The sequence below is a fragment of the Misgurnus anguillicaudatus genome, chromosome 23 (assembly GCF_027580225.2).
Source record: "Misgurnus anguillicaudatus chromosome 23, ASM2758022v2, whole genome shotgun sequence".
Lineage (NCBI taxonomy): Eukaryota > Metazoa > Chordata > Actinopteri > Cypriniformes > Cobitidae > Misgurnus > Misgurnus anguillicaudatus.
This window is the reverse complement of record NC_073359.2, coordinates 21,925,406-21,997,494: the sequence shown is the minus strand read 5'-3', so window position 1 is coordinate 21,997,494 and position 72,089 is coordinate 21,925,406. Positions and strand designations below refer to the sequence as shown.

The following is a 72,089-nucleotide window of genomic DNA, read 5'->3' as shown; positions in this document are numbered from 1 at the left end:
GACTATTTTCGGCCACAATATCATTGCCCCGGCTGCAGCCATGTTACGGCAGCAAAGTCCTTGATTATTAAGCCAGAATAAGAGTATAGTTCATAGCCATATTTGCCTAGAAAACCTCAACTTTTAATTTTCTGTCGGTCTTAGTACATGATGTAACTACAGAAGAGTCAAGTTTTAAATAGGAAAAATATAAAAACTCTTTGGTTATTTTTTAGGGTGATGCTAATGGTCTAATCAGATTCAATTAATTATGCTAAGCTATGCAAAAAGTGGTACCGCCAGACCCCAAGATCAGCTGAATGGATTCCAAAACTGTAAAAATAAAATGTTTAACTCTAGGGGAGCTGGAAAATGAGCCTTTTTAAAAAAAAAAAAAGTGAAGTGTCCCTTTAAATCAAAGGTTGCTATAATTTTTTTCTCAGAATCTGCTGTGCATTCTTTAGCTTTGAACCGGCGAATATGATGTAATACTCATTTGCATAAACCCAAGTTATTTATGAGCCCACCGCCCAAAATCAGCGCACGAAGAAACCGCAGGCATGATTTGTACCGCCGTATGAACCGAGACGTGTCATGGTGGAGAAGCTAATGAGTATGAATTCTTTCATAACCCCCATCTAATATATACATACATCAAAACACAAACACATAAACACACACCGATGTCATATTTCAATGCAATCTGAAGACAGCCGAGCCCTCTGTGTTCGGTAAATGTCACAAGGCACCAATGACTCCTATGCGATATGGTTTGGATGTAAGCAGTATGTGCATAAATGACACAGCTATTTATCAGACCGCGGCCAAATGGGCCTCTATATCGCCTTTCTCTGACTATTAAAGTCACATCTAAGTCCAGCTGACAGGGTTAAGTCACCGGATCAGCTACTGGCAATGAGATATGGTCCTGTCACCACCACCCAAGGATGTTATTGATTTGTATACATAAATGCTGCTAAAAATTCAGAATCTGCTTGGATTTATCCAAATGCTTTTGATGCCGATTGTTAGCCTCCACATCGAGGATAACAAATGTGAATGCTACTTGACTTTAACTATGACATCTTCATACAGATGCAGATTTTAATACAAACACACAATGTTTAATATTGAGTGATTCTTTAATTGTTTTTTTTTCTCTTAGCACAAACAGAATGTTTAAAATGTAATATGCACCAATACCAAAATTGAATAATGAACCAGGCAGGGAAATGAAAGCACTAATAATTATATATCCCTGCTTTTTAATCTAAATCAGGGGGTAGGAAGACATTTGTGTTGCCATGGCATTCGCCAGACGCGTGGCACATTTCATTACACACCCGGTTCATTAACACATCCCTGGGGGATTTGATCCACAGTCACCGTGAAATTTAATTGTCTGAAGTTCGGTGTGGTTTCGCTGTCAAAGAGCGAGAAATGCAAGAGAATTAAATTCTTAAAGAAGAATTAAAACTGTGCTTGAATGTACCAATATATCCAGGATTCATTGTAACACCAGCATTTCATGATAAAATGCTTGTTTCAACCCATGGTTGGGTCAAATATGAACACTTTCTAGGTATTTGGGTTGAAACCGAGGGGCAACCTTCCGATCTCTCTGATGAAGCCAATACGGAAGTGACTTAAACTGCAATTCATCGACTGGCCGCTTGAGACTTGCTCAAAAACGGGAGTCAATTCCCATAGACCTCCATGTTAAAATGCCCAATTTTATAGTAGAAAATAATATGTTTACATCATGGTACAAAAAGTGTTTTGGGTCTATATAGCCAATTTTGCCCTTAATGACAACTGTGAGGGGGGTGAATTTTTTTGTACCTCATTCGTTTAAATTATATTAAGCTTTAAAGTTGTGCATAATTTAGGGGTGTGGCTACTTGAGTGACGGGTGAACTGCCACTGCTGTCACTACAGTCAAGCTAGGCGGCGTGGTTTCAGCAACCAGCCAACAATTTGAAACAACCCAGCAATTTTTTTGTGTAAAGTCCGCCCAAAGTGAAATCTTTTCGGCCCAAATCCTCAACATATTTTTATATTAAACATCAATTTGTTAAAGCAACACTTTTGATTTTTACCATTTTGGAATGCATTTAGCCGATCTCTGGGTCTGGCGGTACCACTTTTAGCATAGCTTAGCATAATCCATTGAATCTGATTAGACCATTAGCATCGCCTTAAAAAATGACCAAAGAGCTTCGATATTTTTCCTATTTTAAACTTGACACTTCTGTAGTTACATTGTGTACTAAAACCGACAGAAAATTAGATATGGCAAGGAACAATACTCTCATTCTATATTCGTAATAATCAAGGACTTTGCTGCCGTATCATGGTTGCAGCAGGCGCAATGATATTACGCAGTGCCAAAAATAGTCCCCTGCTATTGAAAGTTACCAAGCGGACTATTTTCGGGCGTTTAAGTTTAAAATAGGAAAAATATTGAAACTCTTCGGTCACCTCTGAGCGAGATGCCAATGGTCCAATCAGACTCAATGGATTATGCTAAGCTATGCTAAAAGGTGTAACACCAGACCCAGAGATTGGCTGAATGAATTCCAAAACTGTAAAAATCAAATGTTTAACTCTAGGGGAGCTGGAACATGAGCCTATTTTCCAAAAAAGTTGAGTGTCCCTTTAAGACGGTGGTGTAAACTCAGATCAGATTATTTCTTATAAATGTTAGACATGTATTTCTAAAAAAAAAATTCAAAGACTGTAAACTATGTATTGTAGGACTGATTTGTGGAGTTACACCATTAAACCGTTTTTCCATGTTTCTGTGATAGTATTATTTGGGCGGGGCTTAAACGGTGGCTTGATGATGCACTGGAGCCACCGAGCATTGCTCCGCCCCAACACAATCGCAAGTATCTATGCAGGTTGTAGCAGTGTTGAATGTTGAGAGAGATGGCTGCTTTTCCGCATGTGGGCATGGTTTCAGCACAGAAAGTAGCGTTTAAAGTTGCCTTTTCATTGTACATGACATTCAGACACGACTGTTGGAGTTCGCCCCCTAGTGGCAATCGTTATAAGGTTTCAGTTTAATCATAAATCTGTGCCAACAAGAACAAGAGCCTTTAATCTACCAATATTCACCACATTGGAATAAATAAATATAAATAAATATAATTTATCGTTTTTTATCGTTTAATTTGTCTGGGTGGTAAATACATTTTTTTTGTGGTGTGAAAAACAGAGAACACATTTAATATTGTTTTAATATTGTTTAATAATATCATTTTATGTTAATAATATTTAAAAATAAAATTATATTATCGTTTAATAATATAATTATTTTTATTCTGGATTTCCGTGATTCTGGTTTTGGAACATCTCCCCATTACAGTGGGGGACTTTGAAGTTACTTTGTTCTTTTCTATTTAAAAACGTTATTAAAGCTGCAGTATATATAAACTGAAAACAGAACCAATTTGAGGTCAGAATAAAATATCTCGGTTAGGATGTTATAAATGATTTGCTTTTATAATCCCTGAGCTGTTTTTATAAGCTAGCAACAGCATGTGTTGTATATTCTCTCGCTGTGAAAATAAAGGCTACACTTCAGTGGATCCATGTTTAAAACTGCACTTATGACTTTTTGGCTAAAAGACTTCTGTTGAAACACATGGGGCTATTTGGAATGGATGGGTGATTTCGACTAAACTAAATTTCGACCATTACAGCTTGAGAATTTGAAAGTAGAGATCAAGGCCGTAACCACATCGAGGGGACAACCAAAACATTTGGGGCTATATACAGTGCCCTCCATAAGTATTGCGACATTAAAGCCAAAAATGGTGAGGGGTCAAGGAATGTCCAAACATTTGTTGATTTACACTATATAAATATGCATCAATATTTGTGTTTCAATACTGTAACATATTTGAATGTTGAAAATATAGCTACAGTAAACCGAATAAATGCTTTTCGCTGCCAACTGAAGAAGAATGTGTGACGAGAACTGTCTGTGATTTTTGTTGTGTTACAGGAGATGAGAGGTGAGACGGGTTTCGGAGCAGATGGTCGCGGAGAAGACGAGACGGGCAGCGGTGACCCGCCAGAAGGAAGTGGCGAATGCGATGACGAAGACAGCTGTCCAGAATCGGGCGACGAAAAAAGTGAGACAGGTGAGTTTGTTCTTGCTCGTCCTTTGCGTCGACAGCTCATTGCCAACTGTCTATTTGCATTTACGTGATCATAGCTCCCGAGAGAGGACATTGTGCCCATGTTGCTTAGAAACCCAAAGCCATTTTCTGCCATGTGTTTGCATTGGGGGTCAGTCTCTGTTCTCATTATTTACAGTTCAGACAATAACAGGGACTTCTGGATGTTCTGTTCCTTTATTTGCATTTTAAGTATATATATTATTTATAAAACTATACAGTATTGATAAATAACTAGATTTGTGAACAAACTTTATGTTGGCTTGAGAAAGCCTAGTCTTATATGTAATTGCTGTAATTTAACGGCATCACTTTATTTTGCTATGAAGGGTAAAAAGCTCATTTCAATTTTGGGGTGGACTGCTCCTTTGAGATATCAACTTAGATATTTGTTTTACTCATACTGGCAAGCTGGAGTTGAACAATGTAATAGATTTCCCTAATAATCGATGAACGTAGTTGCGTGTCGCAGGATATTGTACCATTTTTCAAAGAAGACGTGCTGTTCTTTAAGTTTGTTTTCTGTTGCTCTGGAGTCCAGCCTTGGTTTTGCTTATATAAGGCTATACATCTTTGTCCGTTGTCTCAGGAACAGGCAATTTCCAAATGACATCCCTGCTTTGAAAGTTCCAGCTTTGTTGAAACTTGGTTACAAAGTGCTGATTCAAACGGAGCTGGGGCTGTACTTTTGTGAAGTTAGCACGTATTTTCTGTTGTCATAGTTTTCACCTTAAAGGGGACATTTCACAAGACTTTTTTAATATGTCTAATAAATTGTTGGTGTGTCCAGAGTACGTATGTGATGTTTTTGGGTGTGTCCTTTAAAATGCAAATGAGCTGATCCCTGCACTAAACTGCAGTGTCGTGGTTGGACAGTGCAGATCAAGGGGTGGTATTATCTCCTTCTGACATCACAAGGGGGACCAGATTTCAATGACCTATTTTTTCACATGCTTGCAGAGAATGGTTTACCAAAACTTAGTTACTGGGTTGATCTTTTTCACATTTTCTAGGTTGTTAAAAGCACTGGGGACCCAATTATAGCACTTTTATAGCGCATTTGAGACGTCAAATTCTCATCTACTGCTTCTAGTTTGCCGCTTGAACATTTTTAGTTTACTCGCTTCATTCACGCGTGAAAGCCGCGAGTGAAATTCTAGTCATCGAGACACGGAAATTCGCGTCATGGGAGGGGCTTCTGCGACTCCACTCGCTTTCTGTAATCACGTTACTACTAGAGCAAGCTCCTGATTGGTTAACGCGACGCGTTTTTCCGCCAAAGTTCACATTTTTCAAACTCGCACATTTCCCGCTGCAGCGCTCAATTCTAGAGCAAGCCCATGATTGGTTAACATGGTGCGTTACAAACAAAAGAGCTTGAACTAGAAGCGCGAATGAGGCGGAATCGTGTCTCCAGACGCGCGTCAACGCGTCTTTACATTGACTTAACATTGAAATCACTCGTGCGTCAACGCCTTTACTATGGCTGGTCTGAACGCAGCATTAAACATTTAAAAAATGATAGGTCCCCTTTAAGGCCATCGCCAACCTTCTTGCTAATATGTGACCCTCATGAAAGTCACAATTATGAGATTAGGAGCATCAAAGTTTGATTTTACACATTGATATCAATCTTTGACATGATCTTACTCAGTCAATATTAAATTTATCAAGGTTATATTTTCACACAATGTTCTTTACATTACGTATATAGAAATACATAGAAAAGTTATATAGATTTTATAAAGAAAACTGGGTTTTCACACAGTGTAAAAAGTGAAAGTTGTATTAACTTTTTAGTTATTATTAACTTATTAAATTTTTAGGTGTTACCAATTGAAGTCATTTTTTTCACCTCTAAATTTTTCACTCTCAAAGTTGATTTTTGTTTAAAAAAAATAAAGTGTTACAATTGAAGTAATTTTTTGAGTAAATCCAACTAGAGTGGGTAACATATCATCAATATTTGGATATTATTGTTTTTTAAAACAAATTTTTCCTTCAAATTTGGCCACAAACTGTTTAGTTATTTACAATACTTTCAAATCTTCTGTTATTCGTGTGATTAATTTAAACTGTTTTAAGATTTACGTTACATTTATTTATTTAGGCGCTTTTATCCAAAGCAACTTACAAAAGAAGAAAGCATTTTACTTTTTTTGGGGGGGGGGCATTATTGCCTTTATTTATAGGCAGTATTTAAGGAGACAACTAGGGATGCTCCTATCAGGATTTTTGCAGCCGATACCGATTACCAATTTGTTGTCTTCGTGATTGGCCGATACCAATGCCCGATAACGATTCTTCAGGCTGATATGCAAGCTCTTTGATGATGACTGTAACTGTTAACATTTTTTTTTAGATAAAGTTATACCACAGATGTTGCCTTTATTATATTACTTACAGTATTTAAGTATATTATTGCTTTAACTCTTTCACCGCCATTGACGAGATAACTCGTCAATTAAGAGAAAACGCTTCCCTGCCAATGACAAGAATTTCCGGGTTTCCGCAATACCGCTAATACCGCACTTCCGCAACTTATACAACCCGGAAGTTACACCTCACCTAAAAGACAAAGAACTCCGTGTTTGTTTTATAGATCGATCTGCATCTGATCTCTATCAAAAGCCCTTCACAAAAATGGAATTATCTCAAATTTTTGCTCAAAATTGGGGTTTTTGAAGAAACCTAATGAAAGTAGGATGAAACTTTTTTTTGAAAGCAGAGAGTCTGTTCTTTCATTTGATATATTGTTTGTTTACATATTTAAAGAATAACATTTTCTGGAAGGAATTAAATTTTTGTGAAAATCAGGAAAAATGCTGGCGGGGAAAGAGTTAATAGAGAATCAAATAAATGAGTACAAGAAATATTTATTCTGTAAAGACATATTTAATATCTCTTTAAAAAGGTTTATGTTTGTTAAGAGTAATCAAAATAAAACACTTCACAGTCTTCAATGAATGAAATAAATATACACGCATTCGTATAAACTACAACAGTTCTTCAGTGAAGAGCAGAGAGTGATTTTATTCAGAGATGAATTAGGTTACTGTCACTTTAAGAAGTGAGAGAGATCGCTCCGTTTACGTGCACTGATGACAGGCTGCTGTGTACGTGGACGAGAGCAGCTGTGAGGAAAATGAAACTTTAAACGGTCAAAACTTTAAAACACATGCAAATAATGTAACTTCCGGGATAGCGTTATGAATGCTGTTTGATGGGAATGTGAAGACATTATTTTGATATTTTTGGAAACCTAACAGAGCTTTTAAGTATAAATTACTATGAAGTTGACGATAGTTTAAAGGACAGTTTTACCCTCAAATTTCGTTTTAATCTATTTTCCTTTTTAATACCGAATACCCATTAAAATGAACTGCTGGTATATCCATTTTAAATCCCCTTAATCCCTTTGGCTTGATGAAAAATGAATTGCTGAATGACGGCCAGCCTCATCCAGGGTCACTGAGGTAAAACTCCCCCCAACAGCGACCACAGAGCTGATGATAATCAATCAATTATTCATTTCACAGGAAGCGGTTCATTAACAATGACCAGAGCATTATGATACCCTCTCTATCTCTTTCTCTCTCTCTCTTACACGCTCGCGCTCTTGCTTGTCTCTCTGATGATGCCGAGATAAGCTGACATAAGACGTGCAATTTGCATTGTTTGCTTTTGTCGAAGTACTTCGTTGTAATTGGCCGTGTCTGCACCAAACAAAAAAACGCATGGCCATCTCTACGGTCACCTCGGATGAATTGACACCAAAGCCGAGGTCTGTTTTAGGGCGTGCCGTGAACTTCCGGATGCGTAACGGGAATGTTAATTTTTTGCATGCATGTCCTCCGAGATCCGCATATAAAATTCAACATTGATCCGTTCCTCCGGACCCCCTGGGAATCAGATGTGAGACGGTACGTTCGCTGTCTGCGTCAATAATGCTAATACAGTTCGTTGGAACTGAAGCTTTCTTACTGTTGTGCTTAAAGTCTAGGCCCGTTTTTGATCGGTTGCCTCGGTAACAAGGATGCTGATAGATAGATAGATAGATAGATAGATAGATAGATAGATAGATAGATAGATAGATAGATAGATAGATAGATAGATAGATAGATAGATAGATAGATAGATAGATAGATAGATAGATAGATAGATAGATAGATAGAAGCTTTCTTACTGTTGTGCTTAAAGTCTAGGCCCGTTTTTGATCGGTTGCCTCGGTAACAAGGATGCTGATAGATAGATAGATAGATAGATAGATAGATAGATAGATAGATAGATAGATAGATAGATAGATAGATAGATAGATAGATAGATAGATAGATAGATAGATAGATAGATAGATAGATAGATAGACCCACATGGGCACCAAAACTCACCTTATCCACTGCACCACAGCTTCAAACCACCATTCCCCTTCATAAGTATCTTATTTATTTATTTATTTATGTCCCAGTTTTGTCCTTTTCTGTCCGTCATCAGACCTCTGATGCTGCTGAGCATGAGGGGGATGTGGTATTTAAAATGTAATTTAATACAGTTGTTTATGGAAGCAGAGTCTGATAAGCACTTGCTGAGCTCTAACCTCCAGCCAGATGAAATGAAACCTCACCACATGAGTGAAACTTATAAAAAACTTTTAAGAATATCAGATTAGAGAAAACTAATATTTTACCCAACCTTGTGGGACTTAAAAATGCACACTTGCATTGACCTTGCAAATTGTTATCCATTGAATTTCACCACCGTACCCTTGAGCAAGACATTTAACCCCAAACTGCTTCAATAGGCCTGTCCTTGCGATAGATGCACTTCAAGTTGCCTAACAATTCTCTAATGTGCCAATAAAAGACTAGTTTTTCTCTATCAACGCTGAAATGAAGGTCTCCGATTGTGTCGGCGACTGGAGCGTCCTCCAAACTCTCAGCCAGCTCTATTTTGATTAATTAGGTGACATGAATACCCGTGCTATTGAATCGCTGTTGTTGAGAGCGAAAGAAGCCTCATTACTCAATGTGCCAACTCCAGATCACTCCAGTTTAATATATCAATTAATGCAGTTAATGCTCAAGGATAAATTACAAAAGGGACGCTGTGTTTGCTTTCTGGATTTGTGTTTCGTATAAGCGGGTGTATGTTTGGTTGAGATGTGTGGGTCGGCTGCCATAGTCGTCCCTGAGGAATCGTGGCTTGGGTAATAAAGAACTCATTAGTAATTCAACAAGGATTGGATGAGATACCTTTACACCCCCCAACCTCATGCTTCTGATGAAGGTCAAACAGGGAAAGCGTTTGTGTGCGGGTATGAGCGTGTGACCCGAATGTGTTCGTGCAAATGATTGACTTTTTTAAAGTCGACACGAAATGGCATCCACGACCCAGTTGGATTCTGCAATCTGATTTGTTGGATAAAACTAAATGGAACTAAATGGAAAGATTTCTTTTGTCAGAAACTGAAAAGTGAAAAAGCATATTTTTCGTCCGCATTTCGCTACCCAGTCTCACAAAATTATGTACCTATAGTCACGTAATTTGTTTATTCGTTTTTGTGATACTGTCACGAATTTCCACGGTTTTTCGTGATCGTATCACGAATTTCTGTTTATGTGTCATTGCCACGTATTGGTTACTCAACTGCTTTTTGCTATTTTCAAACCATTTTCGCTTCGATTTAGGGTTAGATTTGGTGTTTGCATTCGGATGTCACTTGAAATATTGGTTTATACTATTTTTTTCTCATTTATTTTTTTTTTTTTTTTTTATATTATTTTTTTTTTATTTTTTTTATTTTTTTTATTGTCGCCTGGCGTTAGGGTTAGAGTTGGGTTTGGGTAAGGATGCCATTTTACGGTATGTAAATCTAACTCTAAACCGAAGCGAAAATGGTAAGAAAATAGGAAAAAACAGTTGAGTAACCAATACGTAAGGAATAATTGACGACGGGCCATTGAATTATAAGAAAATAATGCACACCCATGGTGCAATGCGGCATGACGCGAAGCGGAGTGCCATTACACCGCGCGTGTGCATTATTTTCAAATAATTCAATGGACCGGAGTCAATTATTCCTCTTATACCACGGTTATCACAAACATTGCTCTTGTGCCTATTTTTAAGACATTTGACAAGTTAGGTGTGCGGTTATCAGAAATTAATGCATACCCACGGAACATTTCTCAGCCAATCAGAATAAAGCATTCAACAGACCCGTGGTATAATTTGGACTATCGTCTCTATCGAGGTTACATGCCCATGTCACGTTGCTGTGCGCATGTTCACGAAAACATAATGATTGTACACGTCAGTAGCAGCCGGTGACTTCTTTTTTCGAGGGCGCACGATGAGAAGTTCGTCACAACATGTATGTAGCCCGTCATGTGTGTGGTTCGTAATTTCAAAATATGTGTTCGGCGCGTCGAGTGAACCTATATGCATCACGTGTCTTGTCAAAATAAGTGCCTGCTGCAGACGCATCTAAAAGGTTTATGATTAAAAAAACGCTTGCGTTTGCCAGATACTCGCATAATCTCGCGCGTAATCCGAGTTTACTGTTAAGGGAGTGTCTTGCGTGTATTTTTTTAACGTGAGCGTCTCTTTTATCATAAACGGTTTTGACGTGTGTGCAGCAGGCACTTATTTTGACTAAACACGTGATGCACATGGTTCACATTACGCAACAACCACATATTTTGAAAACACGAGCAACACACATGACACTCCGAACACTTACTTTGGTACACGTATTTAAGCAGCGCAGTTTTAAAACAAGTGATTATAAGCCGTCAAAACACAAACAACAGTGCTAAATGTGCGCGCTGTTTCTGTTTGAGAGGAGCATGCAAGACGTGTTTCTGCTGCTTATTATGACAGTGAGCATTTTTGTCATTTTATTTGCCTTAAATACACATATGCGTCAAAAAGTATCCCAATTTAGGTCTTCAGAGAAAGTAAACAGTTGAAAAAGCAAACGCATATGTAACAGTATATTGGGTCTGGGTTTGGTCTTAAGTGGGAAGTCCCTTTTTAATTAATAATCTGGTAATCTAAATTTATTTTTAATATAAAGTATTTATTCGCAATACAATACATGCAACTGTTCCTGGGACAAAAGATTATTGTTAATAATCTTTGACTGTTGGTTGTAAGGGACATACTGGTGAATGCTCTCATGTTACGGTGTTGGCATTCGTGCGTGTCTGGGTTCATAATTATCTGATTATTTTCTCAGCATCAGACTCCGGGCATGCTCTGACAGTTTGGTAAACTCTGACTAAGATGACCTCGTTTGACATGAATGCGCTGTCTATCACCACTTGCTTTTTTCTTTATGCATTAAACAAGATTTTTATGGGCTAACATAATGTTAAGCTTCCTTTAGATCTACTGGTTTCTCTCACCCTCCCCCTTGTTTTTGTTGTGGAAGATTAGATTGATTCCCAAAGGGTAAAACCAGTGTTTCACACACCAAATACTGCAGATGTGTCTAAATCTGCAGGCTTGCTTTGCCGTAGTCCTTAGTTTTCTAATAAAAACATAATTCCTTTGATGTGGTGTATTGTGGGTATTAGCTTTAGATCACACTTTAGTTTTTATTTCTTATATTAAGTGGTGCTCTCTTATTGTGCGTTCACACCAGACATGGAAGAGGCGGAAATGATTTACATGTTAAGTCAATTTAAAGACGCAAATAGGTATCCTGCAACCAGTGGCGTAGCGTCTGGGCATGCAGGGTATGCACGTGCAAATGGGCCCGGGCCAATAGGGGGCCCGGCCCAGCTTCTAATAAAAAAATTTTTTCAATTTTATTTTATATGTGGTTGCAATAAATATATTTTTGTATGCATATCATGTGTAGTGATTTCTCCGTAATGTCTAGTTTCTCCGTCAGTTCTTGTTTGCGTTTATTTATTTATTTTTTTGCACTCAGCGGCTGCCATAGACTACTACGCCATAATTTTTTTTACATGACGCATCGCCAAAAAAAGAAAACACAGTGAGAGGTTACTATAACGGCTATCTACATGAACATTAAGGATGGACGAATATAAACATAAAAGTGGGGCCTCCAAAAGAAAAGAGAAGGCGAAGAAGTTAGTCACGAGTCAAAAACTACCCAAAATATTTTGTTTTTCTTTATTTAAATCTACCCTTTAAAGTAAAAAAGTAAAGGAAAAATATTGGACTACCTTATTAAAAGTTTATGTTGTTAACAGACTTGTGCGCCACAGTTAACAGTGCCAACGGGCAAGGTTTGGGGGGGCTTTGGCTTAAGAGAGCCTGTAAATTTTTTTTTGCATATGGGCCAGGGACTCACTTGCTACGCCACTGCCTGCGACGCGGTAAGCGCGAATGGCTGTTAGTTGAAAAATCTGAACTTTGGCGGAATTTTGCGCCGCATTAACCAATCAGGAGTTTACTATTGCAGTGTTGGATTACAGGAAGGGAGCAGATCCAGAAAAACGAAACAACAATGGAGGACAATCATCATTGCTACATGAGACACCTTCGTACTTTTACAGGAATTAAAACGATCTTGTTTGGAAGAAAATGAGTGAGGAGGTGGAACAATCTGGTAAGTTTACTCAATTTGAGCTATATAAGCTCCTCCCATGACGCAAATTTACGCATGAATGTCTCGACTTTCACGCACGAATGAAGCGAGTAAACTTCAAAAGTAAAGCATCCAACTATGCTTTTTTCCGCTTCTTCCGCGTCTGGTGTGAACACACAATTAGACATGTAGGACAAAGATGTGAAAGATACGATAAGGCAATAACAAGTACAGTACAATAAGGAAGACTAGGAACACAAGTGGATTGGTGGCGGACCGAACATGGTGCTCATGCACCTAAAATCCCGCCTCTTCGGCAGGCACAAAAAATATTTTCACAAAACGCTGCACAAAACGCTTCCACTACACAAAAAAGCGGTATTGTCGCACAGAGATTTCACCGCTGGCCGCGTATAACACTGTAAAAAAGTGCAGTATTTTTAACAAATCAACATAACCTAAACAAACACGTCCCTACCCCAATAGAATCTGGACCTTCTTTTGATAGACCCGCCCCACACATACGCAACTCAGGCAACGATGTTGTTTAGTAGACACGTACCTTACTGCTGATTGTGTTTTGGTAGTCGGCCCGACTCCCTTTTCCAAAGCGTTTTTTTTTTAAATTGTGCACTCCGGCTTTAAAATAGTAGGTTGAATTGAACTTCATGCTGCATTTTTTTTACAGCGCATATGAAACGGCCATTACACTACAAGATTTAGGAAATTTGGGAATCTGAGTATTGTAAAGACTCTGGATAGTAGGCAACTAGAAATATCCTAGCAATCTAATCAGGAAGTACAGTTTCTCAAACCAATGTAAACCAAATTTAATTCTGAATCTCTTTGAGAATTGATGGTGTTATATGAATCTAATTACAGTTTCATGGTACTACTTAAAACGGCAGTGTCATTATGTATCTTTTACAGTGCTACAATAAACGTCTGCAGATGTACTGCATACTTTGTGCTCTGTTTTGATCGAAGTTAACACCGCAGTCATGTGTGGTTTTTTTCAAGATTACATTTTCGGAGAAAACAAGCCACTCTAATGTGAAATTTATTCACATATTAACATACATTACCGGAGAAGTAATGTGCCATTTTTTGTCACTTTAATTATAAACGAAGGTGTGATTTGAATGTCTCAGCATCCTGCTGCATAAACTCGCAGTTCGCTTCTCATTTGTAATTCTGCCGTTGCTGGTAGGAGATCCCATTTCAACACCTGCTATTCCCACCTCTGGTACAAGAAAAAGCAAAACTAAATAAATGAATAGAGATGTTTTGTCTTCAGGCTTATAAACATCAAGAGTGTTAGCGCCTGCCAAGTACCACACATAATTATATAAATGTTGTGGGCGGACAAGCTAACAATAGCACGCTGTCTGCTTTAAATCGTTGTGTCTTTCATAGGAGTTTATCCTAAAAACAACTTTAATGGCGTAAAATTAATGACTGGACTGAGGTAAATCAACATGTTGATAACTGTTATTGTAATTTTTTCTCCTACAAAAGTTGTATATCTAAGACAGAAACATTTAAAGTCGGCATAAAATTAAAATGAAACTAAATTTTTTTATATAATATTGTGGTTTTATTTATTTATTTATTTTCCTCTTATGCTTATATATCCATGTATTTACATGGAGTCAGTCATATAGACGGTTTCAGCAGTAACAACATAAACAAGCGGCTGTCGTGGTCCGCACGTAACTTCCGGTAAACTCCGCTAAGAATAAATAACAACAAAGTTCTTTAAATGTAGTTTATTTATATAAAAAGCAAAAAAACAACAACACATAGATTACCTAGGAAACCAAAACATTTGTTATTTTCAATGAGGCATTTGTTTAAGAGATCAGTTTAGTAACTAGTCAGACCATTAAAAAAACGAAACCGTAAGTAAAGTTCGGATCCAGACGTGTATTGCGTCAGAGCACGTGCGTCCATTGAAACCGTCAATACAAATTTATTTAGGTTTTTTTGTATAACAATCTGTATGACTTCTACGAATGAGGGTAGGGGTGAAGTTTTGTTTCTGACTCCTATAATCGAACATATTGTGATTATTAATGTTTCCCTGTTTATGAAAAGCTAGATAAATATATATATATATATATATATATATATATATATATAAACAAAACTTCACCCCTACCCTCATTCGTAGAAGTCATACAGATTGTACTACACGCGATACACGTCTGGATCCGAACTTTACTTCCGGTTTCGTTTTTTAATATATATATAGTGGTATTATTACAAATGACTTATATACTGTAGTGGTACTTATACATGTATAAATGACTTATATAGTGGTCTTTTTACAAATGACTTATCTGCTTCATTATTTTTTTATTAATTTCCCCTCATAATCTTTAATAATAAAAAAGGTTATTTTCCTCCCCTCTTTGAAACAATCTCTCGGGCCGGGAAAAGATCGCAGCAATTAGCAAATAGCAACATGACCTAATTTCAAACAATCAAATCAGTTCTCGATGTACAAATTTACCTTTTTTCTCATTTCAGAAGCCGTTTCACTCAGATATACATCACGACGGGGAAAATAAGACAAACGCTACTTCCGTTACATGCCGGACTTAAAAAAATATCTAATAAGTGGCTTTGTTTTAGTACACGTAAGGTAGAGACCCCTAGTGGTGGATCACATGACATATAATAAATTTAAAGGAAAACACCACCGTTTTTCAATATTTTACTATGTTCTTAGCTCAACTTAGATGAATTAATACATATCTATCTTTATTGAAAGCGTGCACTTAATCTTTGTACAGTGCGTCGTGAATGTGTTAGCATTTAGCCTAGCCCCATTCATTCCTTAGGATCCAAACAAGGATGAATTTAGAAGCCATGTTTTCCCTTATTTAAAGATTGTTACATGAGTAGTTACACGAGTAAGTATATTAGCACAAAATAAAACGTGGCGATTTTTTAAGCTGATAAAACATGACAACTATATTGTATGGCGGAAGAGCACTTAGATTGCAGCACTTCGACCTTGGCGCACAGTAACATCATCACTCCTGACTACTGCCCCTCTCGCTCAAACGTCCGTCAATATTTCTGCACCCGAGGTCGAAGTGCTGCAAATGAAGTGCTCTTCCGCCATACAATATAGTTTTACCTAAAAAATCGCCACGTTTTATTTTGTGCCACCATACTTACTCGTGTAATTAAATAGGGAATACATGGAAGTGTTTGGTGGCTTCTAAATTCATCACTGTTTGGATCCTAAGGAATTAATGGGGCTAGGCTAAATGCTAACACATTCACCACGCGCTATACAAAGATTAAGTGCACGCAATGAAAAAGATAGGGATGTATTAATTAAGTTGAGGTAAGAAAATAGTAAACTATTGAAAAACGGTGGTGTTTTCCCTTTAACGAAAGATTTGTAAGTGTGCCTTTAAGTTTTTGAAAATTATATTTTAATGAAGCAAAAGAAGTTTCTTACTTAAATTTTCACTGGCTTATAATAGACTTCTTATTGTTTCATGTCTCTTCATAAATTAGGCTGTATGTAGGTTGTTAAAACTAGGTCAAAGAAGGCCCAGTGCACACTTAACTGTCACGGTTATATATTCAGGCTGTGTGCTATGAAGCATTGAAAAGCATTCGCTGCCGGTTTCCGCCGACTGGCTTCAGATCTTGGGTGTCTACAGAGTCTGCTATGTGATCTGTGTCGGCTTGTTCCTGCAACACCTAAAGGTTCATGGGAAAATCTAAAATGCAATCATTTTTCTTGTCATACCTGGTCATGCTTCACTTGCACATTTGATAGACAGAGAAAACACAGGTTTATTGTAATTATATTGTTCACTATTATATACCGAATGCATGGCCACATGTCAAAGCAGGCTTTTAGGATTAATTTTACGATGATTATAAAATCAGTACTTTTATACCAATCGTGTCAAAAGGTGTTGTTGTATAAAAAGCTGTAAACATTTTTGATATAATCCGTCTAATTAAAAATGTCAAACTTTTGACCGTACGCCCAAAGTCAGGTCTGTATCGGAGCTTATTCTGGACAGGAACCATCCAGTTACAAAATAACGTTTAAGCAATAAATCGCCAGCTAATGGACCCTAAATCCCGAAGGTCCAGTGTAGAGAGCCTCAAAAAAAAGTGTAGACATGTTGTGAGATAAATTATTTAGTCAAGGCCAGCTGTTTTGATTGAGTTTCTGCCTTGGATTAGGTTGAAATATATACATTTGGTCAACAACAAAACTGCAAGTACAGTTTGTTTGACTCAAACACGCCACACACATGTAGCCTATCCATGCATCGCATTTCTCTGTTCTTAAAGGGACACTCCACTTTTGTTGAAGATTTTATTTGATTTTTTTTTAAACATTTGAGTTTTACCGTTTTGGAATCCATTCAGGCGATCTCCGGGTCTGGCGCTAGCACTTTTAGCATAGCTTAGCATAATCCATTGAATCTGATTAGACCATTAGCATCGCGCAAAAAAACAACCTTTTTCCTATTTAAAACTTGACTCTTCTGTAGTTACATCGTGTACTAAGACTGATGGAAAATTTAAAATTGCGATTTTCTAGGCCGATATGGCTAGGAACCATACTAACATTCCGGCGCAATAATCAAGAACTTTGCCGCCGTAACATGGTTGCAGCAGGCGCAATGATATTATGCAGTGCACGAAAATAGTCCCCTCGGCTACTTTCAATAGCAGGGGACTATTTTCAGACGCTGCGTAATATCATTGCGCCTCACACAATTACTTCATGTTTAGCGTGATGCCATATGTGTTGGTATTGTTTTTGCAAAACAAGCCATTTCGCAAACGTTCTCAGTATCATTTCGAAACATTTTTCTCACCAATACTAACACTATTGGCATTGGTACCTCAATACAAATCGGATACATTTACCGTTTTAATCCAAATCAGCATACAGTATCACCCCCGAGTGTTTGCAGATAAATGAACTTCATTGTGTATTGTGCACATGGCACAATGGCTATTGTGTAAGAGTCTCAGGTTTGAGTTTCATCGGTAAGAGGCGTGTTTGTTGTTTTGTCAAACCTCTCCTTGTTTTGGTGCAAATTGATGCATCAAAAACAATCATCCAGGCTTGAACGTGCCCTCATGCCCAGACTTCTCATACAGCAAGTCAGCAATTTGTGCCCACACTATACTATGCATCATTGCATTGACACATTAACGTGTTCAATTCCGTCTGTTGGTGTGTGTTTGTTAGCACACGTCGCCGCTCGGCTCCGAGCCTGGTGTTGATATATCGCCCCGTTCGTCTGCTGTGCAATGCACATATGTTCGACCGAAAGATAAAACTATCGTTATTGTGCATGCGCCACGATTTATCACCCGATCCACGATGGATTTCCTCACAAAGAGTTTCTCATCTAAATGTTATTTTGTCATTGCTAAATTACTTTTTTTCCTTATTTGGTTGTGCACAGCAATTGCAACAATGTCTGAAATGATATCTTGCATAATACAGCAGTGCCATATGTAAAATGTCATTTTTTTATTGTAGCCAAGTGACATGAATTTTGTCAACAGCCAATCAGAACTAATTATCATTAATATTATTGCTCATGAACAAACCCCTTCAAGGGGAGGAACAATCAACCTGCCAATGGCTTATTTGTAATTATCTGCATTAATTAATAGGCATTAATATGGATCATTTCAACTAATCCTTACTTTTTTATCTATTTTTCTTTCCCAATAATTTTAGACAACAAAATCCAGACACGCTTTCCGCCACGGGATGTCACGACCCCAAATCAGCAGCCAGACTCCAGACCTAAACCAACAGGAGACGCTCCGACCATCTCGGCGATCCGCATTCTTCCTCTGTTATCCATATTGCTGCTCTTCCTCTCGCCCGATGCTGTCTGATGCTCACCGTACAAAGTAAAGCACAGACCTACAGGAGGGAAAAAGACAGATTTGCACTCCAGTAGTTTCCCAGAATGTGACTGTTCACGTTGCCTGTTCAAAAATCACTGTTTTCCATACCGTTTATTCGCTCTGTCCTGTTGTAAAGGGTTTTATGTAGCTACTAAGTAGTGTACGTGCACGTGCGATTGAGAATATTGTCACCTTGACATTTATGTTTCTTTGTAATACTTCATACTATATGACTTCTGCTTCAAATCAGCCAAGCATTGGATTTAACAATATGCTTGTCTAGTTCGGTATGTTTTACAATAACACACATCACGTCCTGAAGTCACAGGTGATAGTGGGAAGGCTGCATGTGATTTCGGTGTGTGTGTACTGCTGTATGTGTGGAAAATATTTGAGGACGAATGAGGATTTTAATATTTTATCAGTAAAAAATGCTTGGGTCATTTTTCATCTTAAAAAATAAAAGTAAACAGAATTTTGCATAAAGAAAATTAAGCCTTTATACATTAAGAACTATTAAAAAATTATTATTATTTTTTTAATGACAATTATGCCCCTTAATTTTGTACTGTACTGTAATACAGACATTTATCCTATATTGAACTCATCTATCTATCTATCCATCCATCTATCGTAATATAAATTTAGAAACAGATATAACAGTATATTGTTCTGCATAATAAATTGTCACATACCCAAAAATGATTTTTTATTAAACGCAGTGAAAATGGTTCTTGGGTGATATTTGGGGGTTCAAACTACCCAGACATTCACAGTTTTCTGTGCAATAGCAAGTTTGTTTTTAAAGTCAAAATGTGCATTAACATATTTATACTGAAATGTATACAAAGTGTGTATATACTATAGCTAAGTTGTGCATAACAATTTAAAACGATATAAATAGGATTTAATAGTCTTGTTGAATATATCCCTATTTAGCAATATAAAGCTTACAACATTGCATAATGGTGACATTTTAATCTTCAACACGCAACATTTCCCCCTTTTTAAAGGTGCAGTGTGTACATTTTAGCTGGATCTAGTGGTGTAGTGCTGGTGAATTGCAAACAATGGCTCAGTCCAGTGATGCGCGGGTCAATGTATAAACAACCCACACCCGACCGACGTTTTCAACTAACCCTCCGCAACTCGGACCACAAAAAAAAAATATTGTACCTGACCCGCTCCCTTGCCCGCATTTTTTAAAAGTAGTAATTGTTTAATTGGCATCTTTATTTCAAATGACCCGAATATCATTAAAAATATTTTTGGATGACTCGTAACCGGGTGACCGCAGGCACCCACTCATTTCGGATCAACCCGCGCATCACTGGCTCAGTCCACTGCTTACCCCTCATTTTTTTATTACATAAAGAAGCTACGGTAGCCGCTACCGGACAAACATGTCATCGCAGACAATTTAGTAAAAAAGTTTGTCCATTAAGGGCTTCTGTAAAAAACATGGCGGCACAAAATGGCGACTTCCATGTAAGGGGACCCTCGGTATATGTAGATAAGAACGTCTCATTCTAAGGTAATAAACACATAACGGTTCATTATAAAAGGTCTTTATACACCACTGATAATGTAGTTTTGTATATTATTTTGCATTTCTGTCAAGAGATCCTTTTAAAAATTACACACTGCACCTTTAAATATTTGACAGTATTATGACATCACAGTCTTAAAGGTCTATATTAATTCATGTCACTTTTCCAGGCCTAACTGTGGTATATGTTATCTGTTAATGTAACAGCTCACACATAAATCGACAAATAAATTTTTTGTGTCGTTTTGATCTTTCCCTCTCCATCTTTCCATTACTGTGCTCCAGTAGGTCAATAAAGCATTGCATTAGCAAAGGGTTATGGGTTCGAACCCAGGGAACTTTACTGAAAAAATATACCTTGTAAAGTCGCTTTGGATAAAAGCATCTGCCCAAATGCATGAATGTAAACCTTTTATAATCTGTATAACATTTTGCCACTATATTTGTGGATGGAGTTCTTTATGTAAACGTATAGGAGCTGTTATTTTTAAGAGTATGCATGCAATTCTTATAAAACAGCAGCTTTTGATTTTACACACGTGGCAAAGGTTTTCCCTTGGATCCCTGTCTGCATGCCAGGTTTGAGGCCTAATCCGAAACTATTTTGTTCCTATTACATAAATCATTTACGACATGTTCATTAGTCTACAGATAAGCAATGTTGACAACTTATACCAGCTACACCCACACCCCAAACCTAAATCATGTCATTCACTAGACGTGTTTGAATTTATTTGACTTCTTTTAACTAGCTTCATTCGTTATTTAGATTCAAATTAAGCTGTCAATATTTCCTGGTCTATTGCCATAGCGAAACCTTGTTTTTTTGCGGTCGGTACTCTTATGTGCCAACAAAATGCATGGCAAACGTTATAAACTCTTAAAAATAAATAGGCTCATTTAAGGGTTTTTGTCAGACTAAGTAACAAAGAAATGTTTCTGTGAAGAACCTGACTCAAAGGTTCTTTTGGGAACCAAAACGGTTCCTTTAGGGGTGGGCATTTCTGGTCCTGGAGGACCACTGTCCTGCAAAGTTTAGCTCCAACTTAATCAAACACACCTGAAAAATCTAATCAAAAGCTGCAGGATTGCTTGGAAAGACATACAGGTGTATTTGAATATGGTTAGAGCTAAACTTTGCAGGACAGTGACCCTGCAGGACGAGGAATGCCCACCCCCGCTATAGTGTATATAGGCATGAAGGAAAATTTCCTTTGAAAACTGCTTTAAGCTTAAAGGTCAGCTCTTTTATTCTGAAGTGATGACTCGCTTTGATTTTTCACTGGCATTGCTAACCTCAAACAGTAGATATGGCACAACATTCACACTTTTTCTAGACGTAAAACAATTATTCTTCATTACAAGAGTACCATATAATTGAAGAAATAACATATAATTTAATTAAAACGCACTCAACACAAATTCACGTTTTTATTAGACGTGTCTTGACTGACAAATAACAGGCTTTCGCAATTGCCTCCTGAGCTTCGTTTTTTTAAAAGATTCAATGATATCCATTTAATATCTCGCCGCAAAATCAATTGCAATTCAGGATATATTGTGTTACAGTAATAAAGAAAGGCAGCAGGGGGCGTCTAGTACTACCTGCAGGTGTTTTTACCCCCACCCTCGAGTTTGATTCATCCACAGGATTGAAGTTGTTCAGGAACGCTCGGTTCAACGGTTTAGGATTCGATTCATTCACATCAAAGCGTCCCCAAATTGTACGTCCACGCGCGCAATTTCGCACGTTATTTTTTGTTGCCAACAATATCTACACATAAGAGATGTGTGTAAATAAAGTGTATCTTTTTAGTCATGATTGGTATCTCACCCTTATTTCTTACATGATGTGGAAAATACACTCAAGTAAAAATGATGGGCATGTTTGAAGGCTAATAAAAGCTAGCTAGCTCACAAGATTTTATGGCAAAAAATAAATTTTTCTTTCCAAAAATTACGTTTTAAGTATATCCTAAATACATTTTGTAGAAAGTAAAGCTTCATTAAATATATTTTTGAAATTGAGAATATATTTTGTTTAAACCTTTTTATATTAGCATATATTTTAAAATGTATTTCAAGGGCAAGAAATATATATATATTTTTTACAACCCATACAACAAAACATTTATTTTCCTGGCCAATGTATAAAAGTTTGTATAAATGTATAAAATGTAGGGCTGTCAAAAGATTAATCGCGATTAATTGCATACAAAATAAAAGTTTGTTTTTGCATAATATATGTGTGTGTGCACTGTGTGTAATTATTTTGTATATATAAAAACACACACATACATGTTACAATTATATACACGTCTAATATATTATATATCTGAATCTATATATCAAGATTGAGATTAATCTTTGACAGCCCTCATAAAATTAAGTATATTTTGCAGTTGAAAATATATTTAATTTTAACCTTTTAAGACCTAGGTTTGTGACATATAAATTTTTTTCTTCCAATGCGAAGTACATATAAATGCTTTAAAATATATTTTAAAATTGGCAAAAAATATATTGTTAAAAAAATACATTTCGTAAACATATTTCAAAATATATTTTGGCCATTTTTATATACATATTTGAAAGTTTATTTTATTTTATTTTTGCCTTATTCAGGCCTAGTCTATGTTTCAAAACAACTTTCTCTGTAATTTTACGATTATAAACAAATCCATTTGCTTACAAAAAATAGGCTAATACGTCTTCTACTTCCTCTTAAGTGTAAATAACTTGATTGCTATTGTTGTGGAATTTTTACCTTGTTGAACACATGAATAATTATAGTCAGAACCCAATACAGTTTGAAATAATTTTAATATCTTGCAAGAGGCACTTCCGTCTGCACAATTCACAGTTGTGCAGAGAAAACCCTGCTGAAAAACAGCAAACCAGCAAGACCAGCATTGGTGCTGGTTTGCTAGTGAACACCAGATAAACAAGCATCAAACCAGCATCAGCAGCAGCATTAGCATCAGCTAAACCAGCACCAAACCAGCATTAGCACCAGCATCCCATGCTGGTCATACAAGCAAGACCAGCATATGTTGTGTTTTGGTGCTGGTATGCCGGTGACCACCAGCTAAACCAGCATAGACCAGCATAATTTCCATGCTGGTCCATGCTGGTTTGATGCTTTTTTCAGCAGAGAAGACGAACTTCAACTATGCGCTCACACTTTTATACTTAGCTGCTAGACATTTTCACATCCTGTTTATTTACATGTCTGTAAACTCTGTACCAAAGATTAAGTCTAACCAGTAAGATAGGCTAATTTTCCATCACTAGATGTCACGTAGCTAAACTTAGCTTAGTTAACTTTTGCACCATAAAAGTCCTAATAAACCGCAATAAATGCTCAAATAATAAAACAGTAGAAATAAGTAAAGATAAAATTTTCCATGATACTACACATCATTTATAACGTTTATATACGCATTTATAAGGCGTTTAGTGAGTCGAGTGCCTAGAACCGGCGTTTGAACGACTCGCTTGAGTAGTTTAAAAGAACCGACTCTCTTGTGAATCGAATACCGCTTTTGTTCAATGAGAACGGGACAGTAGAGGCAGACAGCGCGAGCGCGCACAGCACCACCGCGAGCCTGCATAATTTCTTACATACAGTAATCTCTAATGGGACTGTATATACAGCGCGTGTACAGATATTATTAGTAATAAATTATGAATAGTGCGTAAAGACATGAACACCAAAAACAGATCCCCACCGGACTAATCAATAACCAACATCCTCCTCATCAGGACCACCAGCTGTCTACCTGGACGCCCCCCAAAGTGCATTTACATCTCAAACAAGTGGATTTCTCTTCAATTTTTCTACTCTGTCGTGTTTAGAAATAGTGGATGCGCGTGTATCCGCCGTCCCGGACTTGCTTTGAATTGCGCATCGGCATTAGTGGACTTCATTGGGTTCGAGTCGGCGTCTCTGGATACGGACACAATGGATCTTACACCGCTCGCGCTGCTCGTGTCGCTCATCACCGCGTCCCTGTCTGCGGATAACGCCGGCGGCAAAGCGAAGAGCTGCACCGAAGTACGAACGTTTTACAGCGGGAAGGGATTCACGTTAAACGGAGTCCCGCAGTCCGAGATATCAGGTATGAATTGCCACAGCAGGGCTCCACTGTGTACATGTGTTAGATATTGCACGTGTATTCTATCTATCTATCTATCTATCTATCTATCTATCTATCTATCTATCTATCTATCTATCTATCTATCTATCTATCTATCTGTCCATCTGTCCATCTGTCCATCTGACTCTTTATTCTATCTATCTATCTATCTATCTATCTATCTATCTATCTATCTATCTATCTATCTATCTATCTATCTATCTATCTATCTATCTATCTATCTATCTGAATGAATTTGGCAGCAGCTTTGCACCTGACACATTCTTTAGTGCCTTACGGTCTTATTGTCAAGTTCAGGAGGGCGCACAAACAGATGGAGGTCCCAGACAAAAGCTCTACTTGAGAACAATAGACAAAACTGTAACAGCTCAACAGGGCTACACCTGGCTTCATCTCTACCATTACTGAGTTGGGCATCATAGATGACCTTTCACTTAAATCGTTCATCACGTTGGCGATGACACCCACCTGATATCTGAATCACCATGTGGTTTGTGCGAGTGTCTGTGGTGGAGCTTGTGCTCCCCGTAGGTCATGTTACAAGACGAACACGGTCAGGCCCCTAGAATTTCCCCCAGGGTTGCACTTTTTGTAAGATCGGATTTGTTTCCAGTGTGCTTATAAAATTTGAGGTTATTGCGGCATCGTTCGAGGTGCTGCAGGAAATTGTATACTGGGTAAATGGCATAATTTGATGAGCATGTCCCATAATTTCCTTTGACATTTTCAGGTACCAGACAGCAGCTGATGAAATCCGTGCAGTCAGCAAGCGGGTCGGTAATTTTTAATGTCGTTTCCCATCGCAGGGCCAAAAACTGTTGGCAGGTTGTGAACCTGTCCCGCATGAAATCCATCATCAATCATTTCGACATTGCCGCACTAATGTTGATAATAGATCACATGTCTCACACACAAATAATGTCATGAATCAATCTGCACAAACATCATTGTTCTGTGCAATGATGTCTGCACACGAAAAGCACTCTTGTTTTTTTTCACGAGAACTCCTCTGGGATGCTTGGGTCTAATTGTGCTTTGTGCTCGACAAGCTAAATGAGATAAATGTTCGCACATGCGCCACACTCCCAGATATAAACACTTGTAAATAAAGCCTTAGCCATTAAAGCCAATCACAACACAATTTTCCATTATTCACCATGCACATTTTGTATAGAATAAGAATATATTTATACTGCATGAAGTTGCATGCACAACATAAATGAGCTCAATTGCAGCTCTGCATATCCCCTAATAAGTGTATTTGTGGCATTATGGATTGGCAACCTCAGCAAATCAGAGACTGGGAGAAACAGAGTTCCTATTGGCCAATTCTCAAGGTCATCTCCTGTGGTCTCAATGACAGAAGGCACAATGGGCGAGCTAATGAGAGTGTAACATGTGGCGACTGCCTTCCCGTGGCTCAATTAAATGTGAGATTCTTATATTTATTCGCCTTGAACAGAATCCGAGATATGTTTTTCTTTTGAACACTTTTAAGTGGTTACCACCCAAATTGTCTCTGTTAGCTTGAAAGTCAGTTTTATATGTTAGTGCACCATCAGAAATAAAGGTACAAAGCTGTCACTGGGACGGTACCCGTTGAAAAGGTCCTAACTATATTTATTATAGTTACAGATGAGGTACTAATATGCACCCTTTAGGTACAAAGTTGGGTACTTTCTGAAAGGGCGCCGCCCCAGTGACAGCGTATTAGAGCTGGGTATCGATTCAGATGTTCCAGATCGATTCAATTTCGATTCACAAGCTATCAAATCGATTCGATTTCGATTCTCGATTCAATTTTCGGTTCCGGTTCTCGGGTCGGTTTTTATACTCTTCTCGATTCAACTCAATCAATGTAGATTTAATACAAATACTATATTAATTAAAAAGAACAGTGAACAGCAGTTTACAAGTGGGTAATTAATAAAAAGAAATTTAAAAAGCCACAACACTATCGTCGTCGTCTTGCTTGCGAAATCTAAAATGCATCCATACCTCTTACTTTTTATGTAAAGGTGGCATTACCGTCGATGAAGCACCTAAATACACCATCTTACGCACGGAATGAAAGAATGACAGGTGACTAGTGAAGAAGACTAGTAATTTGATTAACGTTAATCTTACGTTCAATGTTTGCAGAAAAAATATGAAAAAAATCGATTCTGCTCTTTGAGAATCGATTCTGAATCGACCATGTAAAAAACGATTAATCGAAAATTTTATTTTTTTTGCCCAGCCCTACAGCTTATGTACCTTTATTTCAAATAATTTTATATAAATTGAGTGATTTGTGTTATTATTTATGTTTTTTAAAAGATAAAACTTTATAAAATCCTGTAGTCTTCAGAGCCTAAAATAACTTTACTTTTAATAATAATAATAATAATAATAATAATAATAAAATAAGTTTTATTTATATAGCGCATTTCAGATGACATCACTAAGCTGTTATATTTTTTAAGTCCTCAGCTCAATTAAAAAACATTTTCTCAATGCATATCTTGTGGTTCGCAGTCAAATTGTGTTTGTTAATATAAATAAATAAATATTGAAATAAATATAAGATTTATGTCAATGTATTTAATTATTTTTACAATATAATATTATTATTTTTCACTGACAAATACATAAAACAACCTATTGGGTATATACATACAGTGCTATGAAAATGTTTTTGAACACTTAAAGGGATAGTTCACCGAAAAATGAAAATTTTCATAATTTACATTTTAATCAAATTTACGGGTGACTAAATTTTCATTTTTTTGTGTACTGTCCCTTTAAGCTGAACTAAAAAGTAATGTTTTGAAATGTAATGCAATATTTTTTTTTTTTTTTTTTTTTTGAGAGTCACTGTAAGCACATTACCATTACTAAACAAACATATATATGGAAGTGAATGAGGTTCACGAACTGTTCGAACATTCCTCAAAACATCTTCATTTATGAGAAGAAAGAAATTTATACAGCTTTGTAACAATACGAAAGTGAGTAAATGATAACAGAATTTTAATTTTTGGGTGAACTATCCCTTTAAGTATAACGAATAACAGCGATGTCATCTGACAACCAGATTATAGTTATTTCATGAGACACAGATGTAGAGATAAAGTTATCTCTGTTTAAATGATAACAATAGTCATTGTTTTGACGCCACTTCTGTGGGTGTGTCCGTGACACACATATTGTGCGTTTTAAGGGTTCGGGGATCTAATGTTTCCACCACTTATTGTTTTAGCATGTTAAGCGTGTTTCAGAAAGAACCGTCATAAAGGATTACCTAAAGGTCAGAGAGGAACCAGAGCTCAATAGCCGCGGTCTAGAATTACCAATGCAACCAGTGTGTCTATCATTTTTAAAAACGCAGAGGCTACGTATTGTTCAACGGTGGACAACGTGACACTTCGAGCCCCGAGGTGCTTCACGAACAATGACGTTCTCACGTTTCGCTCAAGTAGGCCACGAAGATGGGACTGCCGTATATGTGTCCGAGCGTGCGTTTGTGATCAGAACTTGGTTATTTTTAAGATATTTGTTGAAAGCGAGATCTAAGCGTGCTATGCTCAGGTGTGTTGACGAAAGGTGAGAGGTTTGGATCTTTTGGTTTCAGACCTCAGCTTCGGCTCATGTTTGCGGTTCCTCTATACGCAAGGCACACGCCCATGAGTCCTGTTTGAAATGAAAGAGGCACACCCTTGTTTCCAGTCACATTTGCCACAGCCTCAAAGCACTGCATGTTGTGCAAACACATGCCTGATTTGTTTAAGCTTTGAGTATATTGAATCTGTTTGGGCACACAATTCGATATCGCAGTTGTGCGTTGGAATGCAGTCATTAAATGTGATTGTAACAGTTAAAGATGTTCAGTTAATTGTATTTTATGTAAGGCTCAAAAGGGGTTTTTTAATAGCACATATAAATTAGATATTATTAAAAGTACAGGCATACATTTTCAACACAATCTCACGGCAATACATACCTATTTTATAAAGGTAGCTAATTCGTACATGAGCATGTACCAATAAATCATGCACATTAAGTCCAGAAATACATATTCAACATGATCCATGGCAATACGTATTTTACAAGACGGCTAATTTGTACGAATTCGTACAATTTCATTCGTACATTTACAGTAAGTAGGATCTGCTTTCACCAATTCGTACAATCTCATTCATACATTAGCACCTACCAATAAATCGTCCACAATAAGTCAAGAAATACATATTCAACATGATCCATGGCTAAACGTATTTCACATGGTGGCTAATTGGTACGAATTCGTACAATTTCATTCGTACATTTACAGTAAGTACGATCTACTTTCACCAATTCGTACAATCTTATTCGTACATTAACAGTAAGTACAATCTGCTTTTATCAATTCATACAATCTCATTCGTACATTAGCATGTACCAATAAATTGTGCACAATAAGTCCAGAAATACATATTCAACATGATCCATGGCTAAACGTATTTCACATGGTGGCTAATTTGTACAAATTCGTACAATTTCATTCGTCCATTTACAGTAAATACGATCTGCTTTCACCAATTCATACAATCTCATGCGTACATTAGAATGTACCAATAAATCAAGCACAATAAGCCCAGAAACGCACATTCAACATGATGGCAGTACGTATTTTACAAGGCGACTAATTTGTACGTATTTGTACAATCTCATTCGTACATTTACAGTAAGTACGATCTAAATTAAAAAAATTAGCATGTACCAATAAATCGTGCACAATAAGTCCAGAAATACATATTCAACATGATACCATGGCAATACATATTTCACAATGTGGCTAATTTGTACGAATTCGTACAATTTAATTCGTACATTAACAGTAAGTACGATCTGCTATGACCAATTTGTACAATCTCATTTGTACATTAGCATGTACCAATAAATCGTCCACAATAAGTCCAGAAATGCACATTCAACATGATCCATGGATAAACGTATTTCACATGGTGGCTAATTTGTACGAATTCGTCCAATTTCATTTGCATATTTACAGTAAGTACGATCTGCTTTCACCAACTCGTACACTCTCATTTGTACATTAGCACGTACCAATAAATTATGCACAATAAGTCCAGAAATACATATTCAACATGATCCATGGCAATACGTATTTTACAAGGCGGCTAATTTGTACGAATTTGTACAATTTCATTCGTACATTTACAGTAAGTACGATCTGAATGAAAAAAATTAGCATGTACCAATAAATCGTGCACAATAAGTCCAGAAATACATATTCAACATGATCCATGGCAATACATATTTCACAATGTGGCTAATTTGTACGAATTCGTACAATTTCATTTGTACATTTACAGTAAGTACGATCTGCTTTTACCAATTTGTACAATCTCATTTGTATATTAGCATGTATCAATAAATTGTGCACAATAAGTCCAGAAATACACATTCAACATGATTCCATGGCAATGCGTATGTATTTTACATGGAGATCAATTTGTACGAATTCGTACAATCTTATTCGTACATTTACAGTAAGTACGATCTGCTTTTACCAATTTGTACACTCTCATAAGTCCTTAGCATGTACCAATAAATTGTGCACAATAAGTCCAGAAATACACATTCAACATGATCCAATGGCAATGCGTATGTATTTTACACGGAGATCAATTTGTACGAATTCGTACAATCTTATTCGTACATTTACAGTAAGTACGATCTGCTTTCACCAATTTGTACACTATCATTCGTCCTTAGCATGTACCAATAATCATGTACAATTAGTCCAGAAATACACATTCAACATGATCCAATGGCAATATGTATGTATTTTACAAGGCGACTAATTTGTACGAATTCGTACAGTCTCATTCTTACATTTACAGTAAGTATGATCTGCTTTCACTTAAGTGATATAGGTTTAGGGGTGTGGTTTCTTTATCAGATAATTGTATGTTTTCGTACGACTTAAATGGTTCGAATTAATTCAAAAATCCTTTAAAAATCGCGTAAAAAAGTTACATTTTTCAGTGAGTTTAGGTGTACATATTAGAATCGTAAATAAAGTCAATTTTGAATTCAAGTTGACCGTAACTACTTTTTTATATTTTACAGTGCAACAGTTTCAATATTAAAGTTTTAATAGCTCCAGGTTGTGTACTCACACACAATACAAAACCGCTTGCGCAAACAGTGCATGTTTCAACTGATGGATTGTCGACTCGCGATTATTTCAGTGTAATTACACTCTCCCCCACACATTTCTCTTCCTGTGGGTGCTGATTGTTCTTTTGATGCGTGGGGTTGCTCTCCTGTGAGGCTCAGCGGGGAGCCTGCAGCGAGCCGTGATATTCGTGCAGATCCGATCAGGGCCCTGCTGGCTCGTACAGAGATGCTCGATCCTCCACACATTTGCCTCACCACTAACCACAAATAAAAGCACACCTGGCTGTGAAGGTACACGTACTGCACCTGGAACCACCGACAAGCCCCTTTTGTTCAGGTGCATTGGCATGGTTTGAAAAGTCTGGGCGGACACATTGATGCATGGGGCTTTAAAAGGAAAGATTATCTTTGGAAAAGAGAAAAGGGCATTTCTTCATATCAATGCATTTGAAACACAAGATGAATGAATTGCTTTGTAAGTTCTTTGTGAATATATAAAATACGCACTTGAAAATATGTAACCATATCAGGAATTCATTGTTTTTTGTGTTTCATGCATGATGAGGACTAATTAAATAAACATAGACAGTGTACAAATATATACATATACTGTACATACAGTATAAATAATAATAGGTCTCAATTATACATTTATTCGCAAATGTATGTATATTTAATGTTTTTGAGAATTAGGGCATGTTACTCATTTTTTCCATGCTGTCATCTACAGCTTCTAATAAGTAACAGGTGAATCTGTGCCAAAATGCGGTAGAGATTTGATTGAACGCCCAGTCTTTCATGTCAGCAACAAAACATACAGAAACTCTTATCTTCAACCTCATTTGCACGCTTATTTTGTTAGTTATAATGCTTATATTATAAGTAGAGACAACTTAGTTGTGAATCATGACCTACCAGTTGAAAGTAGTAAATGGATCCAGTCCCCTACAGTATATATTATATTGTATATACATTTACAAATAGAAATACTTAACATAACAATCTTTAATTAAAGAAAAAACTAATTTGTGGTTAGCCTTACGCAGCCATCAACAAATGTTCAGTAACAGCAGTGTTGTAAATAATTCACAGAAGCGCCGGGCTTTTATCCAGCCACTTTGCACTGTCAATATTAATTGTGTGTTTTTGCATTAGCCAATTTGTTGTCAGTTTATGTAGAAAAAGAAAATTGATTGATGAAGACGGAGGGATGATTATTATCTCAGTTGACACAACGTTTTTTCCCGTCCTTCGGGCTTCAGGGAGCATCAACTGTTTGAGAGTCAAGAAGCGTTGTGAAATTACTGTCGTCTCAATGTTTGAACAAGACTGTGAGATCGTAAATATTACCCATGCCTGTGTGTCGATAAATCTGTGTGTCTTGTTTTGGTATTGCATTTTCAAAGTAGATTATTAGGTGTAATGCAAGAGCTTCTGGTTTTGAATCAGGACTGAGATTTCACTTTCAAAATCGAGTGGCAGTCCCGCAGAGCATGCAGGCTGTGTATTGTACAAAAGTAAACAAAATGTTGTTTAAAGGGGACATTTCACAAGACTTATTTAAGATGTCAAATAAATCTTTGGTGTCCCCAGAGCACGTATGTGAAGTTCTAGCTCAAATAGATATATAGACCATATAGATAATTTATTCTCGCATGTTAAAATTGAACAAAAATGTGCCGTTTTTGGGTGTGTCCTGAACTGATCTCTGCACTAAATTGGAGTGTCGTGGTTGGATAGTGCAGATTAAGAGGTGGGATTATTATAATGAGATCACCTTCTGACATCACAAGGGGAGGCACATTTCAATGATTTTTTAAAAATTTTTGCAGAGAATTGTTTACCAAAACTAAGTTACTGGGTTGTTGTTTTTCCCCCCGCATTTTTTAGGTTGATAGAAGCAGTGGGGGCCCAATCATAGCATTTAAATATGGAAAAAGTCAAATTTTCATGATATTTTCCCTTTAAATTAAACATTATAATTTTAATTTGTTAATATTACTATTAACAACATTCAACTATTACATTTTTTTTAGCAGAAATGTAATTTATTAGTTTAATTAATTAAATAGCCTATTGTTTAATATTAGCCACATTAAATGAATTAAGTTAAAATACAATAGATTCTGATTGGACACTTTTGATGTCCTGCATCCTTTATGTTCATTTTAGGATATATTTTTTAAATCTCCCTCATCATATTTAGACCACTTTTCACAATCCGGTCAATTTCTGATGGATAAAACAATTTACGTCCTTTATTTTATTACTTGTTATTTACAGTGGCGACTTGTGACTGCTCATCCAAGGGGCGCAAATTCAAAATAAGTGTTCGTAGTGTCATGTGAGTTGTTTGTGTTTTCAAAATATGTGTTTGTTGTGTCATGTTAACCATGTGCATCATGTGTTTTGTCAAAATAAGTGCCTGCTGCACACACGTCAAAACCATTTATGATAAAAGAAACGCTCACGTTCACAAAAAACACTCCCTTAACAGTAAAAACTGATTACGCATGAGATTATGCGAGTAACTGGCAAACGCGAGCGTCTATTTTATCATAAACCCTTAGACGCGTCTGTAGCAGGCATTTATTTTGACAAGACACGTGATGCACATAGGATCGCTCGACGCGCAGAACACATAATTTGAAATTACAAAACACACACATCACGGCATATATACATGTTGTGATCAACTTCACATCGAGCACCCTCGGAAAAAGAAGTCATCGGCCACCACTGGTTGTTTACATATCAGGATGGAAATCTGTCATTTCTGCTACATTAGCAAAACATCATTGGTCAGACATTCCAAACTTATCTCATGGGAAAACGTAACTTTTTCACAAGTTGCCAATTTTGTACGATGTGAAACGTCCCAAATGTACGATTTTACGAAAAGGCAAGAATGAAGCTCTACCCCTAAACCCAAAGTCAACGTGGCAAAAGCAAATCGTACTAAAACATAGTATGAGATATTATTATTTAATTCGTAAAATAGTTAACGAATTGCCATGATACTGGACAAATTTATGCCATTGGCTGAGTCTGTGATGTTATATAGGGCCACTCAAGACGTTTATTATCGAACAGAGCTATGTTTTGGTATTCAAATAACATTTCAGTCGAGTCAGCGTACAAATAGCTTACTCAGATTTTCTCTCCATATCAGGTTTTAAAAGGAGGTATTTTATTATCAGGATAAAGCTTCACTTTAGCTTTGTAGACGGCGTCTTGTTTAAATCCTGTGTCCTAACCACAGGGTCATCTCGTGCTAGGTTCTGGATATTAAAAGTCATCCTTCATCCTTAAATGTCTTAGTCGTGTAAACTCTTTACGAGCTTGGGGTTGAGTAAATTATCTGTTAGTTGCCCCTTATTCATTAAGAGTCTCCATGTAACAGGATCTAATGGAAAGGAACGGCTGTCAGAATCTATTAGAAGTGAAAGGTTTGCAAGAGTTGCCTTGAGATCAGACTTTTGGTTTGTTTTGACGATGGTGAAGTTTGGGATATCGGAATTGCAGGGTTATGGTATCTTGTCTACGTCATAAGCACAGTTCGTGCCAACCACAATGCATTTTTAGGACTGAAATTGTAGCGTTTGTTTATAAGGATTTTTTGCTGCGTGACAGATCGGGATTAGGATTTCTTTAAGACACAAATACCCAACCAGTAATCCATAGGCTCGTAATCCACATCGTTTCCGTATCAAGCATGGCAATCTGAGTTCATCTCATTGACCCTGTTACTAAGAAAAGATTTAAAAATACTGAAAGCCCCCGAAATAATCAATTATATCTCTTCTTGGTGCATTTTGCATGTTTGTTTTGGTCGCGTCAGCCAAGACAACGGTCCATTAAGATGATAAGATTTATTTATTGTGACATTCATGTCGTTACGGTTCTGCAGTTTGAGTGCAAGCAATTATGAAGAACTTATCGTGCATAATAGCCTGCCGTTTCAGTCTTGGCACGTATCCTCGCCTGCGAAACGACAGCCACCGTGGTCGATAAAACTCGAGAGAATATAAAATTAATGCATCGTACAGAGTGATTGGACGTCGTCGCTTCTTGTTTTTATAGATGACTGAGCAAGCATATTCCCTTGCTCGTCTGTCGTCTAGTGAGCCTCAACCACAACTTCATACCACAACCTTTAATTATACGCTTTATTATTGCAAATTTTCCTTGTATTTACTGTATGTTTCACCTAGTAACAGTATCTGTATATGTACGACCAAAGCTGAATGTCCTGTCATATTTTGAGCCACCAAAACAAGGCACCGAAATCTGTGTTCTGATTCGGTCCCCAACCCTATTTATAAAAGAACAAGATGTGCGTTTTAACAAGATTTGGCAAACGTTGTAATACCGTACACACAATTACAAGCCTTGTTTGCACACACACACACGTGCTCAGTAGCACACGTGCCTGTCTGCCAGACGGGGCAGAGTCTTAGCTGTGGTTATTTTTAGATTTATGGAAACCTAGAAATGTCCAAATCAAAGAGCCGGGCTGTCCGCTCTGCCATCTTCTGCCATTAGCAAAGCGAGACATGCGTTTTAGTGCGTATCTATAATGCATGCGGCACGTCGGTTACGATCTCAAAAAATGCTTGAGAAGTCAGGGAGATGGTTAAAGAAACTTATCTGCTGTCTCAAATGCTGCCAGCAGCAAATTAGATTTATTTCGCCTTATTATGGTATGAAGTGCACTCTAAATATAAAAAACATTTTTGCTATAAAACTGGTTAGTAGAAAATCATTTTAGGAGCTGAGTATTATGAAAATAAGTATTTTCCCCTTGGGATTAGTGGATAACCTGTGCATAGTAAGACCAAGAAAATGTAAATATACGTGGGTTGTGGCCATCGCTTTGTAACACTACACTGTACTTTCAGCTTTATAAGCTTCCTAAATGGCTTCGGTATATCAGGTTATAAATATAAATTCAACAAGGTCCTCTTTTCCTTTTGAACCTTCCAATATACTGCATGTTATGGGATCATGGCAGCTCATTAGACCAACCTGTTATGGCCTTTATATTTCACACTCCCTCTTGCTTCCTCTATTCCCCTGGGTCATAAACCCGTAAACAGACGCATGAGGCCAGACCATGTGCAAACTAAATCACAGTCAGGCCTGGGCTATTTTCACCGTGGATTACGGCCAAACCGCATACGAACCCCAGGCGTGGAGCTCGACCGAAGACGGAAGGGCAGGCGTGTACGAGTTACCTAGGAAATCAATTAACGACTGTTTTTCAGTGTTTTATAAGGCATGCCGGGCTTTGCTCTGAAGTCGTCTCTTTTAGCGGGGTGGCCGTCAATCGTCTTTATTGCTGCTTCGTGCAAGGCCCGGTTCAGGGGTCACACGTTCTTAGCACAAGACGGCGAGGCGCCAGGGACGCTCTGGTCGCTTTGAGCAGCCGTACGACCCAGCAGGGTAGCAGATAAGAATTACAGCGAGCAGATGTTTAAACGAGTGCGAGAAACATGGTAGGAGGGGCGGTAATGAGTCCTAATAGGCGCAGGAAGGAAAAAGGTTGAGGCAGATATTAGTAGCTTTGGATTATATGTATACTTTCACATTAGTATTTATATAATCTTACGAGCAACTGGTTAGCCCCTTTAGGTTCGTCAACTGCCTGTTTACATTTTATGAAAGAGGCAGAGGCTTTTATCCAAAGCGAACTCACAGTTTATTTAAGTTTATCACTGTGCGATCACCAAGAGTAACTTTACGTGCTAATTTATGTTTAAACGCAAATTTTGTTTTAGTACACACTTTATTTTACTAAAAAAATTAAGCAATCATTCTGTAAACTCTTAGGGGCAATTCACATTTCGCATCTTTTGCGCACTCAAGTTCGTTATTTCAAATGTAGGCGCGTGTATGCGGGCTCATAATGGAAGCGGCGCGGTCGTGACAAGCACGTGGTGCAACGCGCTCGTTTTTCCAGGGGCGTCCGCACCGCATCGAGTTAAAAACATTTCAAACTTTCTAGAATGCCGCAGGTTTTTTTTATGCGAAATGTGAACCGCCCCTTAGGAAACAATTTTGGAAAATATTCATTGTCTTTGCAGTAGGGTCGTAAATCGTTACAGTTCATTACGATATGATACAATATCGATTTTCTTTGCCCGCAATGCAATATTTGCCGATACATCAACCACTTCTTCGCACAGTTATGGTTCGATTCAATTAATTTATCGATATTTTTATATTACTTGCCTGGAGTTAAATTTTTAGTAACTTACAAATGCAAACAAAATATATAACATGAACATTTAATAATTAAACTCTTTGAAAATGGAACAATCTCTGTCCCAATTTGAACATTTACAATGCCAAACTAACAAAAAGTATTTTTTTTAAATAAAGAAAAATAAATTATGAGGCAAAAATGTCACATAAAATCAAGCTTATGATGGCAACAGTCAATGTCTTTCAAGACACGAAAATAAATGAAAATGTGTGCTTTGGACGTTGAAATACATAGATGGACGTTATGTAGAGAAATGAGTGTCAAAATTAAGGCAACCCATATCAATGTTTTATGTGTGGCATCGATGCATAGTATCGTTAGAAATTTAATCGATGTATCGATCCATATGGATGTATTTTTACACCCCTACTTTGCGACTCATCGAGTCCCCTTGCAGGTGTGGAGCCCTGGGCATCCGGCCAACAGGCCGATCCTGCCGTGCTGCTGGCATAAATATGGAGGAGTTTGACACACTTTTGTGTTGACAGATAAATTCGCTGTGGTTTACATACCTCCCCTGTCTCTCTATGGCTTGCTAACCTCATTCTGAATTTTTTCTGTGTGTATTTCCCACATGTCCTCAGATGACACTGGTCAGCTGGGGATTACGAAGATATTGCATTGTGTTCATTAGCGGAAGCTTATCCTCTTTATTGAGACCAGCATTGGGCAAAGCGCCATGCCGCCCATGACCCTGTGTATTTAAATGAAGGATATAGAGATTAGTTTGTGAATGGTGGCTCGCTTAGAGGATTCTGTACATTCGTCATGCCTACAAACTACATTCAGATGGACTGAAGAAGACCCTATAATCTCTTCATGCAATGCCCCATAAAAACATTTAAACAGTTTAACCAGAATATTTTACTGTACAGTGTAGTACATTCACAAGGCTGTATTTTTAGCGATATTTTTAAAGACAAAGTGTCTACACATGCAAAATTGCTGCCACCATGCTGATCTGAGTAGTTGTAACATGTTGTTATGTGTTGCTAAGGTGTCCTGAGTGGTTGCTATGACATTGCAATGCAGTCACTAATTGGTGATCAGTGTGGTTGTAACATGTTGATGTGTGTTGCTAAGCTGTCCTGAGCGGTTGCTATGACATTCCAATGCAGTCACTAATTGGTGATCTGTGTGGTTGTAACATGTTTTTATGTGTTGCTACGGTGACCTGAGTGGTTGCTATGACAATCCAATGCAGTCACTAATTGGTCAGCTGTGTGGTTGTAACATGTTGCTGTGTGTTCCTAAGGTGTCCTGAGTGGTTGCAATGGCATTCCAACGCAGTCACTAATTGGTCACTTGTGTGGTTGTAACATGTTGTGGTGTGTTGCTAAGGTGTCCTGGGTGGTTGCTATGACATTCCAATGCAGTCACTAATTGGTGATCCTTGTGGTTGTAACATGTTACTGTGTGTTCCTAAGATGTCCTGACTCCTGACTGGTTGCTATGGCATTTCAATGCAGTCGCTAAGGTGATCTGAGTGGTTGTAACATGTTGTTACACTTTGCTGAGTGGTTGGCATAACATGATCTAAGTGGTTGTTTAGCATGTTTCTGTGTGTTTTGATTGCTAGGGTGTTCTGGATGGTCCAAGTCAAAAGAGCCCATCCTCAAGTCTTTGTGATATTCAGATCTTTAGATAGGTTTATAGGATTTTTCTGTTTGTTTTATTATTCGCCAAGGAAAATTCGTAAGTTCATTCATCAATCACCCCTGTAAGAGTGAATAACTGTATGTCAGTATGTTAGCTTAAGCACTTAAGATCCAATTGTTCCACTTTTGTTCCACTTGAAATAAACCTCTCTGTTTTAATAAATGCTTTCCTGCTGCTGAGCTGATTTCTAAACCCTGTGCAATGCTGCACTTGTGTGGTAACGTCAGGGGTGTGGTGTTTACAAGGTTTTGGTAGCGAACCAAGCTTACCAAACAAATTCCCATTCCTTGGAGACAGCCTGTTAATCAGGCACAGAAGACGCAAGCATGTTTTTTGCCCGGCGCAGGGATTTAAAACCTCGACCAGGCTCACCTGTAGAGCCTCGCGCACCTGCTGCTGGTAAACCAGCGCCTGAGGCGGCCTTTGCTCTCATCTTAAAGGAGTCCACTCAAATCCTCTCCTAGGAAAGGAAAGTACAGAGATGGGAGCATAAAAGCACTATTCACTTGGTATGTCAGGCTTTGAAGGTAAACTTGGAGACAGTCCCACAAAAGAATTTCCTCTTACTGTTCGCATGTTCGCTCTTTAATGAGGCCTCGCTTTTTGCATCTGATGTCGGTCCAAGACAGTTTTCACAAGCCAATTCAGGAGGAACGAGGGTGCGTCAGTTAAAACGTCGTGTCAAATGTTGGTGCCCAGACTGGAATGCGATCTACACAGATCGCTCAGAAAATCAATCAGCATATTGCAATTCACATTGCATCAACCTTTGCATGTTTTTTTTCTTCCATGAATATTTTAAATGTTTCTACATCAAATATATAAAAGCAATGTGCACGTTTCACAATACTTTTCACCTAAATTTGCGAAAACAACATTTTTACAATTAATTAAACGAAATGCTTGCCAAAAGTTTGCTTTTGCGGTTGTTAGGACATTGTTGAATGGTTGCCGAAATTCAAGTTCAAGTTTGTATTTGTAATAAAGCCTCGATTTATTTACCTATGCATAAACGAAAATCAACAGACTTAACAGTTGCACTACACTGCATTTATTTGATTTAACAATCACCCGCCCTGCAGGGATCGAGCCGAGTAGGTTAAAAGTTGAAAGCTACCTGCTAACAGTTTAACATGACGGCCTTCACGGTTTCATCTGACAACACAAGGATTTGCCACCATCTGCCTTCAGGCCTGTTCGTCGTCCTGCTTGGCTCTCTTTCAGGCTGTCCGTCACTGACAATTGGGCTGTCTGGTGAAACCCTTGATATTTCACGACAGATGTGAAGCGGTTATCTGTCAGTCTTTGACTTAGAGTCTCGCTCTGATGGCGGCTTGTCGATTTACATCCCATCTATATTTATTTTATTTTGCAGCTTATTCAGAATATCACCATGGCGACCTACAAAGTCAAAATCTGCCTAAAATAAAGGGACATTTCTGCAAATGCATGCACAAGATCTCTCTCTTCATCAATGCCGTTCTCCCTTTCCCATCTATAATGTTTTGCGAATGTAAGTCCATATAGGTTTGTGAATGGGGGTGCCGGAGCCGGTTCGTCCTTTGTGCGGCAGAACTGAATGAAATGCTTAATCTGTCTTGTGTCTCTCGGTCCCTCGCCAACCCGCATTGATATGCAGGCCACACTCCTGCGCTTCTCACGGGCTGCAATGAGGAGTACAGGACACGCTGCGTAATGAGACTCAAGTCTCTTTAACATCGCAGGACATCATCAAGCATCTCAAGATGTTTATGAAGGTGTTTCAAATGGCCTTGCGACACATGCTCGTGTGATTTAATGCGGCAGAGCGTGTTTGAAACCTCGCCCTTTGAGACATCAGAGAGAGAGAGAGGGAGCCACATGATGGATGGATGGACGGACAGACAAAATAGGTGCTCTTTGGGTAGTGCAGTCTAGACTAAACTGCATTAGTACACACACACACAACATTTCTCGACACTAAACTGCTGATATGCAGGAGATCTGATTGGACGGCTCTCGGGTTGACCATAAAACGGCCAAAGTGAGCATTCGGCCTCCTCTGCTAAAGTGTTGAATATATAATATCGTGCTTCTCTGTGATTTTCTGCTCCCGCTGCAGTCAGGCGGCATAAAAAATGCATGATAGCAATAGCATCTCTCGCTCCAGTTCTCGACCCAAGACGGGCTTAGACGGGAAGTTGTTTGCTAAATGTCACGGGTCCAAAAAGCCCTTGCTCTCCGGAGAACCTTCCTGGGCCGCTACTGGCAAGCTGCTTTGGAACTCAGATCACAAGCTATTTAAATTTTAAAGTATTCAAACACAGTGTACTGGTTATGTACCAGAAACATTAATGAATCAGTGAATTATTTGTATGATACAATTTGACTCACCAAAATGAATCAGATATCACAATGCACAATTAAATGTGCCCTACTGTAGGTGCTCTGTAAAGATTTGACCCATTTAGCTTGCTGCAACCAAATGTAAATCGTTTTTATGTAAATTAATGTGGCTCAATAGGTGCGCAAGTCCACATCCCATAAAGCTTTATACAAAGGCTAAATGAAGTATGGGTCAGTGATACATTAACACTTGTACACTGTAAAAACTGTATTTTCTTGATGGGCAAAATGATCTAGGAAAATAAGTCGAGTTTTTAGACAAAAATGTAAACTTTAAGTAAATTAGTGCCTAAAACTAGCAAAAAAATCTGCCAATGGAATTAAAAAAATTCTTGAAATAAGTTTACTTTTTTCATAAACACTTAATTAAAAAAAAATTCTTATTCCATTGGCAGATTTTTTTGTGCTTGTTTTAAGCACTAATTTGCTTGAATGTTATGTTTTTTTTTAATGATACATTTTGCTCATAAAGAAAATAGATCTTAATTTAAGAATTTTTTGATATTTTTGCTGAAAACAAGACAAAAATACTAAGTAAGAAAGTCATCCAGCTTTCTCATCATGCAAAAAAAAAATTTGTTTTGTTTTAAGTACAAGTATCTAAAAATTCTTAAATCAAGATATATTTTCTTGATGAGCAAAATGACCCAAGAAAATAAATCCAGCTTTCAGACAAAAAACACTGAATTTAAGCAAATTTGTGCATAAAGCAAGCAAAAAATTCTTGCAATGGGCTAAGAAAAAAAATCTTAACGTGTTTTCTAAACACTCAATTCAAGAAAAATTCAAGAAAAAATGCTTAGCCCATTGGAAGATTTTTTTAAGAACAAATTAATTTAAATTTGATATTCTTATTTGCTCATCAAGAAAATGCATCTTGATTTAAGAATTTTTAAATATTTGTACTAAAAAAAACAATACAAAAATACTAAGTAAGAAAGTCATTTTTTGCAGTGATGGTACACTGCAAAAAATTATTTTCAAGAAAAAAAATCCTTAGTATTTTTGTCTTGTTCTCAGTAAATATATCTAAAAATTCTTAAATTAAGATGCTTTTTCTTGATGAGCAAAACGACCCAAGAAAATAAGTCTAGTTTTTAGACTAGACAAAAATATCAAATTTAAGTGATTTTGTGCATAAAACAAGCAAAAAATCTGCCAATGGGGCATCTTTATTTTTGCTGTGTAGTATGACATCACAGTTAACCTTTCCTCAGACAAAGGTGCTACCTTTTCTGTCGCTGGGGTAGTACCCTATATGGTTCAGTTTGGTACCATTATAGATATAATAATCATAATAAAATGTTGTACCTTTTTGGGTGCATTACTGTACCTTAAAGGCAGGATAGGCAGGAATTATCTAAAAAACTTTTTTACAAATTTGTTTAAACTGTCTTTATATACCAATACATAAGTAAAATGTAAGTACTCTGAAAAAGAGAGTATAAAAATCGAGTGTCTGTAGACCTCTCACCACTGTTTTAAACACAGCTCATTTTTCCATTCACTCCACCCCCTCTCTTCTGGGTTTCTTCTAAAGCCACGCCCCCAAAACACATGAATGCGCGACGCTGACCGTCTCTGCTGGGAGAAGCACTTACCTGAGACGACCGGAGAGGAAGGAGCACAGTGCATGTAGTAACATCATGTCACAATGACATATAATAATACACCTAACTTTATCACTATGAATATAAACAAATACGATCGCTTTTAGTACTCACTATTAAGCTAGCATGTCGATACTGGTAAAGTTTAAAATACATTTTGTTTGATTCGGTAACAAACGAGCTAGTTATATTTATAAGACAAAGCTAAAAACAGATTGCATTGAAGTTTTTTTATTACCATAAGTTACACTGTGATGAAGGTGAATTTCGTGGAAGATTCATAACATATAAGGTGTTTTGCATGGAAGAGTTTCCGTTATGAAAGCATTGTTGACTCTGATGAGGACTACACTCCAGAGACAATATACCGCTACCGCATTATCGACTCTAGGAAAAGCCACGCGATATTTACTCTTGTTTGATTTCTTCGTTTACTCCTTTTTTTGCCTCGTTTGCCTTCGCTGACTGCATATGCAGGTACTGTGAGTTCTGAATGCTCTTTCTCTGCCGTACTTTTGCTCTTCCTAGAGTGCCTCGTGCACGTTCAAATCGATCAGGTGTGCACATGTGTGGGCAGATCCCATAGCAACAGGGGTGGTGCCATGGTCGTGAGAGAGAGTGATAGTCACACAAGCCAATCATTTGTTTAGTCTCAAATGGAAATAATTAGCTGTGTTTAAAACAGTCATGAGAGGTCTACAGACACTCGAGTTTTATACTCTCTTTTTCAGAGTACTTACATTTTAATTATGTATTGGTATATAAAGACAGTTTAAACAAATTTGTAAAAAAATTTTTTAGATAATTCCTGCCTATCCTGCCTTTAAAGGCGGAGTCCACGAAGTTTGAAAGCCAATGTTGATATTTGAAATCACCTAAACAAACACGCCCCTACCCCAATAGAATCTGGATCTTCGGTTGATAGACCCGCCCCACACATACGCAACCCGGCAAGGATGTCGGTTAGTAGACACGCTCCTTACTGCTGATTGGCTATAAGTGTACACAATAGGTCCTTAGGGTATAATATTGTACCCAAAAAAGTACAACATTTCTAAACCAATCAAAGCGATGAAGGAGATGACGTATGCAGAGCTATATCAGACTTTTGCCGAATCTATATAAAGGCTTTGAGTGTTGTTCTTTGCTCTGGTTTTTACGAAAGTTTAAATCGCTTAAAACAGACGTGATATAGCTGATTCGAACGAGTGATGTTTCATGGCGGCATCCGTCCTTTTTAATGTACAAAATCTGCTTCCCCGTCGCCGCGCTGTCGTCATCGTGTAAAACTTGCCCCAACGTTTCTGATTGGTGTTGCGATTTCGACGGATTAGAAATGGGCTTGAATGGCCTCTTTGCCAGACTACTTGCAGAGCAAATCTAAATTTGCCAGAAGTTGTCTGGGTTTTTCCCATAAATGTACAAAAATAGCACCGTTAAGTGTACCACCCCAGCATACAGAAATTATAGTTTTGTACTTTTTTTCTGACAGTGTAATCAGTGATTAGAATAAACGTATGATATGATGAAACTGGACGAATGATATCTTTCATAATTTGGTGTCATGACCAAGTAAAAAATGCTCAAATCGTGTTATCTTTTCAATTCTGTCTGCAGGGGAACATCTGCGCATCTGTCCACAGGGCTACACCTGCTGCACCAGCGCTATGGAAGAGACGCTGTCGAATCTGAGCCGCAGAGAGTTTGAGGGACTGGTCAGAGAGGCGGGACGCTCCATACAGGCCTCACTTAATGCCCAGTACAGAACTTTTGATAGTAAGTTTAAAGATATCAAGGTTACATTTTCACTGAATGTTATTTGTAGGATATGTAGCTGGGTTGCATACTTCCAAAAGTCTACATAATATATAGATTGCTCTATACTGTGTAATGATATTGTTGTTTGTCATGTAATAACATGTCTGTTAACATGTGGGGGACAATCAGTCAGCGATTTTCAAGTCATTTTCCTAAGTTGTCATTTTTGCACCCGGAGTGTAAACTTGAAGAAAAGCAGAGAACCAACAGAAGCAACTTGAAAAGGAAATAAGGTTTAAATTTGTCCACCGACCTCTTACTGTCTTACAGTTTATCATCTGCTTTGTATTAAAGTTACTTTTATCGCACCGCGCCTTTAAAGGCAACGGGGGTTAATGAATGTGACGGGTTAAGGAGCTGCAGAACTTTGAAGATCAAACTCTCTCCTGGTTTTTGTCATTGTGAATGTAGATTAAAGGAAAACTCGGAAGCTCATTTGCTTTCACACCGAGCGGTCTTAACGGGGCAATTACAGTTGGTTTTTTACGGCTTTTTACTGCAATGCCCCATTTGAGCGTGATAAACTGTAGCAATGGCCAGTAATGATACCATACTTTAGTACAATGATAAGATTGTATTAGATTCTTCCTTCTGGCTGAAACTGCTATAATGTATGTATGAGTCTGCAGTATATATATATATATATATATATATATATTTTTTTTTTTTTTTCATTTCTGTGATGCTTTTGCTTTGTTCTTTATGTTTCTTACAATGGCTAAATCAATTTAATTATTTCTAGATCAGTAATTTTGTTAATAATAAATTTCATGCATCCTATAGAATTGATTATAGGAAATGTTAAAAGGATAACACACAATAATAAAATAAATCTTCCCCTACAGGAAAATCGCACTGGATAAAATAATAAGGCTTCCCTTTCATCTATTTTAAAAATGTTTTACTGCTATGATTCATTAACTAGAGAGAACATATTCTCCCTAGAGCAAAGATTATTAAATAAAAGCCTTTATTGATGTAATTTCTCTAAAAATAGGAATATGCACATAAATGAACCTAATTACATCACAAACTGATAAGATACATTTGTTTTTTTATAATATTAACATACGCTTGGGATGAAAATTGTACTAATAACAAAACCCTGTGCATCTGGCATTCTTCAACGTTATCTCACAACAATTCGTACATATTTTACGAGACCACATTCGTAGATTTTTGTATGATTTGTCTTGACCCTTGTGACGTTGCGGTTAGGGGGCGGGCTTAGGGGGTTGGGTTTCGTTATTGTTTTTTCATGAATTCGTACATATTTTACGAGTTGGCTAATTTGAATTATTTCATACGACCACATTCGTAGATTTTTGTATGATTTGCCTTGACCCTTGTGACGTTGCGGTTAGGGGGCGGGCTTAGGGGGTTGGGTTTCGTTATTGTTTTTTCATCAATTCGTGCATATTTTACGAGTTGGCTAATTTGAATTATTTCATACGACCACATTCTTAGATTTTTGTATGATTTGCCTTGACCCTTGTGACGTTGCGGTTAGGGGGCGGGCTTAGGGGGTTGGGTTTCGTTATTGTTTTTTCATGAATTCGTAAATATTTTACGAGTTGGCTAATTTGAATTATTTCATACGACCACATTCGTAGATTTTTGTATGATTTGCCTTGACCCTTGTGACGTTGCGGTTAGGGGGCGGGCTTAGGGGGTTGGGTTTCGTTATTGTTTTTTCATCAATTCGTGCATATTTTACGAGTTGGCTAATTTGAATTATTTCATACGACCACATTCGTAGATTTTTGAATGATTTGCCTTGACCCTTGTGACGTTGCGGTTAGAGGGCGGGCTTAGGGGGTTGGGTTTCGTTATTGTTTTTTCATGAATTCGTACATATTTTACGAGTTGGCTAATTTGAATTATTTCAAACGACCACATTCGTAGATTTTTGTATGATTTGCCTTGACCCTTGTGACGTTGCAGTTAGGGGGCGGGCTTAGGGGGTTGGGTTTTGTTATTGTTTTTTCATCAATTCGTGCATATTTTATGAGTTGGCTAATATGAATTATTTTATACGACCACATTCGTAGATTTTTGTATGATTTGCCTTGACCCTTGTGACGTTGCGGTTAGGGGGCGGGCTTAGGGGGTTGGGTTTCGTTATTGTTTTTTCATGAATTCGTACATATTTTACGAGTTGGCTAATTTGAATTATTTCATACGACCACATTTGTAGATTTTTGAATGATTTGCCTTGACCCTTGTGACGTTGCGGTTAGAGGGCGGGCTTAGGGGGTTGGGTTTTGTTACTGTTTTTTCATCAATTCGTGCAAATTTCACGAGTTGGCTAATTTGAATTGTTTCATACGACCACATTCGTAGATTTTTGAATGATTTGCCTTGACCCTTGTGACGTTGCGGTTAGAGGGCGGGCTTAGGCGGTTGGGTTTTGTTATTGTTTTTTCATGAATTCGTACATATTTTACGAGTTGGCTTATTTGAATTATTTCATAAGACCACATTCGTAGATTTTTGTATGATTTGCCTTGACCCCTATAACGTTGGGGTTAGGTGGTTGGGTTTCGTTATTGTTTTTTCATGAGAATTGTACGTTTTTGCACGAATAACTTATATATTCATACGAATTAGCCAACTCGTAAAATATGTACGATTTCTCGTGAGATCAGTCTGGATTCTTAATGGATTGTGCCAACAAACCTGTATTTCTGATATTTAACACATGTATAATAATACGTGCCGAGAGCATTCGGTTAATATAATTACCTCGTTTTTGACAGAGGTGACGTTTATTGGCATTTGCATCTGAACTCCTCAAATATTGAAACTACATAAAACTTTCAATAAAAAACTTTGGTACGATAAAACTATGGGTTTTTGACTTAAAAGGTTCCAAAAATGGTTCTTTTATGGCAGAGGTGCCCAAACTAAGGCCAAAGTTGACCTGCAATGACCTTTCATTTAGCCCGTCATGCCTCGTGAGATAAGGAAAAGGATAAACATCGACGCAGATGTTCATATTTCTAATTAAAGGTGCAATGTGTAATTGTTAGAGGGATCTCTTGGCAGAAATGCAAAATAATATACAAAACTATATTATCAGGGGTGTATAAAGACTTTTCATAATGAACCGTTATGTGTTCATTACCTTAGATTTTTTATCTACATACAACGAGGGTCCCCTTACATGGAAGACGCCATTTTGTGCCGCCATGTTTTTACAGAAGCTCTTAACGAACAAACGCTTTTACTAAGTTGTCTCTGGCGATGACATGTTTGTCCGGTGGTGGCTACCGTAGCTTCTCTATGCATTTCAAAAGCAAGAGGTGAGCAGTGGACTGAGCCTTTGGTTGCAATTCGCAACTTCACCACAAGATGCCACTCGAATTTACACACTGCACCTTTAAACATTTTCATCTTCTTTGTTTTATTTGTACATTACAAAAATATAAATTGAAATAAAATGCAAGGAATTAAAGTCCATTTTTTTATACACATGCATACTTGAACTTGGGTACTATAGGGTAATAATGGAGAGGTCGGGGCAGTGGCACACATATTTTAAGAATGTTTGTCAAAATTATTACTTTTTTTTACAACAGTTACCTTTGAAAATAAAACTGCATTAGTTATATTATGTATAAACAAAGTAATGTTTGATTATTTATTTTTTTAATATTAGAAAATTATAAATAAGGAGAATCAAGGCAACTTATAATAAAATTAAACATAGCAACATTTACTTTCGGCCCGCGGCCCTCAGTCAGGTTTGATTTTTGGCCCTTGATAGGAAAAAATGTGGGCATCGCTGCCCTTTTTAACAGTGTAGGTGATTTCCTTGTTAGCGTCACTCTTTGAGACGTGACTTTATTTCATTATTTTCCAGCATACTTCCTTGAACTTCTCAACGGTTCTGAGCGATGGTTGGAAGAGGCTTTCGTGGCAGCTCTGGGGGATCTCTACCGACCTAACGCGGGTGTTTTCCGAGACCTGTACGCCGACCTGCGACGCTACTACAGCGGTGCATCTCTGAACCTCGAGGAGATCTTGGACGAGTTCTGGATGAGGCTTCTGGAGCGTCTTTTGAAGGCATCAGACCCCGAGACCGCCTCCCTCCTCTCCGATGACTTCCTGGAGTGCGCCTCCAAGCAAACCGAGACCCTGCGTCCTTTCGGCGACGCCCCGCGCGAACTGAAAGCCAAGCTGGTTCGGGCCTTCATCGCTGCTCGCGCTTTCGTTCAGGGCCTTAACGCAGCTGGAGAGATCGTAAGGAAAGTGTCACAGGTATGACGTCTCCAAATGTTGAAAATTTGACTCGTAGTTAATAATAAAATGTGATGTTTCTTGATTTTGCTCAACCTCCGAAAAACTTTATAGGGACTATTTGGGAACACAAATTTTGAGTTTTAATGAAGCCAAAAACACTAAAACTAGCTTGTTTTGGTTTTATGCCTCACCAGTGTGCCTTTGTCATGTTGCTATACTCAATGATCTTATGGATGACAGCATATTTCATTCAACACTCTTTCTGTGTGTAAATCCATACTTCCTTTTCTCTCCTAATTAGTTTTCCAGTGTAACTTCCCGGGGATAAGTTAGCGCTTTGCATCAAAGCCTACAAGTTCATTTGGCCATCACACCATAGATTCTTCTAAAGATCAATGAGTCTCTCACATGCCTTTTGGGCAAATACCAGCAAACAAGTGTTAACAAAAGCGTCCTTCTTTCACCCTTCCACACAAGCCAGATTTATGATATGTGCTGTGCAATGGCTGATCCATGCGCAGTTTTATCATTCAATGCAGAACTTTATTTTGTAGTGTTCCTATAATCTTTGGAGTTTTGTGGCACAATATTTTCTGGGCAGGTTTACCTTTGTTCTGCATTTCTCGGTTTTAATGATAGACGTAAAAGTGCTTTAAAATGTGCTTAATATTTAGTTTCTTACATTCTTGACCTGACTGAGGTTTTTAAAACGTCAAGTTTCCTTGGAAATGAAGTGTGTTTTATGCCAGGCATGGGTGTATTAGACATTACAGAGGTGTTGGCAGTAGGAAAAAGGCTTGCAGGATTGTTAAACGTTGTAAAACTGAAATAAAGGAGGTTCAAAGACAGCAGATGGTTTTATAGGCATCGCAGATCATACTGAATTGAAACAACTCTAAATTTATGAAGCCAAGCATGAGGAAAACAAATCAGTCTTTAAAGACTCTTGTTGGGCTAAAATGGGTTGATAGCTTCAAGTGCTTTTGTTGTAGAGTACGCCAGTCATACGGCTCTAACAAATTCATCAGAATTAAATCTGCTATGCAACTACTGAACTAAAGGTCCCTGACATCAAGACAAATGGCTAAACCATGTGATCCCCGCTGATGTTTGCCCCCAAAGAAATTTAGTTCAAGTCCTTAGTGGTTATCATACTCTTCCCTGAAGCTTCAGGCCGCTTTGACAAGCATATGTAGGGCACAGTGGTACATCACCATACTACAGCCGTTTCTTACTAAATTGGTTTTAGTCTCCTGGTGACCAAACCTCAGGAGATCCCTGCCAAGGAGACCTAAATTCCTGCTGATGTTGGGAATATATTAACTCAATTATTGCGTTTTTCAGATGTACTTCAAGTGAAATATGTATGGATGCGGGTAAAAGCTTGAACTTGCTTTATATAATCATAAATCAACTGCATGTGACATGTGCAGTATATTAAACATACATTTGTTTTAAGACATAAATAGATTTGCTTTAAACCATGAAAGTGGTTATATATACTAATGTTTATATAAAGTGACCATACGTGCCACTCTTCCCGGATGCGTCCTGGCCAGGATTTCGGGTGCATCTTCCGGAAGTTGTATTTGTGGACCGCACAAGTCATCAAGGTTCTCACATTTCACTTAAAAACATAAGACATACAATCGTAATTTTATTCGTACCTTAAAATGTAACGGTTGCTTTTCCGAAATATAACTTGAAATAATAAACCTCAACGACGTATGTTGTCGACAAGTATGACTTCTGTAAGACCCATATACAGTATATATTTACAAATGTTTATAAAAATGCTAACATATTAGCTAAGTTTAACTATAAAGGATATTACCTATTAAAATCAGGCTAACAGCTAACATACAGTATATTTACTAAGGTTTATAAAATGCTAACATATAAGCTAAGGTTAACTATAAAGGATATTAGCTATTAAAATCAGGCTAACAGCTAACATACTTACAGTATATTTACTAAGGTTTATAAAATGCTAACATATAAGCTAAGGTTAGCTATAAAGGATATTAGCTTTTAAAATCAGGCTAACAGCTTGCATGTTTAAGGTTTACTAATGTTTATACAAAATGCTAACAAATTTGCTGAAGTTAGCTTTTAAAGATGTTAGCAAATAAAATCAGGCTAACAGCTAACATACTTACAGTATATTTACTAAGGTTTATAAAAAGCTAACATATAAGCTAAGGTTAACTATAAAGGATATTAACTATTAAAATCGTGCTAACAGCTAACATACTTAACGTTTAGTAATGTTTATACAAAATGCTAACAAATTAGCTGAAGTTAGCTTTTAAAGATGTTAGCAAATACAATCAGGCTAACAGCTAACATACGGTATATTTACTAAGGTTTATAAAATGCTAACATATAAGCTAAGGTTAGCTATAAAGGATATTAGCTATTAAAATCGTGCTAACATGCTTAAGGTTTAGTAATGTTTATACAAAATGCTAACAAATTAGCTAAAGTTAGCTTTTAAAGATGTTAGCAAATAAAATCAGGCTAACAGCTAAGATACTTACAGTATATTTACTAATGTTTATAAAAAATGCTAACATATAAGCTAAGGTTAGAGCAAGGATATTAGCTATTAAAATCAGGATGACAGCTAGCATATTTAACGTTTACTAATGTTAATACAAAATGCTAACAAATTAGCTAAAGTTAGCTTTTAAAGATAAGCAAATAAAATCAAGCTAACATACTTTCAGTATATTTACTAATGTTTATAAAATGCTTACATATTAGCTAAGGTTAGCTATAAAGAATATTAGCTGTTAAAGCTAGCAAACTTAATTTTTCCTATTGTTTATTAAAAAAAAATTACATATTAGCTAAGGTTAGCTTTAAAAGATATAAGCTATTACAATCAGGCTAACAGCTAACATACTTATACAGTATGTTTACAAATGTTTATAAAAATGTTAACAAATTATGAAAGGTTAGCTATAAGGGATATTAGCTATTAAATCAGGCTAACAGCTTCTTGTATTTACCAATGTTTATACAAAATGCTAAAAAATTAGCTAAGGTTTGCTATAAAAGATATTAACTATTAAAATCAGGCTATACAGCTAACATACTAAATGTTTTCTAGTGTTTTTTTAAAAAAACATATTAGCTAAGGTTAGTTATACAAGATATTAGCTATTAAAAACAGACTAACAGCTAACATATTATACAGCATGTTTACAAATGTTTATAAATATGTTAACACATTATGTAAGGTTAGCTATAAGGGATATTAGCTTTTAAATCAGGCTAACAGCTAATATTCTTGTGTTTACTAATGTTTATACAAAATGTTAACATATTAGCTAAGGTTAGCTATAAAGGATATTAGCTATTAAAATCAGGCTAATGGCTAGTATACTTACGTTCACTAATGTTTATATAAAATGATAACAAATTAGCTAAGGTTAGCTATAGGATATTAGCTCTTAAAATCTGGCTTACAGCTAGCACTGTATTGCACAGATTTTTTCATTTTTGTCATTTCTTTTTCTACAGTGACATATTTTCTGTCGCAATAGAAAGTTGTGCCAGGCTGTCTTTTCTTATTAAAATCAGCCTTTAGATTAGCATTTCGTCATGTGAATTAAGTGACCAGTGTTACATTTTAAAATGCTTTTATATGCTAACAAACATTTTTTATCAAAGCTAATGTGCCCCGAAGGCCACTGAAGAGGCTTTTAAAAAACTATTTTGATTTCATAAGCTCTTTAAATGCCTTGCTCAAGGGCACAACAGTGCTTGCTCAACATTATTTAAATATATGAATGTGTATTTGCAGTGGTGGAAATGGTCGAGATTCTCTGGTGGGAGTTTAGTTGGGGACATATTTTATATTTTTAAATCACAGATGCATTTGCATAATGTTTGGAGGCTATTATGTGGATAATCCTCTGGAAATTCACTCCATGGTCACCCCTTTTCCCCTGTATATGTAACACTGTCTGTGAAAATCAGGCTGATTTTTTTCATCATCCTACATAATGTAAAGAACTTTGAGATATATATATATATAAGACAGTCAGTACATGTAGATGAGCATCTACTAATGAACATCTTTCTCACAGGTTCCTCTAAGTGTGGAGTGCAATCGTGCCATTATGAAACTGGTGTACTGCCCTCATTGCAGAGGTCTTGGATCAGTCAAACCTTGTGCCAACTACTGCAAGAACGTCATGAAGGGCTGCTTGGCCAATCAGGCTGACTTAGACACTGAGTGGCAAAGTCTTATAGGTGAGAGTTGCTCCCCCCATGCTAAAATCTCATTCATCCGGAAACTATAGATAGTTACTTTGACAGACACATATTTTAACAGAGGCTTTCTTGCTTACGGTGTTGGTTTTACTCCGTTTTTCTGGATCAGAAACCATGCTACAGGTGGCCTCCAGTTTTGGTGCCGAGCCCAGCATGGACACTGTGATCTATTCAATTCCTGTGAGAATCTCAGAAGCCGTTCTCGCTTTGCAAGAGAACATGGAGATCTATACCAGCAAGGTCAGAACAATGAAACCGAGCAACTTTTTAAACTGTGTGTGGGCCAGATTTGATTTCACATAAAGTATCAGTTTAAAACCCTATTGATCTTTATTAATACACATCCACATTTCTGTGTTTGTATCTTGCACATTGTGTTCTTTTGTATAAAACTTACATTTACTAGATTGTGGTCTCATGACACGCCTTATAACCTTAGTGAAATTTGTCACCTTGTTATCCGGGCCGAAGTTAAAGGATCCGGCCCGGAGTCGTCTGCTGTTTGGGTGCATTTTGGGTAGGCTTACATTGGACCAACAGTAAGCGTTGGCCCTTATACTGCAAAAAATGATTTTCAAGAAAAATATTCTTAGTTTTTTTGCCTTGTTTTCAGTAAAAATATCTAAAATTTCTTAAATTAAGACGCTTTTTCTTGATGAGCAAAACGACCCAAGAAAATAAGTCTAGTTTTTAGACCAAAAATATCAAATTTAAGTGATTTTGTGCATAAAACAAGCAAAAAAAATCTGCCAATGGGTAAGCGTTCTAAATTTACTAAATTCAAGAAAAATTCAAGAAAATTTTGCTTTCCCCATTGGCAGATTTGTTTGCTTGTTTCGTGCACAAAATCACTTAAATTTGATGTTAAAAAAGCAAAAAAAATCTGCCAATGGGGTAAGAACATTTTTCTTGTGTTAATTGTTTAGAAAAAATGTTGAAGAAAAATTTTCTAACCCCATTGGCAGAATTATTATTTTTTTGTTTTTTGCTTGTTTTAAGCACAAATTCACTTAAATTGTATATTCTTTGTGTAATAAGTAAAGTTAATTTGTGCTTAAAACAAGCAAAAAAAATCTGCCAATGGAGAACATTTTTCTTACATTTTTCTTGTGTTACACTGCAAAAAATAATTTTCAAGAAAAAAAAATTGTCTTGTTTTCAGTAAAAAATATCTAAAAATTCTTAAATTAAGATGCTTTTTTTGATGAGCAAAACGGCCCATGAAAATAAGTCAAGTTTTTAGACCAAACATATCAAATTTAAGTGATTTTGTGCATAAAAAAACAAGAAAAAAAATCTGCCAATGGGGTGAGCAAAAAAATTAACATTTAACATTTTTCTTAAACACTAAATTCAAGAAAAATTCAAGAAAAATTTGCTTACCCCATTGGCAGAATTTTTTTTGTTTGTTTGTTTTCTGCTTGTATTAAGCACAAAGTCACATCAATTGTATATTCTTTTGGGGTAAGACATTTTTTTTTAAATTAAGATGCAATTTAAAAAAAAATGTAACAAAAAATTTTCTTAAATTTTTCTTGAGTTAAGTGTTTAAGAACATTTTTCTTAAATTGTTTTAGAAAAATGTTCACGTTTTTTCCTTACCCCATTGGCAGATTTTTTTGCTTATTTTAAGTTTAAAATCACTTAAATTTTATATTTTTTGTCTAAAAACTAGACTTATTTTCTTAGGTCATTTTGCTAATCAAAATGTTAGTTTTGTTAGAATTGCATCTTTATTTAAGAATTTTGGTACTGAAAACAAGACAAAAATACTAAGTAAGAAAGTATTTTTTTGCAGTAAACTCAGTTACAGTTTTATATCAGGCTTGTCAAACAAATGTGGAACGAGAGACATTAAAGCAAACATGGTTTGTTTTTAAAGAATATTAAATATGGCACACGTAGATTTTTCTTGTATGATTTGAACAGAATACAATATTGTTGTCGGCCTCCATACCTGAAACACCGCTTTTACTTCTATCAAGGTATTTGTCGAATTGTTTTTCACTGTTTTTCTGTGTTTTAGGTTTTCAAGGCCTGTGGGGACCGCGGAGAGGAAGGCACACCGAGCTCAATATCCGAGGAGCCAAAAAAGAGAGGAAGTACGGTGACAGCCCTGGAATACAAACCCAGTCCCAAAGCAGCAGCGCGACTGGAGGTCCAGGTGTGTGTGACACTTTTAAGGGACACTTAAGCACGTTTTCAACTTCAACTCACAAGTTTTATGTAATATTATTTGTGCACGCAATTCCCAGGTCACAGACGTTTCCAGTAAACTCAAGGAAATGCAGTTTTATTGGGTTCAGTTGCCTTCGGCTCTCTGCAGCGGTAAAACATCCAGCGGTGACAAATGTTGGAATGGAATGACCAAAGCCAGGTAATAAATGAAACTTTTTCTAGTATAAGCGTTGATAAAGCCCGAGTGGCTTACAGAGAATTGCTTTCTATGCAGTTATCTCCCTGAGGTCATGGGGGACGGGCTGGCCAATCAGATTAATAACCCAGAGGTGGACATTGACATCACCAAGCCAGACAGGACCATCCGTCAACAGATCATGCTGCTGAAGATCATGTCTAATCGCCTGAGAAATGCTCTTAATGGAAACGATGTTGACTTTCAAGACACCAGTAAGCAGTTGAATACTGTATAGCATTTGTGTGAAATAACAAAAGAATGTTTCGGAAATATTACATAAGCATGGTAATCGTGAATTTATGTGTCTTTGTGTCTTTATGTGTTGAATAATAAATAAAAATATCGATAAATATAAATAATATTTTATCAAGATAAATTTACTTGAAAAACAGCTTAACGCTTGCATTAATTTTTAATAATTTTTTTTTCGTTAAGGAAACAAAACATGTCAACTGGGTAAAATAAATATTATTAATATATTTTTATAAATATATTATAAAATCAATTTTTTATTCATAGCGTTTTAAGTATATTTCAGTATGATTTAATTTAGGGCTGTCAAGAGATTAATCGTGATTAATCACATACAAAATAAAAGTTTGTGTTTGCATAATATATGTGTTTGTGTTTATTATGTATATATAAACACACACATACATGTATGAATTTAAGAAAAATGTATGTAGGTATATTTTTATTTATATTTATAATATAAAATATATGAAAATATATATAAATATACATGTAAATGTTTCTTAAATTCAAACATTAATGTGTATTTATATACATAAAATAATTACACACAGTGCACACATATAATTATGCAAAAAAAACTTTTATTTTGTATGAGATTAATCGCAATTAATATTTTGACAGCCCTATTATAAACATATTGATATCAAAATTATTATTTTAAATCAATATTTAAAAATAATGAGTAGGAAAACACTTTTATGTCTGTTTGCAGTAAAACATTGTAAAAGAATTTGCGTTACATTTTACACGTATACGAGGGTGAGCATAAAGTGCGCATATTTCGCACATGTGCGTACAGGAATATGTATGTATATAGGCCAGATGTATTGCAATTCATCGCAATGCACATGTGCCAAAATCCTGTGTGCACGTACAAGTCAAATGAAGTATACTTTTCGTTTGTGCACATACAGTTAAAAACACAGTTTTTAAGACAAAACGGACAAGAGTTGTACTATGGAGTTATATAACACAACAATTATTTTCTGTATTGTCTAATTAATAATTTTTTCCATAATGCAGGTGATGATTTCAGTGGGTCTGGAAGTGGCACGTGTGCGGATCACATGTGCGTCCGGGGCAGGCCGCCGGTCTTCGGGCCGAAAACAGACAAACCCAGACTCTTCGCTTCCCAACCAGAAAACAAAAGAGTTAAAGGCTCTGCGAACCCAATCCAGCCATCCGTCATCTTACTGCTTCTGTTACTCGCATGTCTGTTTCTCAGACGGTAATGCAAGTATTTCAGTGCAGCTGATTCAAACTTTGGGATCTGGTCAGGAATTTTTGAATAGGATGGGGATAAACATGGAATGTTAAAATATGAGGAAATAATGAATAGGATAAATGAAAAATGGTGAGCTGTTAATATTGCCAAAAGAAAAGGAACCTTGTGAGTAAATGAACATTTTATTTCCTCTTGAATGCAGAGGCAACCGTGAAACAATTTTTTGTTTTGTTTTTTATGTTTTGTAATATGTCAGACATAATTGCTGACTCAGTACATCGATTGACATTTCGTTTTTTTACCTTTGAATGTAAAAAAAAAATGAACTAGACGGGAAGAATGGCGGTTTAGATTTACAGTACGAGGTTCTCAGCCACTAAAGCAATTTATACACAATTCATTGTTCAAGTCACCCAGTCAACAACCACACTTTCACCAGTCACGTTTCATTTCACCGTGCATTTGTTACATAAATTCATCTTTGCACAAAAGTCTGTTTTACCTTGAATGTGCGCATTACAAAACACTAAAGGATTAGGATATAAAAAAAGAAAAAACCTAATCAAATTTTTTATATCGGGGTATAATTCTTTCATTCTGCTTTGAGATCATCTCTGATAGTGCTGCACGATAAATCGCATGCGCATCGCGTCAGTAAAGACGGTTACTTAATTAGTAGTAAATCACCATCACCTGCTTTCAGATGGAGTGCCATTTACTACACAAACCCATAGTTTACTGACAAGCTGGGCCATACGCAGGCGATACGTCTGCGATAATTTATGGCAAGTTTGGCCCGATTGACGAGATGCGCATGACAATCAAATGCGATTTATCGTGCAGCCCTAATTTCTGAAATTGTAAAAAAATGTCAAAAAATATGTTTCTGTACAAAAATGTACAAACCATTAACTTTTAGAAACTGTTGGCTGTGTTATTGCTCATAACGGCACAAAATATATGAGAATGTCACTTTTTAGCACCGTTGGCATACTGTACTGTACTTACACAGAAGCATGTGTCAATTTTCTTAAATCATTTGATTTGCCTTGAATGCAACTTCTTTATTAGCCAAAGCCCAATGAGAGCTGTTTACAGAATGTACATTTAATAAACATCTTTTGCAAACATCAGTCACTTTTAATAAAAGTGCGTAGGGCACTGCGACAACTTCGCGATTTTTATTTCACAGCAATACCACAAGTGGCATTGACACTTTAACCGTGGGTTCACACCAGCCGTGTTTGAGGTGTCAAAATCGCGTCTAGTTTGCCGCTTGAACATTTTGAGTTTACTCGCTTCATTCTCGCGTGAAAGCCGCGCACGAAATTCTAGTCATCGAGACATTTATGCGGAAATTCGCGTCATGGGGAGGCTTCTGCGACTCTGCTCGCTTTCTGAAATCACGTCAATACTAGAGCAAGCTTCTAATTGGTTAACACGGCACGTTTTTCCCCCAAAGTTCAATTTTTTCAACTCGCGCGCGAATGAGACGGAATTGCGTCTACCGCACTAAACGCCTCATTCACGCCGCGAGACCTCCAGACGCGCGTCAACGCTTCTTCACATTGACTTAACATTGAAATCACTCGTGCCTGACGCCTCTACTGCGGCTGGTCTGAACACAGCATAAGACCATTTCAAGAAATGAAGAGTTTCGTTGCAAAACGAGATAAATCCATTTTTTTACATTTTTGTCAAAACATGTTTATTATTATGTTATCATGTTATTATTTGGTTTTATTGTGCTACTAAGCTGTATTTTTTAAGTTATGAAGGTTTAAATCAAAACAAACCAACTGCAGTTGCATTGAAATTAATTGGAATGCACAACCAAAAAACGCGATTTCTGAACAATTAACAAGACGGTGGTTATCTCGTTTTGCAACGAAACTCTTCAAATCGATTCGTAAGCTGAATGATTATTGACACTTTGTGAGAGTATTTTCTGAAATTCAACGTAGCTTAAACCATGAAAATTGCTTTAGTATTGGCATTTAAAGCCCGGAGTATAGTCCGTTTCTATACGTTCTATTCACAGCCTGGCAAAGCATAGTTTATTTGTCGTACGTGTTTATAGACGTTCGACGCATGCGCATTGTGACAAAATGCAATGCATCTCCTGGGCTACATGCTAGATTCTCCTGTAGGCGCATGCGCGACCCACGCGTACAAAAAGTATGTGCGTTACAAAAATCTAGGAGTGCGCGCGTACTATTCTGATGACGAACTTTGCGACCTTTGCGTACAAAGTATGTGTGGTTACAAAAGTCAGGCAGTGTGCGCGCACTATTCTGTTGACGAAATTTGCGACCATCGCGTACGCGTAAAAATGGACCATACTTCGGCCTTAAGTCCCTAACAGTTGTATTGAAACATGTTAAATAAGTTTACGTTTCGTCGGATGTTTGTTTTTTTATTTTTCTTGATGCACAGCTGCAATTGAATACATAAGGGCCTGGTTTTGTCACACAGGTACGATATGTGAAACAAAAATGTCAAACGTTGTGGAATGTAAACCCAGTGAAGAATGTACGATACAGTGGATTCTATCACAGGAGGGCTGGTTTTTGTAATCGGTTGTCCAGTATAAATCAATTAAAGCACATTGTATAGTCTTAGTTGAACGCATGACTCGTCGAATGGACATTTGAAAGGCTAAAACGCGACTTTAATGCGTTTTATACAGTGTATGTCATTGGAAGATTGAAAACGTACTCATTTGAGCACGTTTTCGAATGATGCCGAGATGTGTGTATTTGTTATATTTCAGCACTAGTACTTTGATTTGAGTTTGTTTGGATTTGTAAATTTTGTCTGTTTTACGTAAATAAACATGCACAGTTGTTCAAACAAAGTGGGCGTGGTTAATCAAAATATTTTGTTTATGCTAGTATATTGTTATTTAAAAAGTGGTTTACAAAGCTTGGATTTTAAAAACGTAAAAATTGCTTTCACTAAAGTTCGTACTCTTTTCGGACAATTAAATGTGAGGTCACAACCTTTCATTTACATACCTGATACCATTTAAACGTTTTCTCTGACAATCCTTTGTGTCTGTTTTTACATAAAACTGTAATTTTCTTTAAGGTCATACCCCTGGATTTTTGAGGTCGCATTCGGGTGCAAGGTCTCGACTTTAACATCTTTGGCTGACAGAGGTGGACGCCGTTCAATGGGAGTGTATTTACTTCAGCTTTTTCCACTCGCCGCTGTGAATAAAAATAAAACCAACAGGTGCATTAGGTCATCTTAGTGACAAATATAGGAGTCATTTTGTTGCAATGAATGACAATTATGCCCACTTGGGCAATTAACACAAATTGTAGTATCCCAGCTGTCAGACCTAAGAACTCTCTTTGTGTAAGTCTCATTAGACTGTATTATGTAGAGATCTGCAATATGCATGCATTGGTCATCCTGCTCTCTACATGTCAGTTTTACATGTCATGATTTCACCAAGTACCACATGCTCCTGTTTTAACATCATTGTTGGTCCTGGAATAACATTTCTATCAACCAATCAGATTGTAGGATAAAGTTTAGAGCCAATGTACACTGTCAGAAATAAACGTCACTGTGACTATACCCTTTAAAAAGAGGTATATGTACGATTTAGGTTCATGTATGTACCTTTGGGGTACAAATATATACTCTTTATGTGTACTTTTTCTCTACCATTATTTCTGAAAGTGTAGTATTTATTTGGTTAAGCTGATGTTGCTTTGGTCGGTTTAACATCTCGCCCCAGCAAAGCACTGAAGTGAAGACAATGCATGAACGAATCCTCCAGAGAAAAGTACATCGTGAACATTTGAAATATATACCAATTAGGTTTTGCCAAGTTCCCCTGCCGAATCTGTGGCCTGATTCTCTGGTGTCTCTGATGGACCTTTATTTGTTCTAGTAGAGTGGCCTTTATCTCACAAATGTCTCACTAAATAACACTGTTGCTACTGGGAACTGCAATAAGAGTGGACCTTTGGAGAAGAGGGTCATTTCTTACTCGAACCTCCTAAAATCTTTTCTCTGTTTAAAAGCACGGTCCTCTGCTGCTAAACTACATTCGTGCCTGATTTTTAAAGTTAGAAAGCTTCGGATAGTGACAATCCATATACCAAAAAAATACATTTCTCTGGCCAAAAAGTAAAGCTTAATTAAATATATTTTTTAATTTGAAAATATATTTAGTTTTAACCTTCAAATAATAACATATTTCAAAATGTATTTCAGGGGCCACAAATACATATACAAACATTATATTTAAAGTTTAAGTATAAAATGTATAGGTATCTTTTTGTAAAGTAATATATAAAGTATATTTTTGCAGTAAAAAATATTTAATTTTAACCTAAGTTTGTAACATACAAAGTTTTTCTTCCAAAGTGACGTGAATATAAATGCTTTAAAATATTTTTAATTTTTATTTATTTTTTTAAATTAATTTTTAAATTTATATTTCAAAATATATTTCAGCACATACATTTTTTGGCAATTTTTTGTATATGTTTAATATTTTTTAAATAATAATTGAAAATATATATTTTTCTGTATGGGCAAAAAGTGCTTACGGTTGCATTTCAAATAGCATGCTAAGTTTTGTAACATTCTTTTTTCTTCGCCAAAGTCTTGGCTACATGTTTTAGAAGTTGTGAAATGCTGTTAGATTAAAGGGACACTCCACTTTTAAAAAAAATATATGCTCATTTTCCAGCTCCCCTAGAGTTAAACATTTGATTTTTACGGTTCTGGAATCATTTCAGCTGATCTCCGGGTCTGGCGGTACCACTTTTAGCATAGCTTAGCATAAACCATTTAATCTGATTAGACCATTAGCGTCGCGCAAAAAATGAACCATAGAGTTTCGATATTTTTCCTATTTAAAACTTGACTCTTCTGTAGCTACATCGTTTACTAAGACTGACAGAAAATTAAAACGCAGTGCCCGAAAACAGTCCCCTTGGTTACTTTCAATAGCAGAGGACTATTTCCGGGCACTGCGTAATATCAATGCGCCTCCTTGGAAATAGGAAAAATATCAAACTCTTCGGTTATTTTTGAGCGCGATGCTAATGGTCTAATCAGAATGAATGGATTATGCTAAGCTATGTTAAAAGTGGTAGCGCCAGACACGGAGATCAGCAGGATGGATTTCAAAATGTAAAAATCAAATGTTTCACTTTAAGGGAGCTGGAAAATTAGAATATTTTCAACAAAAAAAAGGTTCCCTTTAATAAATAGTTTTACTGATGATCTGGCACAGGGATACACTCGTCTTTGTGGATCTTTTTTTTTTGCAGTTCTGCTGAAGGGAAAGACATCATGACACCATGCATGCCAACGGGACCACGCCCACCGACCAACCACACTTGGTGGCAATATTTAAACAGAGGTTTTATGAATCACAAACCAGCTCTGTTGGTAGTTCAAAGTAAAGCTTTTCCATTTACGCTTTTTCCATAGCATCCAAGTAAACTAACAAAACAGGAAAGTAATTTCAACCATAAAGTAAGTACCCGGCCTGTAAGTGTCATCTTTTTGTGTACTGTTGTTTATACACAAGTATAAATGTAAAAATCTGTGAAAATAAAATCTTGATACATTTAATATTGACTGATAAAGATAAATGCTTTTACTAAAACTTTACATTTCTAAAGAGTTGTGTAATGATTATAAATGGTGTACTACCTCACTCTTTAGGCCGTTTCTCAAGCGGAAGGCTGCAGCTTCCGGAAGTCGCATATAGGCTGCATACGTCATCGAAGATGTCTTATTTCAGAATATTAAAAAAGTTAAAAAGTTGACTGTTATACTTAGTCAATAGTAAATTGTTGTAATATGCTTATGAGCTCAGCTAACGTAAGGCTTGATGACGTATGCAGCCTGCAAATGCGACCTCCGGAGGCTGCAGCCTTCCAAATGAGAAACGGCCTTTGACTCGAGTTTACACAAAACAGTAACCACCTAAACCTGAGGCGGTGTTGTTTAAAAAAAAAAAAACGCCTACCATGGATACAAATAAACTGTTGCACATTTGGCCCGTCTTACTTGGTATGCCTCCTCCATGCGGAGTCTTTCCATCCTGATGGTCGCCTGTCTCTGAAGATTTCCTATGAGGCTTAGCAACTGTCGGCGGGCGTTATGAGCTTTTCTCTCACGCTTGTTGGAGGCCACGCGCGCCATTATGGTAAGACAGAACCAGCTGAGGGGATCAGAAGTTGCGGTGCTTAATGAGATTTCGGGTGATGTGGAACACGGGATGAACTGGCGATGAAAAGCGCACCTGCTGGAATGCGTGGCGATCCTAATCCACAACCGTTCCCACCACGGCGCACCTGTGTCCCTCGCCCACCAAGACGGGCATATGTAAGCACCAACTTTAAAAAATGTATCTTAACGAACTAAAATAAAAACAGAGTGCAATGATTTGAAAAACAGCATAGCGTGCTATATTTTATTTCTTTGTATGACCTTTATTGGCACGCGTCCTCAGGTATGAAATTGCCTTTGAATGCGATCCAAATGAAAATCAGTCAAACAGGATAACTAACTTAGGTGACTTGGTTGGGTGGTGTTAGCCCGCGGTCGTTGGCAAGGGTACAGAATCAGATATTGCCGCCAACGTGGCAATTGACCGGGAGATTCAGCTCCAGGCTGCGGCGAGTTCAACAGCCTTAAATAACAGAAAACAGTTATAATAGACACATCAACATAAATCATACCCTTTTCAGCAATTATTTTAAATACAAATATATATCGCTACTGTCACATGCTGTTCTAAATAATACTGTTGCTATGCATACTCGACCTGTAGTGGTGAACCGGAAATAAAAGATTGAGTTCCTCCCCAGTGGCGTATTGGTTGTGTACATGACATGGTGTCAGAACAGAAGTAAGTTTATCGTTAATATAAAAAGAGTTTGACATTGAAAAGCGGATGAATATTGAATAATGGATGTTCTACACTATAAGCCACCTGAGCCGTTTGATTTTGACTGTCCTAATGTGAGCGCCGCGTGGAAGAAGTGGCAGCAACGTTTCGCCCTGTTTCTCACAGCATCGGGAAACAGTGATGCAGCTTCAGCGAAAAAGGTTGCTATTTTGCTCACGATACTGGGAGAGAGAGGATATGATATATACAGTAACTTTGGATGGGCACCGGCTGAAGGTGATAGAGCCGCGGAAGATCGCAATGACTTTGATACGGTTCTCAGAAAGTTCGAGCAGTATTCTAACACGAGGAATCCAGTGATGGCTCTCCGTGCACAGTTTTGGGCATATCAGAGACCTGAAGGACAGGGTCTAGAAGCATTTGTGAACGATCTCCGGACGATGGCAAGTAACTGTCAGTATACTGATTTAGAGACCACGCTACGAGACAAATTATTTTTCTCCATAAAAGATCCGGCAATGAAAATGAAAGTAATGGGTGATGACGGCAATGCATCTCTTGAAGTAGTGACACAGCGAATGCGTACGTTTGAGAGCGCTAAGAGGGAACTGGATATGATACAAGGCAAGTCACCGCAAACACCGGACCAGTCAGTTCACACTCTAAACTCATACACGCGAGGCAGAGGACGTAGACGTTATCAAGGACGAGGAAAACAACGCGTGCAGTCAACGAGAGCTAGTAACCACCAGCAGAGTGGGGCTACAGCTCAAGCAACGCAGCACACGCCCAATGCATGCAGCAGATGTGGCACAACGCATCAACCTCGCAACTGCCCTGCATATGGTAAGGAGTGTCGTCGCTGTAAAAAATTAAACCACTTCGCAGATCAATGTCAAGCCAGAATGTCTAATTATCAGAGTAGAGGTCGGGGTCGAGGAGCATCAAATGTACACACAGTGGAGTCTGATTTTGAACATTTCTTTATTGACTCAATGACACATGATAACAGTGACCCCTGCTGGTATGAAGAGGTAATGATTAATGAGGACAAGATTGAAATGAAGCTAGACACAGGAGCAGATACGAACTGTATGCCACTGTCACAGTTTAAACAGCTAACAGGATATACCAGCATTCCTGTTTACAAATCCACAGCTAGACTGTCAGGATACGGAGAGCACAGCATACAGCACATAGGAAAAGTTAATTTAAAATGTGTGACACGCAAGGGTGCACAAGCAAGCTATGATTTTTTCCTCACTACTGAAGACGGACCAACCATCTTAGGTCGTCAAGCATGCTCTGATCTACGACTCGTTCAAAGAATGGACAACATTGAAAAATCCCTTACTCAAGAAGATCTGATTGCACAGTACCCTGATGTGTTTAGTGGTCTAGGAAAATTTACTGAACCATATGACATTAAGTTGAAGCCTAATGTGACACCAGTAATTCACCCGCCGCGCAGAGTGCCTTTGAGTCTTCATACTCGTCTCAAAGAAAAGCTTGATGACATGGAAGCAGCTGGAGTTATACGGAAAACATCAAAACCCACAGACTGGGTCAATAGTCTTGTAGTGGTGGAAAAGAAAGATGGCTCACTTCGTTTATGCCTAGACCCAAAAGATCTGAATCGTGCCATTAGGAGAGAACACTTTATGATTCCAACCAGCTCTGATGTGATCAGCCAGATGTCAGGGAAAACAGTGTTTACTGTGCTTGATCAGACAAGTTCATACTGGCAAGTTCCACTTACTGAAGCCAGTGCTGACCTGTGCACGTTCAATACTCCCTTTGGGAGATATTCTTTTCAGCGGATGCCGTTTGGAATATCAAGTGCCAGTGAAGTTTTGCAGCGGAGAAACCAGATGGTTTTTGGCGACATCCCAGATGTGCATATTATAGCAGATGATTTGATTGTTGCCTCATTAGATGAGAAACAACATGACAAGACATTACATGAGGTGATGCAGCGAGCTAAAGAGATGGGCTGTAAATTCAACAAAGAAAAGATCAAATTTAAGAGGTCTGAACTTGTGTACATGGGTCATGTGATCAGCAAGGAAGGTTTGAAGCCTGACGAGTCAAAAGTGAAAGCTATCACTGACATGCCAGACCCAATGTCAAGAGAGGATCTTCTAAGGATCATGGGAATGATCAATTACTTGGCCCAATTCATACCTAATCTGTCCACAACGACAACGCCATTACGGAGCCTACTCAAAAAAGACACAGCATGGTCATGGGAACCGCAGCATGCAGCAGCCCTCAAGACGTTGAAGACACTTATCAGCAGTAAGCCTGTGCTTAAGTTTTTTGACATAAACAAAGACACTGTGATACAATGCGACGCGTCATCGACCGGTTTAGGAGCCTGTTTGCTGCAGGATAATCATCCCATAGCATATGCATCTCGTTCTATGACCACAGCAGAACAAAATTACTCCCAAATCGAAAAGGAGTTGCTGGCCATCTGTTTTGCAACTGAAAAGTTTAACCAGTACGTGTATGGCAGACCGGTGACAGTACAGTCCGACCACCGCCCGCTTGAGATGATCACAAAAAAACCACTGCACAAAGCTTCTCCAAGGCTCCAGCAAATGTTGTTACGTCTGTTAAAATTCAACATAGATGTGAAGTACCACCCCGGAAAACATATGTACATTGCGGATACTTTAAGCCGAGCGTATCAGACCTGCAATACTCCATCTGACTACAAGGAGGACGCACAACAGCTACGGGTACACAGCGTCACTGAAGTACTTCCAATGAGTAGTCAAAGACTTGAGAAGATTCAACAAGCAACAGCCACTGACCCGACTCTACAGGCTGTAAGATTAGTGAATCAGAGAGGCTGGCCATCTCACAAGGCAAGCGTAACTTCCCTAGCACAACAGTTTTGGCAGGTGAGAGATGAAGTATATAGTGAGCATGGACTTGTCTTTGTAGGAGACAAAGTAGTAATACCAGAATCTTTGCGACAGGAAATCATTTCTGCCTTACATGACACTCATATAGGCATTGAGAAGTGTAAAAACAGAGCCAGAGCTATCATGTATTGGCCAGGGATGTCTAGGGACATTCAAGATGCAATTGCGCGTTGCAGTGTATGTGCAAAATTTCAAAGAAACAACACCCAGGAGCCTATGTTGCCACATGAAGTGCCAGACCGTCCATGGGCTAAGCTGGGCTCTGACATATTTACCTTTAATGGAATTGATCACCTACTTGTTGTTGATTATTTCTCTAAGTTCCCTGAAGTGGTGAGTCTGAAAACCAAAACAGCACAAGAAATCATCAACAAGCTGAAGTCTCTTTTTGCCAGGCATGGAGTGCCGGACACGCTGGTGAGTGACAATATGCCGTATGCCAGTCATGTTTTTCGTCAGTTTGCTGCAGATTGGAATTTCAACCTGGTGACGTCGAGTCCCACATACCCGCAGTCCAATGGACAAAGCGAGAGGTTTGTTCAAACAATAAAACAACTGATGAGAAAAGCAGCTGAGGATGGCAAGGACATTTACAAATGCCTGCTTGATTTCCGAGACAGCCCTATCAGCGGACTCCAAGTTACGCCAGCACAATTGCTTATGGGTCGCCGTCTCAAGTCTATCTTGCCTGTAACCTCACGTAAACTGATGCCCCAACCTCCAGTGCAGGGTAGAGATGAGTTGGTGGCTCGACAACAGCAAACAGCACGCTACTATAACCGGGGGAAAAGAGAACTGCCTTCCCTCCAACCTGGTGAAAGCTGCCGCATTAGACAAGGCCGCGTATGGAACCGAGCAGTTGTGGTACAACCTCATACCACCCCTCGATCATACACAGTCATGACAGAAAATGGAACCACTTACCGCCGTAACAGATTTCACCTGTCTCTGGATCCTGACAAATCAGCATTACAAGTGACACCGGACATTGCTGACCCAGACTGTACACCTACAGAACAGAAAGAGACAATAAAGTCCCCTACAAATAGTGGGTTCCCCAAGGCATCATCACAGCCGCCAGTATCAGTCTGTGAGCGCCCAGCTAGGGCAAGATGTGTGCCAAAGAGATTTGATGACTAGGTTATGTACAAGTGAAGTTTAAATGTTGTACATATGTTAGTAGTTATATGTTCGAATCTTAATACTGTGATTAATACTAAAATAGTGACTTAAGACCAGTAAGCTACCTCTATACCTAACTGTTGTCTAAAAGGTATTATGTATTCACATAAGATCTAAGATTAGTATTATGTGAAGTGATAGTTTGGTTTATTATGTTTGTTGAACAAGTTTCATGGATATTATGCACTACACGTTTACTTTAAGTGTAATAAGTACGCAATAGTGGAAAACATATGCAAGTTAGTAATGTTAACAAATAATACTTGCTTGGGTAATATATTGAAAAGTTATAAGTTGTGTTATATCTTTAAGAAGGGAGATGTCACATGCTGTTCTAAATAATACTGTTGCTATGCATACTCGACCTGTAGTGGTGAACCGGAAATAAAAGATTGAGTTCCTCCCCAGTGGCGTATTGGTTGTGTACATGACAGCTACAGTACATTATAATATATGATTACATGCGTGTTCGACATGCCTGGTGTATGAGATCGAGCGATAATGGCAGTAAAAATTCTGTTTGGTAAATATATGCAAGAAAAATAATCTAGAATCTAAAATTGTGCACAAACTCTCTAATTCTCATCTGGGACAAGATCTCAGCACTTTTGACAGTTCTCTGCGGTGATGTTGTTAGGAATTACATTTGGCCCGGATCCGTTTTAAGCCCCTTGCCTCCGTTTCCATCTTAGGGTGTTTTCACATATAGTTCATTTTAAAAGAACCAAACCTAGTTCACTAAAAAGTGAACCAGAAAAGGAACTAGCTGAATGTGACCTCAGTCCTTTTGGTGTTCACAATATATATACATCTTCTCATGTAAAGCTGCTTTGCAACAATTAACACTTGTGAAAAGCGCTATATAAATAAAATTGAATTGAATTGTGGACTCAAAAGAGGACCCAGTTCTTTTTTTGGTCCTCTTCAGAACTGAAGTGATCTCAGACCTTTTTCTTGTTCACATCACAACTTCATAAGAACTCAGATCCCAGCTCAGCTTTCTGTGCAGCAGTTGACTTTGATACAATGTCCAAACGACACGCAAAGCGGACTGGGACCTCATTGATTTCACATATCAAAAAGAAATCGAACCACAAAAGAACCCAAAAGCGAACCGTACTCAGACCACCTCCTGACGTGGTCTGAGTTCGGTTCACTTTTCTGTCCTTTTAAGGGGGTCTGAGATCACTTGGTTTGTTCACATATACACACTGAACTGATCTGAGAGCGTTTGGAGGGCTCAAACGAACTAGGTGTGAAAACACCCTTAGAGACGTTTTCTGATTGTGAACCAGATCCGTGCCAGATAGAGGTTTCAGTTTAAACATCTAACTGCCATCAGTTCAGTATTTATATCATTTTACAGGTCTGGCCCAGATCACTTTTCCCAAAGGTAACCGATAGACATTAGCTGTGTCTGACACTGATTTGGTCCAGATCTGCTACACGAATCTGAGCCGATACTGATGATCAGGCGGTGCTGGATCGGCCCTGAATCGGCGCTGGCACATATCCGCAACAACCCCTAAAAACAGACCAGAAACGGCTTCGGCCCGTTGTGCGTTTGGACTCAGGAACGAGTCCGGCTCTCTCGTTTTGCGGTTGCGGTCCTGTTCCGTTACAGCGTCCAGTGGCTATCTGAAAGCTGGCTTTAAAACAAGCTTTATGCATGTTTATATTCTTTTGTCTTTTTCGCAGCCTTCATTTTACATCAGAGACTTGAATATATTATAAAAGAAAATGAATAAAAAAGTTCCCAGCAGTCATTTCAACGTTGAATCAACGTCAAGGACAAGGTTGAATCAACGTTGAATTACCTTTTGATTTTGCAAATTAAATCAACGTTGAACAAGCAACTGCCATTATTTCAACGTTGAATGTCGGTCATATGCCTGCTGTGTTTGGTTTTGAATATATCTCACTCTCTTCATGTTCAGCCTGAGGTCGATAGCTTCTTCGAGTTTCTGAGAGCTCTTGTCTTGAGGCTTTCTGATTGGTCATTCTGAGCAAGAATCTAATTTTCACTTATGCTGTCTTTGGTTTCCTCTGGAGCTTCGGGCTTCTTAGGTTCAACAGTTCGGTCAGTCTGATTAAGGTGTTTTGGTGTCTCAAATGTTTCTGTGCTGCTTTCATCTTTGGATGTTCTTGTTACTGGATCGGAAGAGCATTCATCCGAGATGCATTCTGGAGGCGTTTGGTGCTTGATCTTTAATGTAATAGAGTGAAAAAAGGGATGAACGAGAAATAAAGAAGATACAAATTCTGACCTTCTAAAAAAATATGTTTAGTCTATAACACTCAAAATGCACTGTAGTCAGACAGACATATACTATCAAAGCTATAGCAGGGGTGTCCAACCCTGCTCCTGGTTAGCTACGGTCCTGCAGATTTTAGCTCATCAGGAACAGGTTTGGAGACACCAGCTATATAGCAATGCTGCCCTCTACTGGTAAAACAATGTTTACAATTTAGTAAAAGAGAGAAGCAGTAATGTCTAAAACATAATGGAGCGGTTTCCCGAGGGCTGTTCCATAAAACTCGCTTGGAAAAGCGAGAATTAAAAACCTGACTGGAATTAACCAAATGTATCAGTCCCGCTTAAATCAGTTCCATAACGGTTAGTTGAGGTTTACGCAGTCCTACTAGCGCGTGCATGCTATTCTTGAGCAGCCCTAGAAGTCGAGTTGCAAATTGCAAATGCTTTTGGACATGCATCAATTGCTTTCATACAATTCTCTGCTGTTTTATAACATTATCATTTGCTTATGTCATGTCAGTCAAAATGAACTATACTTGAGAATGCTGAATAGTCAATCCATAAAAAACTAATAGTCCTCATTTCATTGATTGAGTCATTACATACAAAATTGTTGAACTAGTTGTCAAAATAATTTTTGGTAATCTTTTTTTCCCCTGAAAATGTCTCCTAAATTGATCAATTTCTGAATTTATGTGGCCAGACAGAGACGAATTTCTGGACATGCAAGAATGATTACAGCCCTATGTGTGTTGTATGTTCAGCTCCAATATGTATAGTGTAATATTGTTTACATTTGTGCACAGCCAAAGGGAGTTTATGTTTGTTGTAAATAAGGATGTATTTTTTTCTTCTGCACAATGCTGTGAACAAATTAGAATTGCAAAGAGCATAATGCAGTAAAAACGTGAAACATACACTGTAAAAAAATTCCGTAGAAATTACAATGTTATTGCAGCTGGGTTGCCGGTAGGGATGCATATCAATTAATCGCGATTAATCTATAGCAGAATAAAAGTTTTTGTTTGCATCATGTATGTGTGTGAGCTGTGTATAATAATTGTGTATATATATAAATATAAATATGCACACATGCATGTATAATTTTAAGAAAAAAAATATATTTATATATTAAGTATTATATAAATTATACATAAATATACAAATGTATATACACATGTAAACATTGCTTAAATATATACATGCATGTGTGTGCATTTAACTATACAAAGTTATTATACACAGTACACACACATATATGATGTAAACAAAAACTTTTATTCTGCTATAGATTAATCGCGATTAATTGATATGCATCCCTAGTTGCCGGTAATTTACCGTATATTTAAATTTATGTTATTTACTGGCAAGAGGTTGTTCAAAATTAAATAAATTTTAAATATTAACAAGTCTTTATCTTTACAGAATAAAACTATACAATAACAGCCTCATGCAAAGCATTCTGGGAACCAGAAATCATCATCAACCATTTTCTGTTTTTTGCTTCAGATTTTGTTTCCCATGTTTTGCTTGATGCTGTTTTTTTAGTTGTACTCTGTAAAGACAAAGACTTGTAAATGTTTAATGTTCATTTAACTTTGAACAAAATGTTGCCAGTAAAAAACATAAATTTAAATCAACGATAAGTTACCGGCAACCCAGCTGCAATTTCTACTGATTTTTTTTACAGTGTACATATTCAGTGTCTTGTACAGTTACTTCACTAAATACAGTAATGTGTAACTTTACTGTATTTTTCAAATAGCTGTGCAAATAGTATATAGTGCTGTCTTGAGCATTTTCAGGTAGTGTCACCAAGATCTGACTTTTTTGCATTGAAAAACGTGTTAAAGTGTTGATGGATAAAGTTTCATCAATTGTTTTAGGGTAATGATCAGTTGAAGAGAGTAAGCACATTATACGTCTGAAGCCACTTGTGTGGTTAGGTGCTCAATGTGTGAACAGTTATTGTTTGCAGAACACTGAAACTTAAAACAAAATGCCAAGAGCATACAGTCCCATCAAAGAATTAAACTTTCTGTTCCTACAGAATGCAGACAACATAAAGACATTGAACATGTGCTGCCTTTTAAATATGAAGAAGTTGGAAATTGGGAAACGTAACAACTGAA

At 37.4% G+C, this 72,089-nt stretch overlaps 2 protein-coding genes across 3 annotated transcripts in view; both read left to right on the top strand.

Annotated features, from left to right (window-relative positions):
- The window catches only part of gpc5b (glypican 5b), a 51,595-nt gene extending 31,148 nt beyond the window's left edge, over nucleotides 1–20,447 (top strand). The window contains exons 8-9 of one of the 2 annotated variants that reach the window (XM_073861988.1): nucleotides 3,992–4,121; nucleotides 18,476–20,447. In XM_073861988.1, coding sequence (XP_073718089.1) covers nucleotides 3,992–4,121; nucleotides 18,476–18,639 — 294 coding nt within the window. In that variant the 3' untranslated portion in view covers nucleotides 18,640–20,447. Of the gene's footprint in view, nucleotides 1–3,991; nucleotides 4,131–18,475 lie in introns of both variants that reach the window. The other variant, XM_073861987.1, reaches the window with a different exon arrangement.
- Nucleotides 20,448–23,759: 3,312 nt separating this feature from the next.
- On the top strand, nucleotides 23,760–59,568 carry gpc1a (glypican 1a). The gene is made up of 9 exons (XM_073861989.1): nucleotides 23,760–24,321; nucleotides 44,068–44,226; nucleotides 48,134–48,531; nucleotides 52,611–52,776; nucleotides 52,907–53,037; nucleotides 54,824–54,961; nucleotides 55,053–55,174; nucleotides 55,250–55,425; nucleotides 56,492–59,568. Exons 1-9 carry the CDS (start codon nucleotides 24,165–24,167, stop codon nucleotides 56,698–56,700), a joined length of 1,656 nt encoding a protein of 551 aa, XP_073718090.1. The 5' UTR covers nucleotides 23,760–24,164; the 3' UTR covers nucleotides 56,701–59,568.
- The last annotated feature ends 12,521 nt before the right edge of the window (nucleotides 59,569–72,089 follow it).

What these genes read in the sequence shown, in the direction of transcription:
- gpc1a (XM_073861989.1), top strand. Translation starts at nt 24,165, where the DNA reads ATGGATCTTACACCGCTCGCGCTGCTCGTGTCGCTCATCACCGCGTCC. An exon ending in TCGTAAGGAAAGTGTCACAG is followed by an intron (nt 48,532 to 52,610) that starts GTATGACGTCTC and finishes TCTTTCTCACAG; the next exon opens with GTTCCTCTAAGTGTGGAGTG. An exon ending in AATGGAATGACCAAAGCCAG is followed by an intron (nt 55,175 to 55,249) that starts GTAATAAATGAA and finishes CTTTCTATGCAG; the next exon opens with TTATCTCCCTGAGGTCATGG.